Genomic DNA, 72,089 nt, shown 5'->3' with positions numbered 1-72,089 from the left:
CCATTCCAAATGCCCAGAAAACAATGTATCTATTTAGGATAAGATCAATGTAAAGATATGAGCCAGATGCAGGAGCCATCACTACATGCACTATAAGTGACCCTACATAATTGTGTGACACCAACTGGGAATGAGAAAGGCTTTGGACAAATCCTGAGAAAAACCAACTTCTAAAGGATACAGAGAGAAAGAGAACCTATAGTAGAGACTTAGCAATAGCCAGATAGAAAAACCAAAAGATTATAGAGTCAAGGGACTATTGTAAGGAAGCCTGAAAAAGAGTGTTTCAAGAAGAGAGTGAAGACTACAGAATCTAATGCTAGGATAAAGTCAAGTAAGTGTTCATTGGTTTTGACAAGAAGACAGGAATAGTAATAGTGGAGCAACAAGGAAGAGTGAAGTTCTCTGCCCAGATCTCTGCTTCTGGGCCTAAACATCCATCCCCAGCTGCTCCAAATATTTGTGGTTATTAGCTCTCAGTTGCACCCCTCAGTGGAAACTGCACCTGCCAAAGGGATTACCCTCCCTGAAGGGTGGCCCATGACCCATACTTCCTCATGTGAGAATGCAAAGATCTCTTGTTCAGTTTGGGATAATTCTGAATGACCATCTCAATTTCATAGCTCTCTTAGTTTCGGCTGAGATCAACAGATTTTATGCTTGCTAGTCCACCTATCAGAGTCCATTTCAGAAAATCCAATCCAATATAGTGCATACCAGAAGTGGTCCTGTAAAGTGGACTGTAAGTTGGATTTTGGAGGTGGGTCCCTCACTGGCCAGCTGGCAGTAAGGACACCATCCCCGGGAGTGGTTGAAGTATGGCTAGCCCCTGGCATGATGTGATAGGCCAAGAGCTGATAGCTTCACCGACAGCTAATGGAGATGAAATACCAGTGGACAAGGATGAACTGACTGACAAAATGTCTCAGGCATTTGCAAGGAATGAGGTAAAATACATTCTTAAAATAAGTGGCTATTGCCGATCATCACTAAAGAGAGATAAAAGCTGGTCTAAAGGTGATAAATTGCCAATTAGAGACAAAATGTGAGAGTCAGAGAGCATCCTTGACATCCTTACGAAAATTCTAACTTCCTGTAGCCAGAGGTCAGAGAGAGGAGAGTACCAGACTCACAATTTATTTATAGGAGTAGGAAAACTTCAAAGACATTGAATTCCCAGCTCTGAAAGTTCTTCTGTACCGTGGTGGAACCCTAAGAGGAAAAGAGTAGATGCTGTCGAGAGCCTTGAACACCCTGAGTTCCATGAAACCACTGAGCCTGAAGTAATGGCTCATTCCCTGTTATTAAAAGACAGTGGCGGGGCGCTTGGGTGGCGCAGTCGGTTAAGCGTCCGACTTCAGCCAGGTCACGATCTCGCGGTCTGTGAGCTCGAGCCCCGCGTCAGGCTCTGGGCTGATGGCTCGGAGCCTGGAGCCTGTTTCCGATTCTGTGTCTCCCTCTCTCTCTGCCCCTACCCCGTTCATGCTCTGTCTCTTTCTGTCCCAAAAATAAATAAAAACGTTGAAAAAAAAATTAAAAAATAAAATAAAAATAAATAAAAGACAGTGGCTGCCCCCTTTGAAGATCATGCTGAGGCCTCAGATGAGGCAGGTGTCTCACAATACAATGCTTTCCCTCCTTAGCCCCTCCTTGTACTTTCCCCATTGGCTACCATCCAAAGGGCCAAATTCAAACACAGCCCAGTGGTATATGCTAGGTCTGCTAAGGGGAGAGAAAAACTATACACTGATGGGAGATGCAAGATGGGAACAATATGTGCTGGCAAAAGGCACAATGGTGTGTATAAGACTGGAGCCTGAGGGTGCTAGAACAAGGGGAAATCTAACATAAAGTTGGATTGGGAGAGTTTACCAATATGGTGCAATCTTGTATGACACAAGATTTAAATTCTAACAAGTGCTCTAAGAAATTATGTTAACATGTTGCTAAGATGGCTCCTAGAAGCTTGAAGAAAATGTTAGAACTATCAGGGCAGATAGGGAAGGAAGAAATCAATGAGAATGATGAGATCAAGGTGATGGTGTTTAACTGTCTAAATAAAGTGGATCCAATTTATCACAGTGAGTGTTAAGATCAGAATGGGAGCCAAACAGTCCCAACCTGTGAAGATCTATGCAAATAGTTAATACAGTACCATGATCTGAAGACAACATAGATGGGCAACATCTAGGGTACTGCCTAACTTATATAATAAAAATCAATCAATTAATCAAGAATCGATAATCAGGAAGATGAGGGCTGTCACCTCGATAGAAATTTAATTTCAAAACCTGAGCCAGTTTTCCAACCTAGAAACCACTGACTGAATTAGAAGCCATGTCCCATTAGGAAAGAACCTGCAAAACTGTGATTCCTTTAGAACCTCCCTAAAGGGCTCTATCACCATTTTTTGGGTAATGATTGCATTGTGAAATGAAGATTATCAAGGTCTTTAAGGTTGTTGGACACAGGACATGGGACATAAAGCACCAAGAATCTTACCTTCTCCCAGTTAGAGTGGATGCCGATATGGGGGAAAATAATAAATGAAGTCCTGCACAGGTGTGGCTCACATTTGGTTTCCTGGGTACATGTACCCACCTGGTGGCTATTTCCCTGATCTCTTAATGTATATTTGTAGCAGACATACTTGGTAATTGCTTCCTTGACCTGTGAGGTAAGAACTATCCTGATAGGTTACAATGAATTGCCCTCATCCCCTCTCTCCAACCATGAGAGTAAATAAAAAAACAATGTGTTTTCTTTGTAGGACTGCAAGTGTCAGAGATTTTAAGAAGGCAGGGGTGGTTGTCCCCATAATATCACCATTTACTTTGCAAAATTTAGATAGATTGTGGTGGTTATTAGTGGACTTGCCACAAATTTAAACAAATAGTAGTCTCAACTGCAGCTGCTGTGCCTGCTATCAGAAGTATGATGTTTGCTGGGAAGACTAACAGCCTCTGGTGTATGCTATGCAGCCATTAATCTGGCAAATGCCTTCTTTCCTATTCACACGAGAAAGAAGGATCAGGAGAAATGAGTAGTCATGTGTGATAGGCAACAGTACAGATTTCTGGTCTTGCCCCCAGGCAATATTCACTCTCCTGCTGTGTGTCATAACATAAACTGAAGAAACCTGAACTATTAGAACATTTCAAGAGATGTTATTTTAACCTGATGGGGTGAACAAGCTGTAAACACTATGTCAGTATCCAAGTAAACACATGCACACTATAAGGTGAGGGGTAAACCCTACAGTGTTTTAGCAAACTGTCATAGTAGTACTCAAATTTGTTTTCCATACATAAGGCAGAGGTGTCTTTTTATTTCCTAGATAAGTTTTAATTTGAAATCACATTATGTAGTCCATAACACATGTGTATACTTAAAAATAGCACCAAGAAATTTGCAGATAAAGCTGCAGTCCCATTTGATCATTAACTTCAGAGCTGACTATACCATTCTGAGTTTGGTATCTCAAAGTTTATTATCAGAAAGAAATTATGTATGTAGCAGGCTATGTGTATATTCACACTCGTAAAACATATTACATTAATTTGTGTAGGATGTATGGTTTTACATAAAAGAAATCTGACACTACATGTTACTGTCAACTTGCCTTTTTTTCACTCAATGTTTTGTTTTTGAGATCTCTCAATGTCTACATATGTAGGTATTGCTCATTCATTTTAACTGCTTTTTAATATTCTATTTCTTGAGCATACCACATTTTACCTATCTGTTCTATTTATAGGTGCTAATTGTTGGCACATTTTGATATTATGAAGAATGTTTTAGTAAGCATTTATTTATTCAAAATATATTTATTGAGTACTTCTCATGTGCCAGGCATTGTTCTGGTTGTTTATATTAGTGAATAAAACAAACAAAAATCCCTGCTTTCATGTAATTTGCATTGTAACAGTGTAGACAGGTGGTAAATAATAACCAACAGAAAAAGTAGAATGGAATAAGAGTTGTGAAACAAAGAATAGAGTAATATAAGCAGGTCAAAAGTGCTATAGTAAGATGGGATGTCAGGTTTTATTATTAAATACAGTTACCCAGTTTCTAGCAACTCCAGAGGTCAATTTGATGCAGTATTTCCCATGTTCCAACCACACATCACATCGTTAGCATAAACTCTCTGGCATGCTCCAAGGCCTCATGTATGCAAAGAAATTCCTAACAGAATATTCTAAGGGCTTAGGGTTACCTCTCAAGAACCAGTAATGAGCCAGTTCTTTCTCTGGAATGCGAAAGATTTGGACATCCCAGGCCTACTGATTAACCCTTTACTGAACATTTTCAAATATGCAGTTTTTTCCCATTCAAAATTTTATCCATTTTTTTCTCCTTGGTAGGAAGGTTGATCTGAGTATGCTGTTGAAGAAGCAGAACTTTGCTCAGTATTTTGAAAGTATTGCTTTATTTATGTCATGCATCTAATGAACCTGATAAAATAGCTGATGAAAACCAATTTTTATACTTTGTTGTGTTGATTTCCTTTCTGGTGGCTGTAGAAGTTTCTCTTTATCTTTAACATACTGAAGCTACTGTATGTACAGTGTGTTCAGGTGTGAAGTTTAATTTGTTCCCTGATTATTTGTTTTGATTTTGCTTTGTACTACATAAGCTTTCGCAATACGAAATACTTCTACAATTCTGAGAAATTCTTTCCTATTATTTTCTCAAATATTGGCTTTCTTTTACTTTCTCTATTACTTTATTCTGGAATTCCATTTAAATAAAATTTTGAACTTCTGGATTTATTCTTCATGCACCTTAACTTCTCTTTGACACTTTCCAGAGTTAACTCTTGCTGTTCCTGGTAGTTATATTTTATAAAGTCTCTGTAAGCATAAGAACTATATTGTTCTTTAGCTAGGTTCAATTTGTTATTTAACCTGACTATAATGAGTCTCTTTTTCATTAATTTCAAACAAATTTTCATTCCTCTGATCTCTGAGTTCATTTACCACAAAATGTAAATTTTTTATAACAATTTACTTTTGTGTCATGTATATATTTCTCTTATTTATCTTTACATAAATAGTAGCTATAATTATTCCAACTCTTTTTTTTTTCTATTTCTGTATTATCTCTATGGCATTAGGTATTAATTCTTTGATTCATGAATGTGTCGCTTCCTTTTCTGGCCTTTCTCAATGGGTGATGATTCTTAGTCACATGTTGATCCTGTGCCCCCAGTTAGGACCAGCTGCTGACACCATGGCCTTGTGTGTAGTCACCAACATAAGGAGATATATCTGTCTCTCAATATAGAAATGTCCGGAAATAATATTTTTATAAACTTTTTACAAAATATGTGTTTTAAACTGATAAACTACAATGCCAGTCTTGAATAGAAGCCAAGAATTTTGGTGTGCATGCTCAGGTTACCATCTTGAAACTAGAAGCCCAATGGAGTTGTCAAAACTTGATAGGAGATGTAGCCACAGAAATAAAGGTCCCTGAAAAAAGTTATACCATTAAAAAAAGAAAGTACAGGCATAATGAAACAATCTCAGAATATAAAAAAAATCTATCTCCTTTTTTTCCTCTCATTTCTTTCCAGGGCCTTTTTTTTGAACCAGATCTAAACACAGGCCAGATAATTGATGAGCCCAGGAATGCAATTTATTGAAATTTTTAGCACAGAGCCTAGAAGAAGAGTTAACATGGAGAAAATCCAACACATCAAAAATACTTTTAAGAGATAATTTGTTGACATCCTACCTTAATACATACAGGTCAGTGTTTAATTGATTATGACCATATAACTGAGAATCCACCTGCTGACACAACCATTTTATCTGTTTCTTTGTGTCTTATCTAAGTTTTATATACATTAAGATCCATTAGTGATCTGAAAATCAAGAGATTGGGGCTGGAATTACTGAAAAGAATTATTTTATTTTATTTCTTACTAAATCTTCTTCACACAATGGTTCTTTTATTTTTTTAAGAGACAAGAAGGCAAAGGAGTTAAAAACATTTGCCATGTTCAACAATGTTCTGATGTGCTGGTTGATTCTGACCAGGATAGCCAATGTCCGCTAAGTTAACATACCATTATGCAGAAAATAAACGTATCATCAGGAATACAATCTACAAATTTGCTGATCATGGTTGAACACCAGCCAGCAGGTAGTAACTAATGGCACCACAAACAGATATTGAGTGAACTATATTTAGTAAATACAATGAATTCTCTTTCTTTTCAACTCTATACTTGATGGCAACATATCATCTTTGGGTATTCTTGTTATCACTAATTTTACCACAAATATTATTATGTCAAAAATGACCTAAAACATACATATGTGTGTGTACTGTATATATAAAATTTGCCTCACAAGTCTGTTAATTTTTGCAACTACAAAACAATATAAATGATCAATGTCCTCAAATTAATATAAATTAATCCAATTTAATGAACATTTATAGACACACCATTTACCAGGTACTGTAGTATGAACTAGGAATAGGAGGATAAAAAATCATGTTCACTGCCCTCAGAGAGTCATCATATGATAGAAGAAAAGCCTTGTAAATGAATAGTTACATGCAGGACAGAAGGTGAAGCAAAGTCTGTAGATGAAATAGATCATATAAAGTCAGAAAGAATATAACGAACCGTGTCTGAGAGGTTTATAGGTCTATTAGAGAAATGATCTGAGTTGTGTGTTTTATAGTAGATTCAACAGCCTCTTTCAAGAGGTATATTTATGGGAGTTGGTCGTGGACTGGGGAGTACCAAGGCAAGAGGGATATCCCCTTTGGTGGAGCTTTTCTCTTAATGTAGCATGTATAGAAGTTATGCATTATCATTTATACTCTTATCTCTTAAAATTTTAAAGAATTTTAAAATTATTTAAAGAAAAGTTAATAATTTAAATCTTAATATTAGACTCAATCGTGTAACAGCATTTATTGCCCTATCAACATCCCTGATGTTGATCTCTTATGTGTAAGGTGTGTGCTCTATGTGCTGGTAGAGGAGACACAGATGATCAGTGAATCCTTCTTTAGAGCCCTGACAATCTAGTAAAACGGCAATGTTTATGCAGGCAAGAGGTACACAAAATGATAGCTAATATAATATGGACACTAATACAACAAATAATAACAGGAAATAACTACAACAAAATGACAAAATAACAAAATACGAATAGTATAATGAATATTTTTAGTGCTTAATCACTTATGTAACATTTCTTCACATTAATTTCACTTAGTGCTCTCAAATACTTTGAGTTTGATACTAGTACTCCTATTATATTGATGAAGCAAAATAGGTACAGAGAGGCAATAAATATATAAGAATAGATAAAAGAAAAAAGGGATGAAAAGGAACATAGGCTATAGAAGACAAATTGGACTTAACATCATTGAGAGAAGGGGTTGGGACAGGTATGTGGGTTCAATGGAATGGAAAATATTAGAAATATGCAAAGCATATCATGAGCATACCAGCTTAGCTAGAACATGCATATGGAAGAAAAATAGTATTTATATGCATGTGAAATCTTCTATATCAAACATCAGAAAAAGTTTCATCAATAGAGAAATGATTATATAATTTATTGTGTACTTATGATGGAATTCTAAGAAGTATTAAAAATGATGTAAATGAATATATAAGGTCATAATAATGCTGAAAATAGTTGGCTTTATATAACCATTTAAAAAATCTCATAAATGCATATGGTACAAGATCCAGAAAATATGGAACAGTTTACAGTGAAAAGTAATCATCTCCTCTCAGTATCCATTCCAACCCCCGCTAGAGGCAACGTGATTATACATAACTTATATATCTCTCTAGATAATCTACGCATATACAAGCAAATGTACACATATGTACTATACATATATATCTGTTTTATCTAGATATTATACCTACTTCTTAAACTTGTTTTTTTTAATATAACAATAGATGGGTATTAAGGAGGGTGCTGGTTTTGATGAGCACTGGGTGTTGTAAGTGACAAGTCACTAAATTCTACATGTGAAACTAATATTACACTATATGTCAACTAGCTGGAATTTAAATAAAAACTTGAAACGTCCAAAAAATAACAATTTATCTTAGAAATTGGTTTCATCAATTATATAGAGCTACCACTGTATATATGCATTATAATTTATTAATGAGGATAAAGACCCTTTCATATTTAAAAGATATTTTATATTTTCTTCTTTGATGAATGGTTGGTTAATGTCCTTACTTATTTTAACTGGCTCATTGATTTTTTTTTTCTGTTAATGTTAGAAGCTCTTCTAAAGTTAGTTATTCTTTTTTAAGTATTAATTTAAATTCCAGTTAATTGACATACAGTGTAATATTCATTTCAGATGTACAATATAATGATTCGACACCTCCATAACACACAGTGCTCATCACAAGTGCACTCCTTAATCCCTACCACTTGTTTTACCCATCCCCCCACACTCCTTCCGTCTAGTAACCATCAGTTTGTTCTCTATAGTTAAGAGTCTATTTCTTGGTTTGCCTCCCTCTTTCTTTTTTTTTCCCCTTGCTCATTTGTTTTGTTCCTTAAATTCCACATATGAATAAAATCATATGTTATTTCTCTTTCTCTGACTGACTTATTTTGCTTGGCATAATACTCTCTAGCTCTATCCATCTCATTGCAAATGGCAAGATTCCTTTTTTTTTTTTTAAGGACATGGGCTGTTTCCATAATTTGACTATTATAGATAGTGATGTTATAAATATTGGGGTGCATGTATCTCTTTGAATTAGTATATTTGTATTCTTTAGGTAAATACCTAGCATTGTAATTGCTGGATCATAAGGTATTTCTAAATTTCTGAGGAAACTCCATACTGTTTTCCAGAGTGGCCGTACCAGTTTGCATTCCCACCAACAGTGCGCCCGCGTTCCTTTTTTCTCCACATTCTCCCGAACACCTGTTATTTCTTGTTTTGTTGATTTCTGACATTCTGACAGGTGTGGGTGATATTTCATTATAGTTTTGATTTGTATTTCCTTGATTATGAGTGATGTTGAGCATCTTTTCATGTGTAGGTCTTTGAAAAAAATTCTATTCGTGTTTTCTGTCCATTTTTAATTGGATTATTCATTTTTTGGGTGTTGGGTTTTATACCAAACCTTTATCAGTTATGTAATTTGCATATTTTCAAATTCTGTAGGTTGCTTTTTAGTTTTTTGATTGCTTCCTTCTCTGTGCAGAAGCTTTTTATTTTGAGGTAGTCCCAATAGTTTATTTTTGCTTTTGATTTCCTTGCCTCAGAATATCTATCTAGAAAGAAATTGTTATGGCCAATGTCAAAGAGGTTCCTGCCTACGTTCTCCTCTAGGATTTTTATGGTTTCAAGTCTCACATTTAGGTCTTCAATCCATTTTGAATTTATTTTTGAGTTTCATGTAAGAAAGTGGTCCAGTTTCATTCTTTTGCATGTTGCTGTCCAGTTTTCCCAACACCATTTGTTGAAGAGACTTTTTCCCATTGCATATTCTTTCCTGCTTTGTTGAAGAGTAATTGAACATGTAGCTGTGGATTCATTTCTGAGTTTTCTTTTCTGGTCTATAGATTTGGGTGTCTATTTTTGTGCTGGTACCATACCATGTTGATAACTACAGCTTTTTAATATAACTTGAAGTCCAGAATTGTGATGCCTCCAGCTTTGCTTTTCTTTGTCAAAGTTGCTTTGGCTGCTCAGGGTCTTTGTGGTTCCATACAAATTTTAGGATTGCTTTTACTAGCTCTGTGAAAATGCTGTTGATATTTTGATAGGGGTTGCATTACATGTCTAGATAGCTTTGGGTAGTATAGACATTTTAACAATATTTATTCTTCCAATCCATGATCATGGAATATTTTTCTTTTTGATAAGTCTGACTAGAGGCTTATCAATTTTATTTTTTTTTTCACAGAACCAACTCCTGGTTTCATCGATCTGTTCAATTATTTTAGTTTCTATATCATTTATTTCTGCTCTAATACTTATTATTTCCTTCCTTCTGCTGGCTTTCAGCTTTGTTTGTTGTTATTTTTCTAGCTCCTTTAAGTATAAGTTTTGGTTGTCTATCTGAGATTTTTCTTGCTTCTTAAGGGAGGCCTGTATTTCTATATACTTTCCTCTTAGGACAATTTTTGTTGCATCCTAAAGGTTTTAGACTGTTGTGTTTTCATTTTCATTTCTTTCCATGTATTTTTTTTTATTTCTTCTTTGATTTCCTGGCTGACCTATTCATTGTTTAGTAGCATATTGTTTAACCTCCATGTATTTGTGGTCCTTCTAACTGTTTTTCTTGTGGTTAACTTCTAGTTTCATAGTGTTGTGGTCAAAAAAGATGCGTGGTATGATTTCAATCTTTTTTTTATAGCTGTTGAGACCTGTTTTCTGACCTAATATGCAATCCATTCTGAGGAATATTCCATGTGCACTTGAAAAGAATATGTTTTCTGCTGTTTTAGGATGGAATGTTCTGAATGTATCTGTTAAATCCATATGGTCCACTGTGGCATTCAAAACCATTGTTTCCTTATTTTCTGTTTAGATGACCTGTCCGTTGATATAAGTAGGGGTGTTAAAGTTCCCTACTAGTATTCTGTTATTATCAATTAATTCCTTTATGTTTGTTATTGTTTTATATATTTGGATGGTTCCATATTGGGTGCATAAATATTTCCTCATATTGTCCATATTACATTTTTAATTTTATAATTTTGTCTTTTATCCTGACCATATTATGATATTTTTGCTCTGTAGTTATGTTTTATTTTTGCATGGCTGAATTGATCAATCTTTTTTCTAGTATCACATAAATTATTTCAGATTTTTTCTAGTGCTGTTAACATTTCGTATGTTACATTTGCATCTTTGGTCACTTTAATATTTTAAAAATAATAAAGGCAGAGTGAGGGATCTTCTTTAGTTATCTGAACATTATTTGTTGAAAAAAGCTATCATTTCCCCAACAACATGAAATGTCTTTCTCATACAATAAATCGACATAATGTTAAGTATATTTCTGGGGCCTCTATTCTATTCATTAACCTGTGTGAATAACCCTTACCTGTAATTACCTAACTAATTAACAAAATTTGTTTAATGTTTATTTAATTTTGAGAAAGAGAGATTGAGAGAGAGAGAGAGAGAGAGAGAGAGCATGAGCAGGGTAGGGGTAGAGAGAGGGAGACACAGAATCCGAAGCAAGCTCCAGGCTCTGAGCTGTCAGCACAGAGCCTGATGCAGGGCTTGAACCCCAAACCTTGAGATCATGACCTGAGTCGAAGTTGGATGCACAACTGGCAGAGCCACCTAGGAGCTTCCTAACTAATTTTTTAAATGTATAGCTCTATAATAACTCTTAATCACTATCAATCACTGTAACTCATGATCAAATTAGCTGACCACACTTATTATTTATGATAATTTTTCAAAAATGTTCTAGGATACACACAATGACTTAATATGCAAAGGTTAACAGAATAATGTGCTATCTCCACTGCTACAACTGATTGAAAAAGTACAAGTGATATTTATTTTTGCTTTTCTCTGGTTTTGTACTTTTCATACCATTGACTAGAATTTCAGCCTAGATGGCTTGCTTTGCTTTGTAAGGGTTTGGAGCTCTCATTGCTTTAACATTGCCAGTTTGGGTTTGTTGCAATTTCCTATTAGACTCATCAGTAGGCATGAAAACACCAAGAGATGTTTCAGTGAACTCCTGGGTTCTACATAGATTCCTGTCTTCCCACACTGTGTGGCAGCAACCACTCCTTAAGATATTCAGGATCATGTCCAATGCTATGATAATGTTCTTCTTGGCCTGCTGTTCACTCGTATGAGATGACCTGAAAAGCTTTTGCTTTAATGGAACTCTTACTGTGTTCACAGGTAGAATCTTCCCCTTGTTGCCTTGTTCCCTTCCCCAATCCCATTTGCCACTATGTCTTCTAATCCAGCAGAATCTAAATTTGTAAGGTCAGGGAGTAGAAATTCTGCAAAATGGCCACTGAGTGAGGTGATGCAGGGAGCCAGTACTACTCACCTTCCTTGTTTCTTAGACTCAGGTAGTCTAGGTATTAGGGCCATAGCACTGCATATCAAGGTATTAGTCCAGAATATATGTCTCCTCTAGAGGATGCACTAAGCTGTTGCTTTACATAGTTTATTTTATTTAAAAATTTTTAATGTTTATTTATTTTTGAGAGAGAGACAGAGAGAGTGTGAGCAGGGGAGGGGAAGAGAGAGAGGGAGACACAGAATCCAAAGCAGGCTCCAGGCTCCAAGCTGCGAGCATGGAGCCTGACGTGGGGCTCTAAGTAATGAACCATGAGATCATGACCTGAGCCGAAGTTGGGTGCTTAACCAACTGAGCCACCCAGGTGCCCCTTTAGATATTTTAATAGGTGTCTCAAAATTATATTTGGCTAGCTACTTCGAAGCTGGCACATTGTTTGGTGGACCAGTGAATCCCACAGTCAGACCCTCAGGGTCATACCTTCTCTCTTACAATAGTCCACTTGGTCTGAGGTTATGTTATAGAGGATTGTATGTAAATAAATCAGGTACTTTCTAAGTTTTTTGAGTTGTATTCCCAGTAGAAGCACTGCAGGCAGGAAGGATCAACTCATATCCAGAGATTATTTCTATTCTGGAAAGAGAAAATTGCTGCCCCTCTAGGGTAAAGGTGGTACATTGTGATCAACCTGCCATAAAGTGAATGGCTGGGCTCCATTAGGGGTGTTGTCATATATAAGGTTTGGCATTGGTATCTGCTTGCAGATTGGGAGTTCCCACAGTTGCAGTGGGTAGATCAGCCTTTTTGATGGAAATTTTGTACTTTTGCTTGCCATTGGCCTAACGCTTTCCCAGGGGAGATTAACTCCCTCATATATCCAGGCTTGCACAGGCAACAGAAAGACTGAATGGGTGGGTCTGTGGAGGTGTCCCACATGGTGGTGAAAGGGAATCTCCAGGTCAGAAAAGAGACAAACTGAGTGGAGAGGGAGCAAGATATTTTCAAGTTACATCTGCATGTAACTTGTTACTGCAGTCATGGCCATGGCATAAAGTTGGACTGAGAGAATATGAAGCAGGGCAAGCAAGTTGTCTGATCCTGGGACCTTTTCAGCAGACTAGTATTTGGGGATGATTTTTTGCTTTCAGTAAAGTCAAATACAGCATGCATGTAGAAGAAGACTTCAAATACCAAGACTAGGAATTAGTCTCTTTTTCACATCTAGGCAGGACTAAGGAGAGAAAGCCTCCATTTTTAAATGGCAAATATTTTATGCTCCTGAATAAACATCAGGGATGAATATTTTAGTGGATGAATCTGTGTACGAATATTTTAAGGTCTTTGATACAGACCACTGAATGGTTTTAAAACATTACAGCTAGAGAGTATAATGCTAAGCAAAATAAGTCAGTCAGAGAAAGACAAATACCATATGATTTCACTCATATGTGGAATTCAAGAAACAAAACAAACAAGCAAAGGGAAAAAAATTGTAAAAGAGAGAGAGAGCCAAACCAAGAAATAGACTCTTAGCTATAGAGAACACACTGATGGTTGCCAGGGCGGGATGGATAAAATAGGTGATGGGAATTAAAAAGTGCGCTTGTCTGTGATGAACACCAGGTACTGTATGAAACTGTTGAATTGCTATATTGTATATCTGAAACTAATACCACACTGTGTGTTCACTATACTGGAATTAAAATTTAAAAATAAAAAACAACAACAAACACGTTACCAAAATGTATTGTGTGAGAATATCCATTTCACTGTATCTTTAATAACAATGGAATGAAACTTTTTAATCTCACAATGTAACAGTTTGAAAATAGCATTATATTTGTAAAAATCTGCAGTTCTTTGATTAGTATGGTTATATTTTTTAAATATATATAAACTTATCCTTCTCTGAGTGACCTATTCAAATCATTTGCACATTTTTAAGTTGCTCCTCTTTATTTTTTTTAATATGAAATTTATTGTCAAATTGGTTTCCATACAACACCCAGTGCTCATCCCAAAAGATGCCCTCCTCAATACCCATCACCCACCCTCCCCTCCCTCCCACTGCCCATCAGCCCTCAGTTTGTTCTCATTTTTTTTAATATATGAAATTTATTGTTAAATTGATTTCCATACAACACCCAGTGCTCATCCCAAAAGGTGCCCTCCTCAATACCCATCACCCACCCTCCCCTCCCTCCCACCCCTCATCAACCCTCAGTTTGTTCTCAGTTTTTAACAGTCTCTTATGCTTTGGCTTTCTCCCACTCTAACCTCTTTTTTTTTTTCCTTCCCCTCACCCATGGGTTTCTGTTAAGTTTCTCAGGATCCACATAAGAGTGAAACCATATGGTATCTGTCTTTCTCTGTATGACTTATTTCACTTAGCATCACACTCTCCAGTTCCATCCACGTTGCTACAAAAGGCCGTATTTCATTCTTTCTCATTGCCACGTAGTATTCCATTGTGTATATAAACCACAATTTCTTTATCCATTCATCAGTTGATGGACATTTAGGCTCTTTCCATAATTTGGCTATTGTTGAGAATGCTGCTATAAACATTGGGGTACAAGTGCCCCTATGCATCAGTACTCCTGTATTCCTTGGGTAAATTCCTAGCAGTGCTATTGCTGGCTCATAGGGTAGGTCTATTTTTAATTTTTTGAGGAACCTCCACACTGCTTTCCAGAGTGGCTGCACCAGTTTGCATTCCCACCAACAGTGCAAGAGGGTTCCCGTTTCTCCACATCCTCTCCAGCATCTATAGTCTCCTGATTTGTTCATTTTGGCCACTCTGACTGGCATGAAGTGATATCTGAGTGTGGTTTTGATTTGTATTTCCCTGATAAGGAGCGACGTTGAACATCTTTTCATGTGCCTGTTGGCCATCCGGATGTCTTCTTTAGAGACGTGTCTATTCATGTTTTCTGCCCATTTCTTCACTGGGTTATTTGTTTTTTGGGTGTGGAGTTTGGTGAGCTCTTTATAGATTTTGGATACTAGCCCTTTATCCGATATGTCATTTGCAAATATCTTTTCCCATTCCGTTGGTTGCCTTTTAGTTTTGTTGGTTGTTTCCTTTGCTGTGCAGAAGCTTTTTATCTTCATAAGGTCCCAGTAGTTCACTTTTGCTTTTAATTCTCTTGCCTTTGGGGATGTGTCGAGTAAGAGATTGCTACGGCTGAGGTCAGAGAGGTCTTTTCCTGCTTTCTCCTCTAAGGTTTTGATGGTTTCCTGTCTCACATTCAGGTCCTTTATCCATTTTGAGTTTATTTTTGTGAATGGTGTGAGAAAGTGGTCTAGTTTCAACCTTCTGCATGTTGCTGTCCAGTTCACCCAGCACCATTTGTTAAAGAGACTGTGTTTTTTCCATTGGATGTTCTTTCCTGCTTTGTCAAAGATGAGTTGGCCATACGTTTGTGGGTCTAGTTCTGGGGTTTCTATTCTATTCCATTGGTCTATGTGTCTGTTTTTGTGCCAATACCATGCTGTCTTGATGATGACAGCTTTGTAGTAGAGGCTAAAGTCTGGGATTGTGATGCCTCCTGCTTTGGTCTTCTTCAAAATTACTTTGGCTATTCAGGGCCTTTTGTGGTTCCATATGAATTTTAGGATTGCTTGTTCTAGTTTCGAGAAGAATGCTGGTGCAATTTTGATTGGGATTGCATTGAATGTGTAGATAGCTTTGGATAGTATTGACATTTTGACAATATTTATTCTTCCAATCCATGAGCAGGGACTGTCTTTCCATTTCTTTAAATCTTCTTCAATTACCTTCATAAGCTTTCTATAGTTTTCAGCATACAGATCCTTTACATCTTTGGTTAGATTTATCCCTAGGTATTTTATGCTTCTTGGTGCAATTATGAATGGGATCAGTTTCTTTATTTGTCTTTCTGTTGCTTCATTGTTAGTGTATAAGAATGCAACTGATTTCTGTACATTGATTTTGTATCCTGCAACTTTGCTGAATTCATGTATCAGTTCTAGCAGACTTTTGGTGGAGTCTATCGGATTTTCCATGTATAATATCATGTCATCTGCAAAAAGCGAAAGCTTGACTTCATCTTTGCCAATTTTGATGCCTTTGATTTCCTTTTGTTGTCTGATTGCTGATGCTAGAACTTCCAGCACTATGTTAAACAACAGCAGTGAGAGTGGGCATCCCTGTCGTGTTCCTGATCTCAGGGAAAAAGCTCTCAGTTTTTCCCCGTTGAGGATGACGTTAGCTCTGGGCTTTTCATAAATGGCTTTTATGATCTTTAAGTATGTTCCTTCTATCCCGACTTTCTCAAGGGTTTTTATTAAGAAAGGGTGCTGGATTTTGTCAAAGGCCTTTTCTGCATCGATTGACAGGATCATATGGTTCTTCTCTTTTTTTTTTGTTAATGTGATGTATCACGTTGATTGATTTGCGAATGTTGAACCAGCCCTGCATCCCAGGAATGAATCCCACTTGATCATGGTGAATAATTCTTTTTATATGCCGTTGAATTCAATTTGCTAGTATCTTATTGAGAATTTTTGAATCCATATTCATCAGGGATATTGGCCTGTAGTTCTCTTTTTTTACTGGGTCTCTGTCTGGTTTAGGAATCAAGTAATACTGGCTTCATAGAATGAGTCTGGAAGTTTTCCTTCCCTTTCTATTTCTTGGAATAGCTTGAGAAGGATAGGTATTATCTCTGCTTTAAACGTCTGGTAGAACTCCCCTGGGAAGCCATCTGGTCCTGGACTCTTACGTGTTGGGAGATTTTTGATAACCGATTCAATTTCTTCGCTGGTTAGGGGTCTGTTCAAGCTTTCTATTTCCTCCTGATTGAGTTTTGGAAGCGTGTGGGTGTTCAGGAATTTGTCCATTTCTTCCAGGTTGTCCAATTTGTTGGCATATAATTTTTCATAGTATTCCCTGATAATTGTTTGTATCTCTGAGGTATTGGTTGTAATCATTCCATTTTCATTCATGATTTTATCTATTTGGGGCATCTCCCTTTTCTTTTTGAGAAGCCTGGCTAGAGGTTTGTCAATTTTGTTTATTTTTTCAAAAAACCAACTCTTGGTTTCATTGATCTACTCTACAGTTGTTTTAGATTCTATATTGTTTATTTCTGCTCTGATCTTTATTATTTCTCTTCTTCTGCTGGGTTTAGGCTGCCTTTGCTGTTCTGCTTCTATTTCCTTTTGGTGTGCTGTTAGATTTTGTATTTGGAATTTTTCTTGTTTCTTGAGATAGGCCTGGATTGCAATGTATTTTCCTCTCAGGACTGCCTTCGCTGTGTCCCAAAGCGCTTGAATTGTTGTATTTTCATTGTCGTTTGTTGCCATATATTTTTTGATTTCTTCTCTAATTGCCTGGTTGTCCCACTCATTCATTAGTAGGGTGTTCTTTAACCTCCATGCTTTTGGAGGTTTTCCAGACTTTTTCCTGTGGTTGATTTCAAGCTTCATAGCATTGTGGTCTGAAAGTATGCATGGTATAATTTCAATTCTTGTAAACTTATGAAGGGCTGTTTTGTGACCCAGTATATGATCTATCTTGGAGAATGTTCCATGTGCACTCGAGAAGAAAGTATATTCTGTTGCTTTGGGATGCAGAGTTCTAAATATATCTGTCAAGTCCATCTGATCCAATGTATCATTCAGGGCCCTTGTTTCTTTATTGACCGTGTGTCTAGATGATCTATCCATTTCTGTAAGTGGGGTGTTAAAGTCCCGTGCAATTACCACATTCTTATCAATAAGGTTGCTTATGTTTGTAATTGTTTTATATATTTGGGGACTCCGGTATTTGGTGCATAGACATTTATAATTGTTAGCTCTTCCTGATGGATAGACCCTGTAATTATTATATAATGCCCTTCTTCATCTCTTGTTACAGCCTTTAATTTAAAGTCTAGTTTGTCTGATATAAGTTTGGCTACTCCAGCTTTCTTTTGGCTTCCAGTAGCATGATAAATAGTTCTCCATCCCCTCACTCTCAATCTAAAGGTGTCCTCAGGTCTAAAATGAGTCTCTTGTAGACAGCAAATAGATGGTCTTGTTTTTTTATCCATTCTGATACCCTATGTCTTTTGGTTGGCGCATTTAATCCATTTACATTCAGTGTTATTATAGAAAGATATGGGTTGAGTCATTGTGATATCTGTGTGTTTTATGCTTGTAGTGATGTCTCTGGTACTTTGTCTCACAGGGTCCCCCTTAGGATCTCTTGTAGGGCTGGTTTAGTGGTGACGAATTCCTTCAGTTTTTGTTTGTTTGGGAAGACCTTTATCTCTCCTTCTACTCTAAATGACAGACTTGCTGGATAAAGGATTCTCGGCTGCATATTTTTTCTGTTTAGCATACTGAAGATCTCGTGCCAATTCTTTCTGGCCTGCCAAGTTTCAAAAGAGAGATCAGTCATGAGTCTTATAGGTCTCCCTTTATATGTGAGGGCACGTTTATCCCTTGCTGCTTTCAGAATTTTCTCTTTATCCTTGTATTTTGCCAGTTTCACTATGATATGTTGTGCAGAAGATCGATTCAAGTTACGTCTGAAGGGAGTTCTCTGTGCCTCTTGGATTTCAATGCCTTTTTCCTTCCCCAGTTCAGGGAAGTTCTCAGCCAGAATTTCTTCATTACCCCTTCAGCACTTTCCCTCTCTCTTCCTCCTCTGGGATACCAATTATGCGTATATTATTTCTTTTTAGTGTATCACTTAGGTCTCTAATTTTCCCCTCATAGTCCTGGATTTTTTTATCTCTCTTTCTCTCAGCTTCCTCTTTTTCCATAACTTTATCTTCTAGTTCACCTATTCTCTCCTCTGCCTCTTCAATCCGAGCTGTCATCGTTTCCATTTTGTTTTGCATTTCGTTTAAAGCGCTTTTCAGCTCCTCGTGACTGTTCCTCAGTCCCTTGATCTCTGTAGCAAGAGATTCTCTGCTGTCCTCTATACTGTTTTCAAGCCCAGCGATTAATTTTATGACTATTATTCTAAATTCACTTTCTGTTATATTATTTAAATCCTTTTTGATCAGTTCATTAGCTGTTGTTATTTCCTGGAGATTCTTCTGAGGGGAATTCTTTCGTTTGGTCATTTTGGATAGTCCCTGGAGTGGTGAGGACCTGCAGGGCACACCCCCTGTGCTGTGGTGTATAACTGGAGTTGGTGGGCAGGGCCGCAGTGAGTCCTGATGTCTGCCCCCAGCCCACCGCCGGGGCCACAGTCAGACTGGTGTGTGCCTTCTCTTCCCCTCTCCTAGGGGCGGGATTCACTGTGGGGTGACGTGGCCCGTCTGGGCTACTTGCACACTGCCAGGCTTTTGATGCTGAGGATCTGGCATATTAGCTGGGGTGGGTAGGCAAGGTGCACAGGGGCAGGAGGGGCAGGCTTAGCTCGCTGCTCCTTAGGTGATCCACTTCAGGAGGGGCCCTGTGGCAGCGGGAGGGAGTCAGATCCGCTGCCGGAGGTTTGGCTCCGCAGAAGCACAGAGTTGGGTGTTTGCGCAGAGCAAGCAAGTTCACTGGCAGGAACTGGTTCCCTTTGGGATTTTGGCTGGGGGATGGGCGGGGGAGATGGCGCTGGCGAGCACCTTTGTTCCCCACCAAGCTGAGCTCTGTCGCCCGGGGCTCAGCAGCTCTCCCTCCCTTTGTCCTCCAGCCTTCCCGCTTTCCGAGCAGAGCTGTTAACTTATGACCTCCCAGACGCTAAGTCGCGCTTGCTGTTGGAACTCAGTCCATCAGGCCCCTCCGCTTTTGCCAGCCAGACTCGGGGGCTCTGCTTGGCCAGCGAGCTGCCCCTCCGCCCCGGCTCTCTCCCGCCAGTCCGTGGAGCGCGCACCGCCTCGCCGTCCTTCCTACCCTCTTCCCTGGGCCTCTCGTCTGCGCTTGGCTCTGGAGACTCCGTTCTGCTAATCCTCTGGCGGTTTTCTGGGTTATTTAAGCAGGTGTAGGTGGAATCTAAGTGATCAGCAGGACGCGCGGTGAGCCCAGCGTCCTCCTATGCTGCCATCTTCCCTCTCCTGTTCTCAGTATTTAAGAGTCTCTTATGCCTTGGCTCTCTCCCTCTCTAACTTTTTTTTTTCCCTTCCCCTCCCCCATGAGTTTCTGTTAAGTTTCTCAGGATCCACATAAGAGTGAAAACATATGGTATCTGTCTTTCTCTGTATGACTTATTTCACTTAGCATCACACTCTCCAGTTCCATCCACGGTGCTACAAAAGGCCATATTTCATTCTTTCTCATTGCCACATAGTACTCCATTGTGTATATAAACCACAATTTCTTTATCCATTCATCAGTTGATGGACATTTAGGCTCTTTCCATAATTTGGCTATTGTTGAGAGTGCTGCTATAAACATTGGGGTACAAGTGCCCCCATGCATCAGCACTCCCGTATCCCTTGAGTAAATTCCTAGCAGTGCTATTGCTGAGTCATAGGGTAGATCTATTTTTAATCTTTTGAGGAACCTCCACACTGTTTTCCAGAGTGGCTGCACCAATTTGCACTCCCACCAACAGTGCAAGAGTGTTCCCATTTCTCCACATCCTCTCCAGTATCGATAGTCTCCTGATTTGTTCATTTTAGCCACTCTCGTATCTCACTGTGGTTTTGATTTGTATTTCCCTGATGAGGAAGTTGCTCCTCTTTATATCTAAGAGCTCTTTATGTATTAAGAACACTAACCTTTTATCCATTGTATACATTGCAAATAATTTCCCACTTTTTCTTTGCCTTCTATATATTAATCATGATTTTCAACATTTAGCTCCTCTTTATTTTTCTTGTATTTTCCCCTGATTTTTGTTGTTGCTGCTATTGTTGTTGTTGTTAAAAACTGATTTGACTAATCTTTTTCAAGTACAGCCTTTTGGTTTTTGTCAGGCTTGTTATTGAAAACTAACAAACAAAAACTCTGCCAGTCACAGTTAGTTTTCACTTGTTTCTACTTACCTGTTATAATCTTTTGTATAGCATCATTTTTAAAGTTTTTATAGTAAATTGTATATGTGGAAGAAGCCTAAAAATTTCTCTGTGGAGGAAGTAGATAATAAATTATATTTTTAAAACTGAAACTTATCTCCTTTTAGTGGCTTAAAACAATTGTATTTATTCCTTGCCTTGAGTAACATGGGATGCTTTAACACCTTAGATATTTGTTTTTAAGTCTATTTATTTATTATTTTTGAGAGAGTGAGCATGGGGAAGGGGCAGAGAGAGATGAGGAGAGAGAGAGAGACAGGGGGAGAGAGAGTCCCAAGCAAGCTCTGCACTGTCAGTGTGGTGCGTGACACAGAATTTGAACTCATCAACCGTCAGATTATGACCTGAGCTGAAATTAAGATTTGGATGCTGAACTGACTGAGCTATCCAGGTGTCCCTTAAGTCTTTGTTTTTCAAACTATGCTTAGCAGACAGCAGCAGCAGCATCACATACATGCTTGTAGATTCTCAGGCTTCATTCTAGACACATGAGATTAGGGTCCCCATTTTAACATGGTCCCCTCATAATTCATCTGTCCATTATTAAGAATCATCATTTTAGGTCCTGTAGTCTATTTTCAGGGAGGCATAACACTTAATTAATTTATCAATTTCCTAGATGATAAAAATTGAAGTTTGTACAATGTCAAAACAAAAATCTATATTGTTTTTTCCACTCCCATCTCAAGATATTAATTTTAAAGAGTTGGACACATGAGTTGGCATCTGAGCTATGGATAATTCTCTTTATTGACAGTCATCATTAAACTGAGACTTTCAGCGCGATCTAGAATAGTTGATTTATAGTCAAAGAAATAATTATGAACATAATCTCTGTATTGCCAGATGTAGTGACAGCCATGACTTTTTGTCTTTAAAGAAGAAAATTAGAGGAAGAAAAGTTATTTAGTTTAGGAATTGTATATATTTGTATTATAATTATACCCATTAATTCATTAGCACATGTATTTACTGTGTATTTAGGTACAAGGTGCTGTGCTAGGTGCTCGGAAAGTATTATTGCTACTAATAATAACTACTTTTTAAATACTTGCAATGTGTAGGATATTTTCCTGGTCGCTTCTGCTCTGCAGTCCTCACATACATCCTTTGAGGTTGGTACTATTATTATCCCAGTTGTATAAAATTAGCATCAAAGCCTAGGAAAATGAAGCGAACTTTTCGGGTCACACAGCTAATGAGTGGTGGCTGGAAATTCCACCACGCTTCCCTGAGTTCCTAGCTTTACTACCTTTACTACCTAGCAGGTACCTTTGAGTACCTGCTTTGACTCTACTAGTAGATGGCAGTTTGAAAAATTGATGAAATCATCCATTCACATTTCAGATTCCTTCCCTTTCTTTCAAGGGTAACTTTAGAATTCAGGTAACTTGAGAATTTTTCATCAGTATGGGTGCTGCATACCCAACTTATTTCTAGTCTCTTTGAAAAGCCAGAGGGAATACATTATGAAGGCAAAAGGCTGTGTATTTTCACCTCGGGGCAGGTGAAAGACACATTGTAAATGAACAGGGTGAGCAGCACTGGCCAGAAGAGGCAGGCTTCCCATTTCTTCCCTTCTCAAGCAAAACTGTGGATAAGAACCTGTTTCTCTACATCGTAAAGGACACAGGTCATTTTATGGTATTGGAAGCAAGACTTGTTATTTCAGAGAAGAATAAAATGATATACTAAGAGACGACAGAAAATTTCTGTGTGTGTGCGTGTGTGTGTTTGCACATATATGCAAGAAGTGGAATAAAGTGTTTTTCTTGAGGTTATTTTTAAAAATGTGTAGTAGAATAAACATAACTATGGATAACAGTTAAGTATATTTGGTTAAACAGGCAAACACCATGCAATCCCAGCCTTGGTGTAGAATTGTCTCTGGTTTACTATCATTCTGTGAGATTCCAATTCTTTATTCTAAACAAGGTAGATGATAAGAGTATGAAGTATTTTCAATACAAATATTACTCATTATATGTAGATTATTTTTAAAGGCATGAGACATTTTGTTTCAAGTTGTAGTAGTGGGAAGGATGTGAAACATCCCAGCAATTGACTTCATGCCAGAAAAACTCCAATTGAGTCATTCTCCTTAATTGCTTAATTTAAATGATTTCTCCGCAGTAGTTTCATAAATATGGTGTTGAGTCTTTTTTTTTTCAGGATAAAAACAAATTTTAATGGCCTATTCTAATTTTACAAATTAGGATAAAGGGGATGTAAGCTGTTTGGTGCAATAATAACATTCAATGATATTACTTTAAAATAAACATTCTCGATGGGAGCAGTATCTTCCTCAATGGGGCAAAAATTGGTTCTTGGAGAGGAAAAACCAACTACTCTTTCTGTGTATAAATCACAGATATGCATACAGTATGTCAACAAATATACAGTGCAGCTCTGGTATTAAAATTTCATGGGAAATGGTTAGGGAAGAAATGTCTAAAAGGTAATAATAATAATTTGAAAAAGGTAAACAAAGGGCACTTGGGTGGCTTAGTCAGTTAAGTGTCTGACTTCAGCTCAGGTCATGATCTTACGGTTTGTGGGTTCAAGCTTCAGATCCCCTGTCTCCCTTTTTCTCTGCCCCTCCCCCACTCATTCTCTCTCTCTCTCTCTCTCTCTCTCTCTCTCTCTCTCTCTCTCTCAAAAATAAATCAACATTTTTTAAAAAAGGCAAAGAAACATGGCTTTAAAACACATCTCCTGTATCTCAGGCCAGCAAGTTCCTCCCATATTAATGTCACTAGGTTGAAGCACATATATTATGTTCTTTTCTCAGCAGTGTCCCTCCTGAAAGCCAGTGATAAAATACATCACCTGCTGTTGTTTCTAGTGAGGATCTGGATGCAAATTGACAGTCAATAAAGAACCCAAGGGCTTTCATTTCCTATGTTCTGTGTGCTTTTCAGCTCCCCACTAAGGTAGTTGAGTGTATTCCATGGCAAGACGCCAAAATGTGTGAGTTCTGTGAGTCAGGGAAAAGATACTGATGTACACGGTGAGACCCTGAGTGCATTATATCCACTACTGACCTTTACATTCATTATATTATTTTCAAATACTCCGTACAAGTATAAGAGAATTAAAAGAGAAAGAGACTTTTGACTTACTCAGCATGTTGTAGAACTTGAGGATTTCATGCGAGGCCTGCCCCGTACAAAATCATGAGGGTTTTTTTTCATAAATTTCCTCCTTCGGCCTTATGATACTCTGCTGTGATCCCTCTTTCCGCCCTTCATCACAGAAACCTCTTCCCTATCATTATCAAAAGATCTCATATTACATTATTATAATTTACATAAATTTTATGTAATATTTAATCTTTCCAAAGGATATGTGCTTTATACTATTTGCCCCTAATTATGAAGTCAAGAGTGCTTTATTTTTCTGTGAAAAACATTTCAGACATGAAATATTTAAGAAAATATTTTAGGGGAGATCTGGTAGCATCCTCAAAATAATTTCATGTAGACTACTCTTTATTCTCTACTGTGCCTAAGTGTAATTTCAAGCTTGTTTTCAAGAATTACTTCCTTATCTAGCTGACAGTCTAAAAGCAACAAATAATTAAAGGATAAAACATAGCACATTTTCCTTTTCTCTGTCTTCCTCAAGTTGCTCTCTTACCTCTCTTTTATTCCTCTGGAATCCTTTATTTGAAATTTTTAGCATAACATCCTCTTTCATACTCTTATGAAAAAGGATCCTATAATTCACAACTTATTCCAATCAGTGGAGAGTTAGGTTCTAAACTGTAGGCAACTCCATTCTTTTATTTTCAATTTTGATAAAAATGATTTAGAGTAACCCCTGTTCTTCACATGCAAATTAAGAAATGGATAGAGGAAGGAAGGCCATTTTATGCACAAGAACTAAGGCACAGAAGCCTATTTTCTTTTCTAAACCTTCATTTATTCATTTGCCTTCTTGTTCTTTCCTTTACCTGTTACTTTATTTTTTTTTTTTAATTTTAAATGTTTATTTAAAGAGAGAGAGCATGAGCAGGGGAGGGGTAGAGAGAGAAGACACAGAATCTAAAGCAGGCTCTCGGCTCCGAGCTGTCAGCACAGAGCCCAAGGCAGGGCTCAAAGTCACCAACCGTGAGATCATGACCTGAACTAAAGTCAGATGCTTAACTGACTGAGCCACCCAGGCACCCCAACATTTTCTGTTACTTTAGATGGTCCAATCACTGATCCAATGTTACTAATAGCCCCAAGTTGGTTTGTTTCACCTAATATTAAAATGAAAAAAGTATTCTATTTTCTAGTTCAATATAATAATGCTTGTTTTAGTAAGTAACATATTTAACTCTAAAAATATACAAGGATGAAGCTAATTACCCCCTTCCTTTTGTTTCACCTTTAATGGGAGTACTTCTCCAACTTGGCTGGCTGTTTGCTGGAATCTATTGGGGAACTTTAAAAATGTAAGCTGATGTATTGGATCCAAGGATGTGTCCAGGTCATCAGTAAGATTTTGGTTTTTACATTGAAGATTTGTATTCTTCTCAAGCCTTATTTCTAGGTTTTTACATTATATTTCATTGATTCCAGGATGTCATGCCTGTTATTTTCACATTTTAGTATCTCCAAAGTCAAGATGTATCAGTGGCAACCTAGATGAAATGAATTATTGTACTTTTTTGTCATTACTGTGAATTGAATAATTTCCCCTAAATTTACTGAAATTTAATTTGGAATGTTTGCATTTATGGTAAATGATAAAATTAGCCAGTAGGTTTTTCTGTTTTTATTCCTTTTGTTGTTAGGATATTATAAAAAAGTTAAATTTGGAATCTGTCCATTCATTAAATGATCTAGTTAATTTAAAGGATACTGCAATTATATTTTTTTAGAAGTTATGTTACGCTTAGCTTTGAATCCAGCTGATCCAGATTATTATGATTATTATAATTATCATCATTAACATTAATTGAGGTATAATGGACATACAACATTATATTTGTTTTAGGTGTACAATGTAATGATTCAATGTCTGACTATATTCTGAAATGATCACCACAATGTCTAGTTCACATCTGTCACCACACACGGTTACAAAAAGATCTTTTGTGATGAGATTTTTTCAGATCTACTCTCTTAGCAACTTTCAAATATGCAATATAGTATTATTAACTATAGTCACCATGGTGTACATTACATCCTCATGGCTTATCTATTTTATAACTGGAAGTGTGTACCCTTTGACCTGCTTTGATTTCATCCATGGAATTTAACTCTTTTACTTCTTAGATAAGTTTTGAGTAAATTATCGTTAGTCAAAACGATTTCTTTTTGTTTGAAATTGAAGGGTGTCTTTTGGTTTATTCCAATATTTTCAATCTTTGCATATCACTTGCTTTAAGTACGTTTGTTGTTTGATATCCCAAAATGACAGTCTGTGTATTATTAGAAGGGGATAATTCATCTCTTTCACATTTTAGTGTTAAATTTACGTAGGTGATTTTATTCCTAATCTGTTACCTCATGTTATTTATTTTAGTTTGAGATTTCTTCCTTCCTCTCCCTCATTTTACTTATTTTTTTGCTAGTTTGATCTGCTATTCATTCCATTTCCCTATATTTTATTATAAGAGTTCTTCTGAACTTTAGTTCTTCAATATTTATCTTTCTTTTCCTACAGCTCATAGTCATACATGCATTTTCTACTATTTTCTGGAAACATGATATCAATTTTCACCAATCAAAATGCTTCATTGTTCCCAGTCTCCACATAGCATGATGATACCTTAGAAGACTTTGACTTTCCAATGACCATTTTCTGAAGCTATTTTCTCATCATCAAAATTCAAACTGTACTCTACCTAACGACTTCTTAGAAATCTGTAAAGGAGGAAATGCACTGAATCTCATTATTATGCCAAAGAGAGATATAACACCCATGCCATAGGCTAATTATAGCATAATATACATTATTGCCTGTTGTAATTTTACCATCATAAATTCAAGTCTAAGACATCTGAATCTATATAATCACAAGTCATAGTAAAATACTACCTTTGGTATTTATTTAATCTCACTGAAATTGTTCACAAAATATCATGTAGCTGAACAACGTTTTTATAGCTTTATTGTAACTGAATATTGAGAAATTGAAAAGTTCTATGTAAAAAGGACATTTTATGACTGACTATACAGAGATATAATTTTCCTGAAAAATCAGTATAACAAAATAATCATATATGTTTTGTTAACGGGAAGTTTTATCAGCGCCCTATATCCTCATATGTTAAGCAAATAATTCAATGCCATTAAATTAATTAAGATAGTATTTTTAATTTTATTTTTCAGAAGAACTATTTTAGTTAAACTAATTTACCTTTATTTAAGCTGTTAGCATCTATATGTGAATGATAATGAGTCTGAAAACCCAGAAAGTTAGCAAACATCAGGAGGTTATTTTTCATAAATTAGAAAATCCTCTCTGTTTTCATGTAGTCCTTTTTTTCTGGAAAATTTTATTCTAAATAATTATACTTCAAATTGTTTATTCTTTTTATAAAAAAATTCAACAATACATAGACTATAGGACTAGTTTCTAATAAGTATGATGGTTTTCTGTAGTATTATAGGACTATATATTAGCAAACATCAATTGATCACTTATTATGTACCAATGAAATCACTTATTATGTACATATGAAAATGAATATGATGGAGTTTCATACTCTCAGGAATTTACAATATCCATAGAGAGTAAAACAAAAATCTAAGGAGCAGAGCAGATTGGTCACATGGAAAGAGGACAGATCTCGACAGTTTGGAGTTTGAGTCAAGTTTTGAAGGAGTTTTGACATATCAAGATGGGGGAAAGCAATGGAAGCATTCATTCCAGGTAGAAGTACTGATTGATGAGAAAGCTTAGAGATTTGGAAGAGCTTGATCCATCGTAAGAACTACAAGTCATTTTTTAATGATTGACTTGGAGAATATGTTGTGTGATAGTCATTGTTAAAGGATATATACAAGAACGTAGACAAGACCTAACAATAGAAATTAGATCAGCTGTTCCACATTTTGGTCTTAGAATCCCTTTATTGAAGATTCCAAAGAGATTTTGGTTAAATGGGTTATAGATCCATTGATATTTTTACCATGCTGGAATTTAAGCTAGGGGATTATAAAAATATTTATTAATCTATTAGAAAATAAGAAGAAACCCAGTTATTTTTACAATAGTAACATTTTTATGAAAAATAATTATATTTCCAAAAACCAAAACCAAATAGCAGTGGGATAATTTTACATTTTTTGCAAATCTCTTTAATATCTGGCTTAAATAGAAGACAGCTGGATTCTCATATATGTTTCTACATTCACCATCTTATTTTGGCTAAAATAATGAAGAAAATCTAACCCCACAAGATAAGTATTTGGAAAAGAGAAGAGTCTCTTCATAGCCTTTTTAGATGATTATGGATATTTGTTTTTGGCACTACATCAAAACTTAAGAAGTGGATGGGAAAACTCAATGTTGCTAAGATGACAATATTCCCCAAATTAATCTACAGATTCAACTCAATTCCTGTCAGAATCACAGTTGGCTTCTTTGTTAAAATTGACAAGCCGATTCTAAGATTCATATGGAATTGCAAGGGACCCAAGTAGCTAACCTTATCTTGAAGACTCACACTACTTGAGTTCAAAATTTACAACAAAGTAACAGTAATATAGATAATGAGGTACTGGCATAATGTAGGTGTATAAATCAATGAAACGGATTTGAGAGTCCAGACAAAAACTCATGTGTCTATGGTCAACTGATTTCCAACCAGAGTGCCAAGATCATTCTGTGAGAGGAAGAATGGTCTTTTCAACAAATAGTGCTGGGACGAGTAGATAACCACATATAAAAGAATGAAACTGGACTCTTATGTCATACCATATACACATAATTAACTCAAATAACTCAAAATGGATCAAAGACCTAAATATAAGACCTAACCTAAAGAGTCTTATAAGAAAAAATAAGGGTAAATTTTCATGGCTTTGGTTTTGCCATTGGATTCTTATATATTACATCAAAAGCACAAGCAACATCAGAAAACCTGGAAATATCAGACTATCAAGATTTAAAACTTTTGTACTTCAAAGGACACTACCAAGACAGTAAAATGACTATGTGCAGAGTGGGAAAAATTTTTTGCAAATTATGTATCTAATAAGGGACTTGAATCTAGAATCTATAAAGCACTCTTAAAACTAAATAATAAAAGAAAAACTAACACAATTTAAAAATGGGCAAATTAGGTGGGTCTAGTGAAAGATGGCACTGTAGGAAGACCCTGGACTAGCCTCCTCCATGAAACACATCAAAATACACCTAGTAATAGGAAAATCCCACCTGAGGAAGAACTGAGAGCTGACTGATCAGCTTCTGAACAGCCAAAAACAGAGAAAACAGGAGAACAGCAAGAGGCATTTCTCTCTCTCTCCTCTCTCCGTAGATATATAATAAATATGTATATACATATATATATATATTAAATGGGCAAATGATTTAAATATGCATGTCTCCAAAGAAGATATAGAAATGGCTAATAAACACATAAAATCATTATTGATGTCATTAGTCTTCAGGGAAATTAAAATCAAAATTACGATGAGAAACCTCTTCACATCCAATCAGATAGCTATAATTAAGAAGACACATAACAAGTGTTGAAGACAATGTGGAGAAATTGGAACCCTCATATGCTGCTTGTGGCAATCTAAAATGATGCAGCAACTTTAGATAACATCCTGCAATTCCTCAAATAATTATACATAGAGTTACTACATGATCTAGCAATTCTGCTCCTGGTGACATACCTAAGAGAAATGAAAACATCATATCCATATAACAACTTGCATATGAATGTTTATACCAGCATTATTCCTAACATCTAAAAAGTAGAAAGAATCCAAATGTCCATCATTATATGAATGGATAAACAAAATGTAGTATATTTATATAAGGAAATATTAATTAGCCATAAAAGGGAATGAAGTACTGAAGTATGCCAGAACATGGATGAATTTTGAAAACATTGTACTAGGTAAAAAAAAAAAAAGCCAGATAAAAAAGGTCAAATTTTGTCTGGTTTCATTTATAAGAAATGTCTACTCAAGTAAGTCCTTTGAGACAGAAAGTACATTCGTGATTGCTTAGGTCTGGGTTGATGGAACAATAGGGGGATGATAGCCATAGGGTATGAAATTTCTTTTTGTGGTCATTAAAATATTCTAAAATTAAATGTGAAGGTGATTTTTTATATCTGTGAAAGTGCTAAAAGCCACTGAACCATACACCTTAAATGTTTGAATTGTATGGTATATGAATTGTAACTGTGAATAAAAGTTTTTACAAAAAAGCTAACAGGTTGCCTGGGTGGCTCAGTTGATTGAGGTCTGACTTTGGCTTAGGTTGTGATCTCATGGTTGGGAGTTGGAGCCCCACAATGGGCTTGTTGCTGTCAGCCTGTCAGCACGAAGCTGGCTTTGGATCCTCTGTCCTCCTCTCTCTCTTTGCCCCTCCCCCACTCACAGTCTCTCTCTCTCTCTCTCTCTCTCTCTCTCAAAATTAAAAAAAAAAGACATTAATTTTTTTAAAAAGCTAGTAAGTGTATTTTCTTAAAGGTTAGATGCAATGTAGAATCTAAAAAAATTCAATAAGCATTTCTTTTTAACATAAAATCCATTGGTCTATTTAGAACACTGAATGGATCTTTTACCTCTGAATGCTTTTGATCTTGTAGATATCCCAAAAGACCAAGGGTCCTTAGACTGCAGTTGGAGAGCTGCTGTGTTTGGTTACAGAGTTCGAAATTCAGAGCAGCACAATCCAGTTTAAAAAAAAAAGCCCTCCCTTGAATCTTGTGAGCTTTTAGAGTAAACTCTCCCTAGCTAGGTTCAAAATAGTGTACAAACATGTTTTAGATAGAGTAATAAACATTTCCATTTTCATTGGTCTAGTGATAACAATGACGAATGTACATGAGACTCAGGTCAATTAAGGAGACTCACAAGGCTGGAAAGAAAAATTGGGGGAAACAATACTTATATGCTTTTATAGAAATTATGAGGGCCCCATGAGATGAAGATTTAATAACACGAGGAAGTTGAGTATAGGTAACTTTGGAACTCTGACTCTAAAGAGTAGAGTACAGTGTAATTCTGCAGGCAGAGCCCAAGAAGCTCTAAGTTCATGTTCACTGAGCACAGGAAAATGAGTTTTCTCAAGAAATGAAGGAATGAATAGTTTGGGGACCAAGAGAGTAGCCTTGTCAAAAATGAATGTTTTTTTCTTACCCAACAAATAGAAATAAATAGCTCTCACTTATAGCCAAAGCTTAAATTAAGGGGGGACTTTGGATAACTGTAAGATATTAAGTTATCTATTTTTATTTTATATATGTATAGTCATGGGACAATAAAAGTGGGAACAAAAATCGTTTTCTTGTAGAAGTTTGAGGTATGCATTTCATTGTATGCCAAGCTTGATCACTCAAGGGGCAAACTCCTTCAAACAACTTCACCAGGAACTGAGTGTCCTAGAACCCATGGAATTGTTCCTATGCTATTCTGTTTTATCAGGTCATTTTTGATCATATTTATTCACTCTTTCAAGTCACTCTATATTACTCAAGACTAGACCTTCAAAGTACATTCAACTTCTCTTTAGTTTATGTTCTTGTCTGATCCTGACACAAATAACTTAAAGGCTAATTTAGATTTTCGTCTTGTCACTTGAATTTGTTCCTTAATGAGTCATTCTTTCAACAAATATTTATGGACTATTTACAGAGTGTTACTATAAACAGCATACTTGCTCTTCTTCCCTTAACAAGACACAGTTGTAAAACTTTTATCTTAGACTATAAATGTGTAGCTATACATACCACAAATAGTTACGCATAACCGTTTTGAACTTCAAAGAAATAATTGCTATGTAAAAAGGGTACTTTATTGAAAAGGAGCAGCACACTGACCTCTTTCTAGAACACATTGATTTCTGTAAAATTAACTTCTGCTATGAGATCAGTTGTTTTTGGTTCACATTACGGAAAGGCTTAATTATTAATTAAGCAAACTTATTTATTATACAAAGCTCTCATATATAAAGCAGAGGGTCAGAACTTGGGCTTAAAGTCTGATACACTGCCTTTAAAAAATGGATTCATAATCACTTCAGTCTTTCCAGGTTAGGAAATATGATTTTTTAATATTGAACAATATTCTTTAGCTTCTATCAGTCTTAATTTCTTATTTGAGCTCCATATTTTAGCTTTCATAATTTAATAGCTAGATTAACCAACTCTTAGGTTTGCTTCCAGCTTTTATACTTGATGCTTCTGATGTCAAAGTGGACACACAGTTTTTTAATTCAAACAACAATGAAAACAAAAGACAGGTTAAATGTTTCTCTGAAATTAAATACTGTCCTTCTCTGAAGGGTAAACTTACAGGGAAGTGACCGAACATGCTATTGTAGTCATGATGTATGACTATTGCTGAGAACACCCAAACAATGCGATTTCAGGTTTTAATGGATGTGTTTTTAGAAGTGTGCATTTGGTTTGTTTACTTATCTACTTGGTCAGATAATATTTGAGTGACCTGTTAAAGGTCAAGATTTTAATAAAGAGGATACAGAGATACTTCAGAAGTCAGGTTAATCTTTCTTCGGTTTACAAAGTCAAAACTTAAAAAAAGGGAACTACAAAATAAGCTTGGTTAGTGACATGCCATTCAGAACTATAAACACCAAACACCACTAGTAACTCTTACACTGGAGTGAACAGCACTGTAAAATTGTGTATGTCCCTTTCATTTGTTTATTTGACATATGTCCAGTATTTTGCATAAACGTGAAAATGGAGCATAAAGCAGTCATAAAATCATAGAATTCAAATCTCAAACCTCTTAATTGTAGTAATGGGAACTCTGGACTGATTGGATCTCTTTATCCACATTTTACTCAGATAAATTTATGAAATTTTAAATGCTCTTATGCAGACATGTCATTTTACAGACTTCATTAGGTGGTGCAGCATGGTGCCAATTTGAATTTCATTTCTAATAAAAACGTTTGACTACATTATTTTTATCTTAAGAAAGAAATGATTATAAAATGATGCGAATTAATACGTTGCCCTTTGGTAACTATTCCTTACATCTCTTAAATATTGTTTTGTTGTTTAAGAGGAAACAAACTACTATCTCAGATATTTCTTCCTGTTTTTCCATTAAATGATTAGATTTGCCTTCAACAAAGCACACTGATCAATTGCATGTTGAGGAGTTATCGTCTAGACTAGTTAGTGAGATTAAGCACTGAAAGTGTGGAACCACAGTGCATGCAATTCTTGCCTCTGCAGATGCCTGCCAGAAAATATGTTCAAGGTTGTTCCATAAATAGTCAATCTTTTTCCTGTATGGTCTTTAATAGGAGCTTAAAATGGATCTTTAGAAGGACGTGTGGATTGAGCAACAGGAAATTTTAACCAAGCCATTAATAGCTAATGATGCGAACTGTAGGCAACCATCCATGATCAGTTATAGGAAGAAGAGGAGAGAAAGGCCTGATCAAGGTGAGGGTATGTGGCAGCTTTTACTGCTATACCTGCTCATTCTTGCCTCATATGTTATTCCTACAGTAGACATAACTTACTGGTTTGATGACTTCTGGTTTGTTTATACACATACACATATGTGTGCATATGTGTATACATTTATATTTATATGTTATTTCTAATGAACAGTTCTGATTTTACTGTTGTTCTTTTCCTGTGTTTTGTATTATTTTAAATAAATATAAAATACTTATATTAATTAAATATTAATTAAATATTCTTCTTTTTCCACTTGAGGAAGACAAGTATTTGTTTAAATATACCCTACTAAGAATTACATATTTGATAAACGACTTGTATCTAGAATATATATAGAGAGTGCTAACAATTCAATCATAAGAAAACAAACAATAAAAACAGTCAAAAGATGTGAAAAGATACTTTACCAAAGAAGGTAAATAACTGTATGAAAATATCCTCACTATATTAGCCATTGGGGAAAAGCGTATTAAAACCACGAGCTGTCATTAGCATCTATTAGCATCTTTAAAATTTTAAAGACTGATCAGTGTTAGTGAGTATGTGAATGAAATGGAGCCTAAATACACTGCTGGTGGGAATGTAAAATAGTATGGCCACTTTGCAAAATAGTTCGTCAAAATATTTGTTAAAAATATTACCCATACATCTATTATGTGATCCAGTCATTCCACTCCTAGTTATTTAACCCAAGAGAAATAAAAGCTTATGTCTATAAAAATACTTGCATAAGAATGTTTGTAGCAGCTTTATTTTTTAATAGTCCCAAACTGGAAATATACTAAAGATCCATTAACAGGTGAATGCATAAGCAAATCGTATTCCATACAATAGAATACTATTTAACAATAAAAAGGAATAAATTATTGATACGTGCAATAAATTGGATCAATCTCAGAATGATTATTTCAAGTGAAAAAACTCAATAGTGTGCACTGTATGTTTTGTTTATATAAAATTCTGGAAAATGCAAATAAATCTATATAAAGCAGATCATTGGTTGCTTGGGGACAGGAGTAAGGGATTACCAAGGGACACTAACATTTTGGGGATGATGTGTATATTCATTAAATTGATTTTGTTGATTCTCTCATGAGTGATTATATACATAAAAACTCATTAAATTGTATACTTATAACAGTCCAAGTTATTCCATGTCAATTGTACCTTAATAAAACCTTTAAAAAACGTATGCTTCTTGGGGCACCTGGATAGCTCAGTCAGTTAAGCGTCTGACTTAGGCTCAGGTCTTGATCTTGTGGTTCTTGAATTCAAGCCCTGCATCTGGCTCTGCACTGGCAGCACAGAGCCTACTTGGGATTCCCTCTTTTTCTCTCTCTCTGCCCCAAACCCCACTTGCATATGCACAGGCTCACTCCTTCTCTCTCAAAATAAATAAGTAAACTTAAAAAAAAGTATGCTTCTTAATCCTACAAAAGTGTATTCTTATGAATTAACACATCTAGACCATAAATCAAAGACCTGCACAAGACCAGGGGCTCTCATGTTTAGACTTTGTCCTAAAGATTTGTACCAAGACTATTTTAGAGGTGTGTTCCCATCCTGCATTTCTCCTCCTTCTCTTTTTCTTCCTTTTCTTTCTGCCCTTCTTGTCCTCCTGTTTCTCCTTATTGCTCTACTCCTCCTTCTTCTTTTCTCCTTCCCTGCCTTCTTCTTCTTCTCAATCTAAAACACTTCCAGCTCAACCTCTTGTATATCCCTTAGTGACATTTCCTTTCTTCCTTCCTTCCTCCCTCCCTCCCTTCCTCCCTTCCTTCCTCCCCTTCCTTCCTTCCTTCCTTGCCAACCACTGACCCAGAGATCTTGGTGGCTGATGAGGATGTGGAGTCATGGGAACTTTCATTCATTGGTGGTGGGAATGCAAAATGGTTATAGCCATTTTGGAAGACAGTTTGGTGGTCTCTTACAAAACTAAACATACTCCTATTTAAAACCCAGCAGTCATGTTCCTTAGCATTACCCAAAGATGTTGAAAACTTACAACCACACAAAAACCTGTACACTGGTGTTCAGAGCAGTGTTATTTATAATTGCCAAAACTTGGAAGCTACAAAGTGTCCTCTAGTAGGTGAACGGATAAATTGTGGAATATTATTCAGACAATGGACTATCCAGACCATGGAACATGATTCAGTGCTAAAAAGAAATGAGCTATTAAGCCATGAAAAGACACATAGGAACCTTAAATACATATTACTAAGTAAAAGTAGCCAATCTGAACATGCTATGTACTGACTGATTACAACTTTATGACATTCTGTGAAAGGTGAAACTATGGAAACAGTAAAAAGATCAGTGGTTGACAGGGGTAAAGGAGGAGGGGAGGAATGAACAGGCAGAGCATAGAGGATATGGAGCAATGAAACTCTGAATGATATTGTAATGATGGATACAGGTCGTTTTATGTTTGTTCAAACCCAAAGAATGTATGGCACCAAGAGTGAGCCCTGATGGCCTTTGGGTGGTGATGATGTGTCAATTGCAGTTCCAGCTTTAGTAACAAATGCACCATTCTGCTGAGTGAGGTTGGTAACAGAGGAGAGCATGCATGCATGGTCCAGGGAGTGGATGGGAAATCTCTATCTTCTTCTAAATTTTGGTGTGAACCTGAAACTGCTATAAGACATGAAGTCTTTTAAAAAAATGAATATTAATCTTGCATTAGTATGCAGGATATAATTTGTAAGAAAGACAAAGATCAGAGAGACATATAGGAAAGTAGTGAGAGTCTAAACATGAGACGACAGAATCAAGCTGAGGAAGGAGAAGCTGATCACCAAACAAATGTTAAAATCTAATTATGTAAAATGAAGCACCAATTAACTTCATGACTCAGTTATAGAAAGGAGACTGCAGATCTGTATAATTTTAATTGATTTCATTTTGGATGAACTGCTCAGTTATACTTATTAAAAGAATCTTCAAGACAAACCAACCAAATTTTGCTTCAATCAACCAATAATTTGACCAAATTAACTAGAGATTTTGTTAAATTGTGCATATGTTCTCAAAAACTTTTCTCTGTTGGGGCACCCGGGTGGCTCAGTGGGTTAAGTGGCGGACTTTGGCTCAAGTCATGATCTCCCGGTACCCGAGTTCGAGCCCTGCCTCGTGCTCTGTGCTGACTGTGCTGACAGCTCAGAGCCTGGAGCCTGTTTCAGATTCTGTCTCCCTCTCTCTCTGCCCTTCCCCCACTCTGTCTCTCTCTGTCTCAAAAATAAATAAACGTTAAAAAACTTAAATTAAAAGAAAACAAATGTTTCTCCGTTTCTGCTCTCACTTTTACCAAAATATGGAAACTACTTGAATTTCACCATACTATTCCAATAATTTTATATTTTCAGAATCAGAATAGTACATATATAAAAAAATTTAGAATGTAAAAATGATCAAATTTATAGTTATTTGGTAAATAACTTAATGCAATAGCTATGTAGCCAAAATAATAGAGTAATTTACACATCAACTGCATTGAACAATTTGAACAAAATTTGAATCCTGATGTTTTCTTATAATTTAAACATTCTTCAATAGAATATTCACACATAGCAATAATTTTATTTTGATGATGAATTTTTAAGTTTCTCTTATGGTTGCTATTCTCTCATAATGTAGCTACAAATATTTTGTTAGTAACCTTTTATTTTTTAATTTTTAAATAGAGACTAAATAAATTACTTTGATCAGTTAGGCCTAACATTTATGAGAGTTTTTTTGTTTTTACTGTACTTTCTTTGGTTAGAATATAGAATAAAAAGTAACAATATCTCATATTTGAGTAGAACTTCATTGCATTAAACAGTATCTTCAAAGGCAAAACCAGACTATAAGCTCAATTCAATTTCAAATTCTTTGAAAACTCATGTCATTTTGTTCTTTTCTATGTCAGGCGATTGACCCAGCAGTAGCCAGATAAAAGGGCTTAGCATATGAGTAATTTAGACCACATCTGTGGAACTTAGATGTACACTCTGCATGCATCATAAGCTTTTCCCAAAGTAGAAAATGAAATACACAGGGATAATTATTGTTGCTGAAAACTTCAATGCTCTGCAGGATGGAGTTTATTTTGACTAGTGCATATTATAGTACATTTGTGGAACAAAAGACAAGCTCACTTTTTAGAGCCTGTTTCCACATTCTATGTGTCTTGAATATATTCTGACCTGGGAATAGTCAAATGCAATTGGGTATTTTTCCTCCCTCTGGCATTTTCCCTCTTCCTTAAAGATTAACAGTAAAGGAAAGCATCAGAGCCTTTTTAATTTACTTGTCAAGCATCTCACCATTGATTTTAGTTATCTAACATTTGCTGCAGAAATATTGGGTACAGAAGGGAAAATAATGTCAAAACAGGGCAGAATTATTATTACGTTTTTAATCCATGGCAGTGGCAAACTTAGTTTGATTATACTCAGTGTTGATGAGATATGGGTAAACAGATCTTCTCATACAGACATGATAGAAATGTAAATTGTTTCAACCTGTTCAGATACTAATTTAACAATACCTATCAAATTTTAAAATGCACATAAAATTTGGCCCAGACAAATCCCTGCCAGGAATTTGCACAAGTATTTAAAGATACAAGGCCATTTACTGCAATATTGTTGGTATTTACAAAACAATGAAACCAACCTAAAAGTTCATTGGTAGGGGACAGGTTAAGTGGAAACCGTTTCTGTAGAAGACAGTTAATAAAATGGTTGTCTATGTGCTGGTAAGGATAGATGACCGTGATGGAGGTACACTTGGACAAGCTGCCCCAAAACATGACACGTTGGCATCCTGAGTCCCTTCAGATGAAGGACTCTGACGAACCACACAAGCAGAAAGGTCACTCTGACCTCCTCTCCATCACACTTCTTCCCTGAAACAAGCCATGAAAACCTTGTGTGAGAGGTGCCCTCCCATACGAGAGGAAAAGAGCAGCGTTACCCCTGAAAACAGCGGGATGCTGGGAAGAACCCTAAGGAAAAGGCCTGGCTGTTTCCCTCAGTTTACTACTATTACTCCTGAATCTATCAGATTCCTCCACCACTGTGCGCTCTTTGTCAGACCTAGCACAAATACTCGGCTCTGTTTCTCTGGGTCTCCATTTCCTTATGACGGCTCTCCTGTCGTGTAAAAAAACTTCTAGTTATGGAGCAGGTAACAGTGGACTGTTAGCTCTGCTGAGAAACAAAGAAGTTGTGCAAGTGAGGCCTTTTCTGTGTATTAAGTAGTTTTGTTTTTGTTTTACCACGAGCTTGTATTACTTTAAAAATCATAACAAAATCTGCATTTAAAAAATATAAAAACACATCATTTTTTAAAAATGTCCAAAAATGAAAGTCTTTCAAATTTTAAGATCCTACATTTTCTTAGGTTAAAATTTTATAATCAAAGTCACTGCCATGGGATCTATGTAAAGGAAAACAAAATGAGTAGAAAAGGGTTCTAATACCAGCAACTCAGTCATTGGGAAAACTCAAGAGGAATAACTGTAGAAACTTGTGTCATCGGTAGTAAAAATTGACTTGAAAATTATTCATTTTGGGGCGCCTCGGTGGCTCAGTTGGTTAAGCGCCCGACTTTGGCTCAGGTCATGATCTCGCGGTCCGTGGGTTCAAGCTCCGCGTTGGGCTCTGGGCTGACAGCTCAGAGCCTGGAGCCTGTTTCAGATTGTGTGTCTCCCTCTTTCTCTGACCCTCCCCTGTTCATGCTCTCTCTCTCTGTCTCAAAAATAAATAACTGTTAAAAAAAAATTAAAAAAAAAAGAAAATTATTCATTTTGAAGCATACTTATTTGGTTGATTAGGATATTTGGGATTAATATTAGAATAATGTGAATTTACTCGTTTTCCTACTCGTACTGAGACACAACAATTTACAGACTTAACTTTTTTTCTTTTTTTTTTTTTTTTTAGAGAGAGCCACAGAGGGAGTTCCAGCAGGGGAGAAGAGCAGAGGGGGAGAGAGAATCCCAAGCAGGCTCCACACTCAGCAAGGAGCCAGAGGTAGGGCTTGATCCCACCACCCCAGGATCATAACTGAGCCAAAATCAAGAGTGGGACGCTTAACCGACTGAGCCGTCCAGGTGTCCCCAGATGTAACTTCTTATACATAATAGACGTGCATTAAATATATGTTGAGTATTAATTAAGAAGTGTATATAAAGATACTCAGTCAGAAAAGTAAACTGCAACATCTGACCTATGACTTTGTACTTGTAAAATTTAGGAAGACAACTATCCAAGCTATAAGTTGAAATAGTGCTCAAACCACTATTAACCAGATTTTTAACTTAAAAGAGAGGGACAGAGGATACTTTGTAACAGAATATATTAAACTGGCTCATTTGGTAAATAAAGTCAAGCTCTTAAGTGGCAGGTATCACAAAAGAGATTAGCATCCACTTGAGGCAATCCAGAAAGCCAAAGCTTGAGGAGAAATTTGAAGCTCTCACTGGCTATCATAACAGGAATTTTATTTAATTTTATGTTTAAAATGATGGGTTTATCAGTTTAGATGATTAGTTTTCAGCACAAGTCAGTCTTGTGTGAGTTTGGGTCTCAGAAGCTTTTCCTGGGGCCTAGATGACACTGGCTAGGTGGATCTCCGCTTCGAGAGCAAATGATAGTTAATTCTTGTCCCATTTTACTCATATCAACTACTGTTGATGGCAAAGAAAAAACGTGGTTTACCGAAAGATCATCACAGGGGCCTATGGGTTTGTGCCCTTCAGTTTCTACAATCAAAAAGCCAAAAACCACTAACAAACAAATACACAGCTTTTCTTACTGTGCTTTTATCTATGTAAAGTGGAAACACAATGCCCTTTTTACCTGAGGCAAGCGGTCTTCCTTCCTTCTTCCTTTCCTTCCACCGACTGAAACAGTTTTCAGGATCGTGTGTCCTGTTTCCTGCTTCCTTTCCCTGTGGTTCCAGGATACCATCTCTGACAGATGTCATCAGTTAAGTTCTTGCCCTGGAGGGAAAGGGAAACTGGGTATCACCTGAAGTAAATGGCAGCTGGAATCCTAAAATGTCTAACAGGTGCATCACTGTCAAGCTTGTAGATGTTGACGGCAGCAAGTTTATTGCTGAGCTGTCGAGCTGTCTCACAGGCATCTATCATGATGGGCAGTTAAATGCAGTGGATGAATCATTTCATTTAGTGTCTTAAAATCAATACTTTTACATAAAGGAACTGTAATCGTTGAAATATATCATAGTTGTTGTTTTGTAGAAATTTATATGAAAGGTCTTCGTCAATATAAAACATAGATTTATTTGGTTTATTCTGCATTATTTGGGTATTATGAAGAATAAAATATACTTTCAGCAGAAGTGAATATATCTTTTAATCCAGCTTTATTAAGGTATGATTGACAAGATTTGTATTTATTTAACGTGTATAATGTGATGTGTATACACACACTATGTGTAATGGTTGCAACAATCAAGCTAATTACCATATCTATCACATGACATAATTACCATTTTTGTGTGTGTGTGGTAGGAACACTTGAGGGATGCTCTATTAGCAAATACCAAGTATACAAGACACTATTATTAACTGTAATCACCATGCTGTATATTAGGTCTCCTGAACTTATTTCTCTGGTAACTGAAAGTTCATACTCTGATCAACATCTCCGTCCTGCACCCCCCCCACCTCCCATCTCCTGATAACTGCCATTCTACATTCTTATGAGTCTCACTTGTTTATATTCCACATACAAATGAGATCATGCAGTATTTGTCTGTGTCTGGCTAGAAATAAATATATTTTATTTGCTTCTTGTTAGAATTTTCGATTTATTTACCTCTGAAATAAATGTAACTTTAGAAAATTAATGTTGGCCCAGAAACTTTTGATCATTGTAGAGACATATGCCTGTGTTTGGGAAAAGATTTTACTAGCACATTATGCAACTCCTATGATAAACTAGAGACAAATCAAGCTGTTATTCAGAGATAGGTGGGACATCCCACAGTTGTAACCATGGCTACAAATTGCACGAAAATCCCATAGTCTTGCCAGTTTTTTTCATGTGGTGGTGGTGAAACATTTAAACTATAGTGGTATTCAAGCACCATGGAGCAAGTATAGCAAATAAATTAGTTTTCTTGGTATACATCAACATCATAAAAACGAAATGTCATAATTTCTTAAAACAGAAACTAGAGGCAAGGAAAGTCAGGCCTCATAAGACTTTACGGTTTTGATCAGGGCTTAGGATAGAAATTAGGGTATTTATACTAAGTGACTGTGGTAAAACAAGTTCTGACCATGACAATATAGAAAAGTTCTATATCCTATCAGATGTGGCATTATTAGTTAAATACCACAAATAATATAAATGTGATTATGGTCAAAGGACATGGTAGAATGCACAGAATTCCAAATGATTGCTGAGACACCTTTGGAAGGATGCTTTCCCAACCAATGAGAGAGTTTCCCAAGTGGAAGGTATAGCAGGCTATTAAAATACAGATCTCTACTCAGTGGCTGTGCTGGTTTTCCATAATAATAAAGACACACAGGTGGAGATTAGGTTAGGAGAATATGCGTGCTCTTGATAATGATATTGCTGTTTAGAGATAACCAAGCACTGGTGCTATATTGTCAGGCCAGACCTACACAGCCCCAGGAGCTCTTGAATACCAAGCTCTACTTCATTATTCAAAATAGTGACAACAGGGGTGCCTGGGTGGCTCAGTTAGATAAGTGTCTGACTTCAGCTCAGATCATTGTGAGCCCAAGACCCGCGCTGGGCTCCATGCTAACAGTGTGGAGCCTGCTTGAGATTCTCTCTCCTGCCTGCCCCCCACTTGTGTGCTCTCTCTCTCTCTAAGTAAATAAATAAACTTAAAAAAAACAGTGAGAACAAAATGGAATAAGGGTAATTTTAAGAGTCAGGTTGGTCACAGAGACCGAGATGCCATCAGAAGTTTACTGCTGAAAATTAGCAAGCCTTATTTTCTTTGAGAATTTCTACTTCTCTGGAAAATATTTCCCGAATATTCACTACGTGTCAAGTACTGGAGTTTCTTGGTAGAGAATGTGGTAAACATGAGATAAACAAGTTGATTATACCAGTACACTTTGAAATGTAGGGTGTGCTCTTTTCCAGACATAGGCTGTTTTTTTTAATTCCCTGGATAACTTGGAAACCACTTTCTCTGCCTGTTCACAATCACGGGGATGATGAATACCCACGAACCCAGATTTCCAATATTCCTGTTATTTCTAGGGAGTATAATCCCTGCTTTATACCCATGTCCTTGCTCGCTCTACCAGAAATCCCAGAGAGGAAGCCAGCATTTACGGTACAGAATGAGCTAGAATGTTGACATCTCAGTTCTACTCTCAAGTATAACTGCAGTAGCAGCTATCATTTATTGGGCACTTACTCCACGCCAAGCCTTACATTAGTGGTATGTATGTTATCATATGAATCTTCAAAACAACCAGGTAGCATAAGTATTATTGCCCCCAACTTGCAGATTAAGACACACGGTTCAGAATGTAAAAATAACTAGCCCAAACTACTCATGAAGCAAAGATAGTATTTAGATGCAAGTTCTGAGAACATCTTCCCTATGTCTAGAATACACTAGAAAACACAGTATACTTTGAGAAGTTGCTGACTGAAATACTTCAAGTAACATCCTAATACTCACAGGCAGCAATGGGCTGATCAGACTGCTTAGCAGGTGGCTGGGTGCTCTCAGCAGGCTTGGGGCTCTTAGTATGTGAATCTTCATTGTTTACCTTTGATTCCTTGACTTTAGGAGAGGAATTTGGGTATGATGACCCTTTTTCTGGGCTCTTAGATTTTTCGAACTTTCCAGGCTTCTCTGCAGTCTCCTCACTGTCATTGAAGTTTGGGATTTACCTAAAGCGTTAATTCCCAATATCTGAGTCACTTGGTCCAGTTCAGATTGCTCCTGGTAAAACAGGGCCTAGTAGTGAGAGATTTGAGGAGAGCACAGTGGACCATTATGTCAATCTTAGCTCCTGATACATCGTAAGTCATTCGTCACTAAAATGGCCATCAGATAAATCTCTCAGCAGAAGCAGCTATACTTGATTTGTTCATCTTGCTTTTCTGCTTTTTCTTCACCCCAAACTCTGCTAAGCATCTCATCTTGGTTTTATCTCTCATTTCCAGCTGTGACTTTATTGTGGAAACCTGATACATTCTTGATCTTGACTCTTAAACCTCCACAAGTTATGGCTCATATTTTCCAGGTGAATTCAAGTAAACAGCTGCCAGAGTGAAAGCCAGTATCTCTGGAATCCCACATCTCCCAGCCTATGAAATGACCCTCTAGAGGAGTAAAGTGGGTAGTTTCTCTTTTCGATGAAAGTGGGGCCAGGGAACAATGTAGGAAGTCTGTAGTGTAAATGTAATAAAATTCTATTCTAAAGAATATAAAATATAAATGTTTTAAGTGCAACATTCACATTAATTTTTTAACGAGAAATAAACACCATTCATCTTAAGTTACTTGAGCATTTTCCTGCTTAGTAATAGAACCAAATTTTAGTGAGGATTCTAGCCCTACCCCATGCCCTGAGGTAAAACAAATTAGATGATATTACAAATCCCAATCCAGTTTGAACAATACGTGTGTTTTTTCAGGCTCTCTATTCACTAAGCACCATAATGTTTCTCCTCTATTATCAATCATGTTATATAGAAATATGAAAACAATTCCTCAAAAATGTAAATACAACATTTATTTCAAACCATCTCTCTTAAACATCTAACCTAATTCTCTTTTTAATTCCCCATACTTCCCTCCTCAAGGAACATGCACTAGCAAACTATGCATTATCATTTTCTGCTGGAGAATTTTATCCATGTTTAGATTAGTCACTTAGTCATGGCTGTTGCAAAATTCTGGCAAGGAAAATCTACTTATGTCTTTGCTATTGTCTGGTGATGATATCATCTTCAAAAGTGTATCATCTTCTGAAGGGACTTTCTGGAGCCCTTGAAAAACACATGGTGGTTGTTAGTGATAGGAACCAAGCACCAAGGCAGACTAATATGGAAATATATTGTGGGTTTACTGTACCAGAGATTTCATAAGATTCTTTTCAAAAGTCATAATAAAGTCCTTCCTTTTCTTTTTTTTCTTAAGTTTATTTATTTATTTTTGAGAGAGAAAGAGAGCATAAGTGGGGGAGGGACAGAGAAAGAGAGAGAGAGAGAGAGAGAGAGAGAGAGAGAGAGAGAGAATCCCAAGCAGGCTACTGCAGAGTCCGATGCTGGACTTGAACTCACGAACCATGAGATCATGACCTGAGATGAAATCAAGAATCAGATGCTTAACTGACTGAGTCAGCCAGGTACCCCAAGTCCTTCCTTTACTTTATTGTTAGTAGAGGTCAATGGAAAGGGTATTAGGGTAGGAGTCCAACGAGATGAGTTTAGGACTTAGCTACACTGCACTGTTACTTACCTTAGACAAATTATTTCACTTCTTTGGGATTTGTCTTAGTCAAATTATCTGGAGGGATTGGAATTGTCACTTTCAGCTCTGAAAACTTAAAGAAATGTGATTGAAGACGGTCCTTTTATCAGTTTGTCTTTTAAAAATTATGTTAACTTCTCATTTATCAATTTAACTTTTTCCTGCAGGAGTGACAATTTTGATAAGTCTCCATCATACTTCTATCTACCACACTCCCTACTTAGTGTTACTTTTTTTTTTAACAATAATTTAAACTTCTTATTTATTTTATTTTTTTTATTTTTAGAGAGAGGGCAAGCAGGGGGAAAAGGGCAGAAGGAGAAAGAGACAGAATCTTAAGCAGGCTCCATGTGCAGCACAGGTGGGCTTGACCCCATGACCGTGAGATCATGACCTGAGCAGAAATCAAGAGTCAGACTCTCAAACAACTGAGCCACCAGGCACCCAACTTTTTATTTCTTTTTCAGCAATTTTATTCAACATGTCCTGGGTTTGGGATCTTTTGCTTTATTGGTTATGATTTGGAGTGGTAAAGATGGATAGACTGAATGTGCATTTTAGATACCTCATGTCCTAGGGGCCCCTGGGTGGCTCAGTTGGTTAAGCAACTGATTGAATTTCCATGTAGGTCATGATCTCATTCATGGTTTGTGAAACTGAGCCCCACATTGGGCTCTGTGCTAACAGGGCTCTGCACTAACAGCACAGAGCCTGCTTGGGATTCTCTCTCTCTCTTCCTCTCTCTCTGTCCCCTTTCCCACTTGTGTGCATGCTCTCTCTCTCACTCTATCTCAAAATAAATAAGCATTAAAAGAAGAAGAAGAAGATGGCCTGAACTTCTTTTTCAATATATAGTCATTCTCATTTTCATCTAACGCTGTCGTGAACTTGAAAAGTGAGGGTTAGGAAATCTAAAAGTTATTTCTTCAAGCTATTTTACCTGAAATAAACGGAATTAAAGGGTGGGTAATTTTGAGTGCATGGACCCTATTCTATTTTAAAGAAAAGAAAACCATAGTAAGCAGTATGAGTGACAGTGGCCCAAAGATCACTCGGGAAACATATGAATTAGGAGGCTAAGTGATATACCATGTGGCTTAACTCAGTATCATAGGCAAGGCTCTTACACAGGTCGTTTCAAGGGGTTGATCAGAGGGTGTGAGTTTTTCATTCTTCTCATGAGCATGTGTGTGAGTACATATACCTACACTGGAATATTTGGCAATATCCGGATCACACGGAATAAAATGTCTAATGGTAATTGCATGACAATCTGTTGCTATGGTTTTGCATTTTTCAAAGCTTCATGTTATTCACTACTCTCTTTACTTAGAAAGGAATGGATATACAATCTTGGCATAGTTATTTTTGCAGAGTGGAAAGTCTCCCACAGAGTATGTTTGGCTACCTACAATAACTTTTTTTTTTGGTGTTATTCATTACTGCTAGTATACACAGCGTTTATATTTTGACTTTTAAGATAAATTTTGAATTCTCTATCAATCCAGTGAAATATAAGTGGCTCCTGTGTCCTCCCATCTCCCAATGGAAGAGGAGAGAGTTTCACACCATGATAAAGTCAAAATGGGCCCCTACAGTGAGGAGGGAAGGGGACTTTTTGTGCCTCCTGTACTATGGCTCCCAGGAGGGGAGTCAAATATCACTGAGTGTTGGAAGGGAAAGGCCACCTGCAAGAGGAAGTCGCTACCCGCTTATCCTCAGAGCAGCTCTACATTTGGTGCTCTCTCTCCAGGGGAGCTCTGATTTCTCCTTTATGCCGGAAAGAGTCCTTGTGTCTCACCTTACAGGGAGAAGAAGACCATCTGCATCTTCCAGAAACTTCTGAAACTGATGCCAAAAAACAGAAGGAGAAAGGGAATCTTAAAATGTCTGTGGTCCCTTTGACTCTGAGAAGCAAGCAGAAGCTGATGTCTTCGCAGAGTTGGCCCATATTCTCCTGCGATCTTCCCGTAGAGAAGAGGAAGCAGCAGACTGTGGGCTCCTCAAGGTGCCCAAACTCCAGGTCCAATGAAAAGCTGACCCAGAGAGGGTCCCTTTTGGATGGCGGCTGAGATGGAGTTTCTCTGGGGAAGCTTCTCCTGGTCTGCAGATTAGGCAGCTCTGACCTATTAAGCCAGGTTACTCTTTGTCAATGCATGTGTCTGTTACTGGGGATCCCACAGAAGTGCCCTGAATCCCTCTCATCTCGACATCATTGATAGTCCAGCTCCAGTGACTCTTTATCCATTATGGAGGCAAACAGGAGCCTGTGAGGCTCATTTTCTTTTTGCAAGGCAGCAAAACAGGCAAGGTTAGCACATCTGTGGAACAAAGAGAATCCTCGTGAGAATTAAACTCATGACCTCATTCCCATTAGCACTAATTCAGTTCTGTCTACAGGCAACACAGTGTTCCCAAACACAGACAAGTTGTTAGTTTCATAGCAGATTTTCTCTTGGAAGAGTAGCCAGTGGAAATACTATATATAGAGGTGGTTTCTTAATTGGTCATAGAAGTAATTATTCCTTTGCTACATTGCTCTAGAAAAAGAGAGAGAGAGAGAGCATGAAAAGAAATGGCCCTAATGATGTGTTAGGTCACCATGACAGATAAATGCATAGGCAGTGGAATACCATGGGTATAGACTATATATAACTTATGGTTAGTTACTCCAAACCATGGGAGAATGTTGTCTCCACTTGGAAGAGAAAATAAAATTCCTATTTCTTAGGACTAGCAGGGAAATATCTTGAGTTGAGTATAGCTTGGGCAGCGATGTAAGTAGGAAATACTTATAATTCCTATTGCCAGCTTGCTACCCTTAGTTTCCTCCTTTCATTCCCACCCCCTGCCTTGTCTACCTATAAGATAATGTGAACATGAGACTGCAGATTTCCTTTCACTTCTGGAGGAAAGGTTTTGAATAATCTCTAAGGTGTTAGGGACTCAATATATATGAAATAGCTCTTTCTTCCTCTCAGGAATAGTTGCATCAGAAAATGAATAAAATAACTGGATAGGGCTATGCTTTACTCAAAGGTGAGGGGGGCAGCATTCCTAGTATTTATTAGATGATATCATGTGGAAACTTTTTTTTAATTTTTTTACATTTATTCATTTTTGAAAGACAGAGACAGAGAATGAACGGGGGGAGGGTCAGAGAGAGAGGGAGACACAGAATCTGAAACAGGCTCCAGGCTCTGAGCTGTCAGGACAGAACCCGCGGTGGGGCTCGAACTCACAAACCGCGAGATCATGACCTGAGCTGAAGTCGGGCGCTCAACCGACTGAGCCACCCAGGCGCCCCATGGAAACATATTTTAAAGAGTAAAAATCATGATACAAAACCATGTGTATTAATTTGCTGCTATAACAAAGGAGACATAAAGAAACAGGAACACAAAGAAAAAATATCATGTATAGTGCGCTACATATTTTCCTTTCAAGCTTTTCTTTATGATATACGTATAATTATTTGTTCTATGCACACACACACACACACATACACATTATATCTGACACAGCCTAAAAGCAAAGCACAGCAAAACAAAACAAAACAAAACAAAACACCCAGAAAACCAAAATCAAGGTGTCCTGGCAAAAAAGGTTAAGGGGAGCATAGAACTTGACTGTTTCTTTGCTGGTTCGCATTCTCATCAGTATTACTCCAACTGTTCCCTGTTGCTTTTAGTGACCCAGAGTATTGCCACCTTTGCTGTGAAGATTCCTTAACCAGGTAATGTATCAGGATGCCTGATACATTCCACCTAGCAGAACTCTTGCTTGCACAATAAAATTGCTGACATGTACTCTTCTGTAATTTAATTAAGTCTTTACTACTTACAATCTCACAAATACAGAGGAATTGGGTGGTGATAGAGAGGGTGCTTCATTCAACCAATCTAACACAATCCAGGAAAGGCCAAAATCGTCATTCAAAAGTAGACCTGTGGGGGGGCGGGGCGGGGTATGATTTATAGGCATTCTCATCTCACACCATTTCCTATCAAAGAGAGGAATTTTTATTGGGTATAATAGAAATAGAAAAAAATTGATTCCAAGAATAATGCAAATGGCTGGCAAACCTTTTGATTTCACATTCAAGTGATTCTGTGGATGGGAGTAGTTCTAACTGTATCCTTCTTTATACATAAGATCCAGAATAATTGCAAATATTTACAATGTGTTAACTACAGGCCAACTTAGTAACTTAGTGCTTTATGTGTAGTGACTCATCTGAGCCTCATAACTGTGCCACAAAGTAGCAAATGTGATGATGCTTATTTTAAATAGGAGGAAACAAAAACAGGAAGCTTGTCTTACTTGTCTATAATCATACAACAGGGGAGTGGCTGGGATTTAGACCTAAACTGTGCTTGTAAAAACTGCCATTTTTTTAAATGAAAATAAATGAATTATTTTTTCTGAAAAATAACAGAATTTGGCATTGGTTTCAAATCTGTGAAAAATAAATTTTTAATGAATGGTTAACAATAGGTAACATTTATTGAGTGCTTCCTCTATATCAGGTAATTTCAAAACACTTTCTCTGAAATATCTCATTATTGCTTGCAATAATCCTCTGAGGTACTGTTAGGTCCATTTTAAAGAAAAGAAAACTAAGGATCAAAGAGTAAGTCACTTGTTCCAGTTGCAAAGCTAGTGAGTGGAACACAGGATTCAGATAGTTGGACACCAGGGTCCATACCACTTACCACCACTCTACATGTTCAATGGATTAGTTAACCGTCAACATTTATTAAACCGTCATGAAGTTTGGAAGTAGACTGAAAGATATTTTCTCCTTGGGATATGTTATCACCGAAACAGTATAGTTGGTCTGATTAGCAGGAAGTATGGAGTCCAGGTAGCAGCATTAATTAGGATCACTTAAAGTCCAAGGAGCTGGAATATAGGATGGTTGGTTCTTTGCCACATATTCTGAATGGTTGCAGATTTAAATCCTGCACTCTTTGCCAAAGCATTCTTGGACTTCTCATTGATGTTTGAGTGATTTCCCAAGATATGCCAAGCTTATTTGAATAAGTATTCATGTCTTGGGGATTTACAGAGTTGATGTGATTTCTCTCAATGATTTCACTCTTGGGCAAGAAGATGGCATCAGGATAGCAAGATAAGGTAAAATGTATTTGTGTACTTTGTTGAACATGGTATTTTTGATGTATTCTTTGGAAGAAGGGGGAAAGCTGACAACATAAATGAATAAATTAAAAATTTATATTTTATTTTTAAAATTTGTTTCTAATGTTTATTTTTGACAGAGAGAGAGACAGAGCGTGAGTAGGGGAGGGGCCAAAAGAGAGGGAGACAGAATCCGAAGCAGGTTCCAGGCTCTGAGCTGTCAGCACAGAGCCCTATGGAGGGCTCAAACTCACAGACCGCAAGATCATGACCTGAGCCTAGTCGGATGCTTAACCAACTGAGCCACCCAGATGCCCCCAAAACTGGTATTTTAGAAAGAAGATAGATTGTCAGGGACTTTGACACCCACCAGCTGGTGACCTTACATTTTCTGTGACCCAGACTCCTAATGTATAAAATGGTGGGGTTGGGATTGATAATTTTTAGACAATCCTTCCATTTCTAAAATTTACACACTTTTTAATAAGAGCACCTTAGTATAAGTTTTTTTCTGACAAATAATGGTTGGTAGTGGTTGTGAAGGGATGAAGTATGCAAAGGTTGGGAAGGGTGTGGTGATAGTTCATGGATACAGACGTACAAAGAAAAAAGGGATTTACAAAGGCAACTAGGTCAGTAGAATCTATTATAGTTTAGGGATGCCAATATTTGTGCTGTATTCTATAAATGCCAGGGTATTACCTATTCCTAGAAAATAAGTAAATTGCAAGCAATGAAAATGCTTGTGGGGATATATCTGTAATTATTTATTGACTTCTACTATGTGTAAAACACTAACACATAGCATACATATGTATGCTCACTGCTTGCCTTTTAAGTATAAAATAAGACGAACTATTCTTATTTTGCGATGGGAATGAATAAATATCTATCAGTCATTTTCAAGACAGTCTTTAGACAAACAGCCTAGAAAGCCTGCAGCCCCTCTGAGCCAAAGATCTAATAGAAGAGAAGAAGACTCTCAAAGACTAACTTCGCAGCAATCATATCAGAAGGCTGGAGAATATCTTCAAAAGTTGCTTGCTGCTGTTCAACTTCATCTGAAAATTTGTGAGACTTTTAAACTTTGAAGTACCTGTATTTAGTCAGTTTACCTGAAAAATAAAATAATAAAATAAAATAAAATATTTCTTTGAATTACTGATTTAAAAAAGCTTGTTAAGAATTCTTTTGTAAAGCCCTATTAAAGCTAAGAGCCTTAAGCATTTATTGGGTTTCAAATGTTCTTTCTAAGTTGAAACTATTACTGTGCAAATAGAATCATTTGATAAGTGGTGCCTGGGTGGTTCAGTCAGTTGAGCTTCTGACTTTGGCTCAGGTCATGATCTCATGGTTTGTGGGTTTGAGCCCTGCGTGGGGCTCTGTGCTGACAGCTCGGATCCTGGAGCCTGCTTCAGATTCTGTGTCTCCCTCTCTCTCTGCTCCTCCCCTGCTCGTGCTCCATCTCTGCCTTTCTAAAAAATAAACGTTAAAAAAAATTTAAAAAAGAACATTTGCTAAATTTCTGCAATGGAAAAGCCAATAGACTGAGAAATCTGGTGTCAACATTTCTCTTGTATCCTGTCTGTAATAGGTTCTCTCTCCTAGGTCAGCAGGACAACTCCCCTCCCTCTTTTCCTCCCAACAAATAATTGAAACATTCCAAATAGGCAGGGAGAAGAAGAGAATTATTAACATCAAATAAATAAGCTGAATTGAGTATAAATAACTAAAGTTATATTTATAAATAAGGAAGTCTACTTTTAATTTTCTATCATATATTTTCTTGCAAAGGTTATATTAATTTGTTTTTTCATTCTGAACACAAATCACTGAATGTCTCCTAAGTGTTAGTCACTGTGCTAGATGATAGATACATATTAGTGAACAGGAAATCAGATTATTCCTGGAGATCACACAATAAGGGAAAGAGGCCTTTAAAATTATATATATGTGTGTGTGAATCAACTAGCTTCTCTACTTTAAAAAAAAAATTTTAAGTTTATTTATTTATTTTGAGAGAGAGAGAGAAAGGGAGTAGGGAAGGAGCAGAGAGAGAGGGAGACAGAGAATCCCAAGCAGGCTCTGTGCTGTTAGTGCAGAGCCCAACATGGGGTTCTATGCCATGAACCATGAGATCATGATCTGAGTGGAAATCAAAATAGTCGGGATGCTTAACTGACTGAGTCACCCAGGTGACCCCCCTTTCTTTTTTAAGTTTATTTTAGCTTCTATTATTTAACTTTACCTTTGGATTTCAGTTTCCCTCCTACTTATCTCCCAGGCTTCTTCAAAGTCAGTGATGTGCTTGATCCTCATGATCCAGATATATTTCTGGATTTATCCTGTTGTTTTATCATTGTCTCTATAGAACCCCAGAAAAAGAGATCTGATGAGTGTTTCTCCCTCAACAAGTCCTGATGTCTCTAGAAAAAGATAAAAGAAACTCTATAGTATCTCTGATACCTCTTGCAAATTTGTTAACTATGATTACCTAGGTCTTGATCAAGAGTAAATTGCCATTGGTAGAGATTTAGTGGCCAGATAGGTTAGGTGAAGTCTGTTCATGGGGGCATTAGGGTCAAATCAAGAAGGTCATAATGAGTAATCAGCACTATAGCCAAGAGTTGAGCCATCATGAATTACACTGAGAAGGCAAGATGAAGACAGCAACTGAGGTTAGCAGCCAAAGACAGAGGGATGGACAGAGAAGCCATGGGTTAGGTAATGGATTAGGAAAGGGTTAGGAAATCTCAGAAGTCTGTGTAAGAATTTGGCTTCTGTGTTAGGAGTCTTCCATTCTAGGCCTCAAAGACATATGACACTGAGCCAGTGGGCAAGACCCAACAAAAATATTTCTGATTATGTACATTACATATTGAGAAATGGAAAAGCAGCTAATTAAGAAAAAACAAAGTAAAACAAAACAAAAAAACCTAGGTGCAAATCTTGACCCCAATATTAGTGTTACAATAGAAAGTTAGTTAATATCTCTGCAAATCACCATTCTCATCAACAAAATGGGGCGGGAGGGAACCTCCCTCAAAAAGAGTTTTATTTGAAAATTAAATTAAATCTGTACATGAAATTGCCCTCAAACTAAAATGTACAATACACAAATAAAATTGACTACTAATGCAACCTCATTACAATTAAGAGTACTCAGATACTATTTTAGGAGACAGCCCTTCTCCCCTTTTTAGAATTATCTATTGCCTAGACAATTTTAGACTCTTGAAATTTCTATCAAAAATCTCAATTATATCAGAAATCATTCTCAAACAATATAAAGGTTGGAAGAGCTTAGGAGACATATATGCTTGGGATTCAATGTGAGATTAATAGTAAGACTCTCAGCTGTGAAAAAAGGTAACCTGAGGTTCTGTATGGCCAACTGATAGCGAGCCCTATCTGTACAGACCGTGTCGTCTGAAGACTGGGTCAGTAATTGGTGTGGGTCAGACGCAGGGCATGATGGTTCTCATAGAGTGTGACTGACCAAGGGGCAGAGGGGGGTAAAGCCCCAGAGCAGTGAGCATGGAGACAAGTGACCAAGGGCTGTTAGTGACCTTGCTACTCACCCAATATGATCCTGGGCAAAGCTGGTGCTGTTTCCTACATTTGTGACACAAGGGTCTGGGACAAGGTGCCCTCTAACATTTCATCCAGTTATAATAGTCTATCATTCTACAAATTGTGTCTCATATCTGTACAGCGCACTTCACTTTCCAAAGCACATACGACTCATTGGTCCTGCGAGGCAGGACCTTACTTTATGTATTTTCTATCCTTTATGGAAGAGGAAACAGAGATTTAAAGGTTGTGGCTTCTACAAAGTTTCACTGTCAACTTTGAATAAAAGACACAGATTCAGAAATATTTAGTTGATTTTTAAAATTATATCAGAGTTGTACGTGTTTGTCTTTAAGAGATCTTGGCAATTACAAATTATTTTGAACTATCATGTGAGGTGGTGGCTGCTATGGAAACTGCATTAATACATGAGACATGCAAAGCCTGTCACATCAGATGTTGCTGCCCTTTGGCTATGCTAACTTATTCATCTGTTTTTTTTTTTTTTTGAAAACTATTTCCTTTTTCTTCTTTTTTTTTTCCCCAAACACATGCACATTATGCTTATAATCCAAGAAATCTAATTTTCAAGTGACTCATTCTCATGAAATGCATTCAATGACTTGGAACAAAAGATTCTGGTAAAAATGCAACCTGGAAAAATAATCTGTTTCAAAATATATACATAGCAATTGTTTTGTATTTCTGTGGCTCAACTAAAATGTGAAAAGAAGCTAAGTAAGGAAGAAAAATTAAACTTGTGAGTTGGGATCATGTTTATGTTATAATTGTTAAGGAAAATAATACATGAGTTCAAGCATGATTTTTTCACTATAAAGAATATATAAAGATATTTAGTATCTCTGAATTTTGACCAAAGCTATAAATTTTTAAATTTTCCATGCATTCATGAAATAGTAGCACTTACAGACATCTTAAAAGAGCAATCATTGTTTTTGGATCTCTATACATACACTATTAAATGTAAGTGTACCTTACATATATTCATATATTATACAATCTGTAAATGGTTGCTACCTGCTGTTGATTAAATGTATGTGTCCCAAAACTCATATGTTGAAACCTAATTATATTTGGGATTATGGGACTGGGACACAGTTCTGGCTTACTAAAACAAGGGCAAGATCGACCAGGCAGCTGACAGGAGAGACCCTTTAATGGACACTCTTAACAGCATGGACAGAGTCAATCAAGTGGAACTTATTTGTGATTACAATGACTTGAAGACTGAAGTTAAAGACTATCTCAAGAGATTTTCTGATGAAGTCATGGCTGTTACGAGAGAGGGGATACCAGCAGTTCTTTGAAGAATTTCAGTCAAAAAAAAAGGTGGGGCTTTTAGAGGTGATTAGGTCACAAAGGTGGAGCCCTCATAAATAGGATTAGTGCCCTTTTAAGAATATACCCCAAAGAGACCACTCACCCCTTCTGCCGTGTGAAGACAGAAGAAAGACTGCCATCTATGAACCAGGAAACAGAACCTCACCAGACACAGAATATGCTGGCACCTTGATCTTAGACTTCCCAGCCTCCACAATTATGAAAAATAAGTTTCAGTTGTTTATAAGCCACTCAGCCTACAGTATTCTGTTACAGACTGAGATACCACCTATACTCCAAAGCTTAACGTCTGGTGGTTTTTTTTTTTTTTTAATTTTTTTTTTCCAACGTTTTTATTCATTTTTGGGACAGAGAGAGACAGAGCATGAACGGGGGAGGGGCAGAGAGAGAGGGAGACACAGAATCGGAAACAGGCTCCAGGCTCTGAGCCATCAGCCCAGAGCCTGACGCGGGGCTCGAACTCACGGACTGCGAGATCGTGACCTGGCTGAAGTCAGACGCTTAACCGACTGCGCCACCCAGGCGCCCCAACGTCTGGTGTTTTACATGCAGGACCTCTGTGTCCTAAGTGGGACTCACCTGTCTCGAAATTGTCCTTGTTCTACACTAAGAAGTAATGGAGATATAGATCCACAAATTATGTGAACCAGAAGAAATATTTACTTTCTCTTACATTCCCTTTTTTTGGGAGAATATATTTAACCCCATTTTTTTGTCATATGACTTGCCACCCTGTGATGCCAGTTGTGGCTGAGGGGTAACAGTTGGCACTATAATTTTCTGCCTGCCAATTTTTAGGCCATTATGACATACTGGTACTCAACCATTTTCATCTCTCTGATTCATAATGAGTTGGATGGTTATATGCCAATCAGTTAATTATACAACTTCTATAAAATATTTATTCATGAATTTTCCCATTTTGCTTTCTGCTTTACATTAATTATATATATATATAATAGTATCGAATATATTAATGTGTTTGATATATGAAAGGCTTAAATTTTTATGTTGTAGGCAAACCCATCATCATTATCTTTGCATGTATTATAATGATTTTATTCTTAGAAAATTCTATTCTTCTATGTTTTAAATATTTGTATTTCATAGTTTCAGTTATTAACTTCAAAATTTCTATAGATTTCAACAGAAATATTTTGGATGTGGGGCACCTGGGTGGCTCAGTCTGTTAAATATCCGGTTCTTGGTTTCTGTTCAAGTAATGATCTCATGGTTTGTGAGTTTGAGCCCCCTTGTTGGGCCATGCACGGACAGCACAGAGCCTGCTTGGGACCCTTTCTTTCCCTCTGTCTCTCCCTCTCCCTGTCATTCTCTCTCTCTCTCTCTTTCTCTCTCTCTCTCTGTCTCAATAAATAAATAAACTTAAAAAATATTTTAGAGGTAATGTCAACTGAGAATTGGACTTTTATTTTCAATAGTATATTTTCCCAACACAACGTTAAACATATATCTTTTTCCTACAGATTTACGACATTTTAAATCTTCTATTGATATTCTACAATGGTTCTAGAGCTATGCTTTTTTCTGTCCCTCAATTCTTATGCGGCCACCACACTGTAATGACTATTATAACTTAAAAATAAAGTTTGGGGTGCCTGGGTGGCTCAGTTGGTTGAGTGTCCAACTTCAGCTCAGGTCATGATCTCACAGATTGTGGGTTCCAGCCCCCAAGTTGGGCTCTGTGCTGACAGCTCAGAGCCTGGAGCCTGCTTCAGATTCTGTGTCTCCCTCTCTCTCTGCCCCTCCCCTGATTGCACTCTGTCTGTCTGCCTGTCTCTCTCTCTCTCTCAAAAATAAATAAACATAAAAAAAATAAAATAAATTTTAACATCTGAGAGCATAATTCACTCTTTAACATGATTTACAATTCTCATTCATTTAATTTTCCCAGGTAAACCTGAAAAAGTCCTCTACACCCAGCCAAAAATTCCAATGCTTTTTTTTTCTGTTTCATTTAGTTTGATTTCTTTGTTTGGTTTTATTTAGTTTTTGTAATGTGTATTTATTCTGAGGGGGTTGCAGAGAAGACGGGAAGAGACAGAGTCCCAGGTAGTACCACCAGCACAGAGCCTGGTGTGGGGCTCCATGTCACCAACCATGAGGTCATGACCTGAGCTCAAATCAAGAGTTGGGCACTTACCCGTGCCACCCAGACACCCCTGTTCTGATTTGTTTTTAATGTTTGTTTCAAACATGGAAGAAGTCATTACTTTCGCAGAAATGTTGGATATTGAGACCAGAGTTGATAGAACTTTGCTTGTATAGGACACCTTGAATGAATAAGAGTTAACATTGGGCAGGAGTTAAGAAAAAGACATGGGGAAGTTGCTCTGGAATACATGCAGCTTGGAAAAAGGACAAAGAAAACAGAAGTTTTTGAAAGTGGAGGCGGTGGTGGCAAAGAATTGATAGCTTACACAGAGAGGATGTGGGATGATTAACTGGTAAGTTAATTCATGTTGCTCAGCTGAGGTAATGTTAGCCTCAAAAATAAGTAATTTCTTTACCTAAAGAGATTTGCTTGCGATCTGGGAAAGGTAGGAGCATTTTTCAAAAAGCATTCCTCCTCCAGGAGATTCCCTCCAGAAACACTTTCTGCCCCCAATCACACTCATCTCCCATAGAATATTCACACTGCACGAAGTTACAAGAAAGACTTACATCTCTCCCAACTACTGTATTGCATGTTCTGATTCATAGATTCAGAGTCATAGGAATCGCAAGACCAATGGAATTATGGCTAGGGGGCTTTAGTGGAGGAGGGAAGTTGATATTGTATAGATCATACATAGAGGCAGTGAAGTATCACAGATAAGCTAAGATTTAAAACCTGATTCCACTAAGTACTGGTGGTTCGATGATGGAAAATCGGTGAGCTGATCTGATCTTGGTATTCTCATTCCTAAAATACAACATAATAATATCTTCTAAGGAATGCAAAAAAGACTAAAAGAAATAATGGAATGAGTTATAAACTGAGAACAAAGCTTGAAACATAGTAGGAATAAATGTTAATAGCTATTCTTTATTGCAATTAATGAGTAGTTTTTAAGAGGCTGAAAACTCTTCATGATACCAGGAAATAAATAAACTGTTTCCATGGGATATAAAAATATGCATAAAAGTTTGTAGACAAAAAAATTTAAGATCTAAATAGAATCAGGACAGAGACAAACTCAGCCAATTTTTTCTAAGTACTTTATTGATATATTCATAGGAAGATTAGCATTAAAACATTGAGTTCTATAAAGGATACCTCTTGTAAATGGTGCTTGATTATCTGGAATCTTGACTGAATTAAAGTGTTTAAGGGGTGCCTGGGTGGCTCAGTTGGTTAAGCATCCAGCTCTTGGCTTCGGCTCAGGTCACGAACTCATGGTTCGTGGGTTTGAGCTCCGCATTGGGCTCTGTGCTGGCAGTGTGGAGCCTGCTTGGGATTCTCTCTCTGCCTCTCTCTCTCTCTCTGCCCCTCCCTCACTGTGTGCTCTGTCTCTCTCAAAATGAATAAATAAACTTAAAAAATACTTTTAAGTAGTTGAAACAGTGGAAATGTGACTTATTACATTGGTTTGAAAGAAAGCTTTGAAAGTAAGAGCAACAAAAAGAAGTATATATAAAAGGTCAACAACTGTGTGAAAGGGAGACAATAAAATTTGTAGGTAAATGATAATTTTGGACATAGAACCAAGGACATTAAGACTTAAAGAAAAATTGAGAAAGCAGAGTAATTGATTTGTCAACAGAAATATCATCAGTCCATCTGAAGAAATCTGTGTGTGTTTGGTTTGTATTAAGAATGTCTTAGAGTTGTATGACTAAAAGATTGTCCCTAAAATGTGTTGCAAGTCCCATAAAACATTGCAGTAGCTTTGGACGTATTGTGGATTGTAAAAGAAACAGAGATTTCTCAAGTTAATAACTAATTAGATGACTAGAGAAGAAAAAGGGAAAAAGGGAAACAATTTAAAACTTTAGAAAAGAGCTAGCTTTGATGGAGTGATTAAAAACCAGAAAAAAAAGCCACTGTGACCATTTATCTCTAGTTATACAGCAGAAGTAGATAAAATAGTTTCTGAACAAATTAATAGCAAAAAATTCACTCAGAAGGTATAAATTGTACTATAGCATTTCCAGATAAGTTATCAACACACAGAAGGGAAATTTATAAGTCTACAAAGAAAGTTAGAGAATTATCAGAGTAAGCCAACATCCTGAAAGAGATAAGAGGTGGAAAATATTCTTTAGCCTGTGTTCCTCAGTTCTAAATATACTCAAGGTAGTAATTGCACAGTTGAAAAGTGTATGGACACAGCGAACTTCATTTTCTGTAGAACTAAGAATTCTATTCTTAAATATGAATTATAATACAAAAAAGCAGCACTTTTAAAATTTGAGGCAAGGATAGGTTGAAATTAAGGAAATGATATTCCTTAAAATGTAAAAAGTACATTTTTTGACAGAACAAATCATCAGGTAATCTTTCAAGAATCTGAATTCTTTTGATGTCCAAGGGAGTTACTAGGATTGGCTTTGTGGCATTGCCATTCAAATACATTTTATACCAGAATGAGAAACTGAGAAGCAGTATGTAAATTAGAAAAAAGAATATGGGCCATCTGGGTGGATCAGTGAGTTGAGAGTCCAACCCTTGATTTTGGCTCAGGTCATGATTCCAGGGTGGTGGGATTGAGCCCTTGCATCAGACTCTGCGCTGAGTGTGGAGCCTGCTTAAGGTCTATCTTTCTCTCCCACTCTCTCTTTCTCTCTCCCTCTGCGCCTCTCTCCAGTTCACATTCACTCTTGAACTTTCTCAATAATAATAATAATAATAATAATAATAATATAAATGTATAACAATCTTTAAAAAAAGAATAATCAGAAAAAAGAGGTATTACATTTACTCATTCATTTGGTTTATCACTCATTTAGTAGACTATTTATTGAGTGCTTGCTATATGTCAGTATTCTAGGTGCTGGCAATATAGTAGTAAATGAAGCTGTCAACATCTCACATTTTTATGTTATAATGGTAGTAACAAAGATGTAACAACATATAAATTAATTTATAATATTAGATCATAGTAAGTGCTATGAAAAATATATACAGCTATCATCTACAGTGTTGATGAAAAATCAAGAGGTAGAGTAGTTCAGAAAAAGTAGGCCCAATATAAAGTTGACCCTTGAACAACATGGGTTTGGACTGCCAGGTCTACTTATATAAGAATTTTTATCTATATATAAATATATAAAGTGCAGTATTGTAAATAATCTACTCTTATGATTTTCTTAATAAATTTTTCTTTTCTCAAGCTTACTTTAAAAAAACAGAGCATATAATACATAAAACATAGAAAATATGTGTTAACAAACTGTTTGTGTTAACAGTAAGGCTTCTGGTCAACAGTAGGCTATGAGTAATTAAGTTTTTGAGGATTCAAAATTATATGCAGAGTTTCAATTACATGAACTTGGGGGCTCAGCACCCCTAACCTCCATGTTGTCCAAGGGTCAACCATAGTCCAAATGGATGTTTCTCAGTAGAAGCCTAAGGAAATTAAGAAGTAAAGTCAGTTTCTATGATAACTCAGCAGTGCTTCCCCGAGCTCTCTGTGCAGTGAATTCTTTGGTGCCTGGTCCTGGGCTGACTTACCCATATGCAAGCTGATGGAGACATGAGTTTCCCAGTGGTTATATTGTGTCTCACATGAGATTACACACCCACCCAGCAGGTGTAATGAATGGCTGATATGGTGGGGGAGTTAGAGGCCCAGCCCCTTACATCAATTTGAGACAACTCTACAGCGTCATCACGGCTCTAGAGTTCCAACTGGAGTAAGTAAGTAAAGTAAGTAAGTAATAAAAACTGTATTGAATTTTCACAGTTTTTATATGAAAGGAAATAAAGTACCATGTTTGGGGGATATTTAGACATTGAATGTATGTGCAACTTGAAAATAATACTGTTGAAAACTTTTAAGAAGAAACTTGAGCTTAGATCTTTTAAAAACGAATTAGGGCTTATGCTTGAAAGGGCTACAAAGAACTTCTCATCAGACTTTTTTGTGATCTTTTCAAATTCTTCATAGTCTCCACCAAAGAAAATCTTTGTTCACATAGATACATGAAAATACAATCACTTAAGTACATTTTAAAATGATTTGAAAATTTGCAACTATTGAAATTGTATTTAAATGATCTTGCAGATATTCTTTATTTTATTAATAATATAATGATAAAAATTCTTGGGATAACTGTAATAGATTTTAAATCCATTCAAACTTTTCCAAATCAAGACTTTCAATATAATGGTGAATCTCCCATTTGCAGAATACATATACATTGCTGTGACCCGGCCACAGGTCTAAAAATGCATTTGGATGCATCTAAAAATGCACTTGGATTGCAAAATGAACAGAACCCTCTGATGGATGTAAGGACAGTTTTCGTTTTAGATCCAACCCCTAACCATGGCCTGCATACCATGCTCTTTGGGCACCTAGGACACTCAACATGCAGCTGTTCAACTGACCCCACATCCACAGTGGCTGCCGATGAGATGTCCACATGGTAAAAGATTTCCTTCCTGATTGTAAAGCTGTAATTGCTGGATGTTCACTGCTTGCATGGACCTTGGGCATACTTTTCAGGTTTCTTCTGTTGGGGCTATTATCTGTAGAACTCAGGGCTGGGTCTCTGGAGACCATTCCAGGTCCTACCTGGCCATCCTAAGGACTTAAGTGATCTGTATCTCATGGCATACCTATAACCCTTTTGTAGCAATTAATCCCATGAGTAGCTCAGGGATATACTCCTAGGAGCATATTCTCAAATGACCAACAGAGAGTCTCAGGGGAAAATGCAGATCTTAAGCAGTATAATTGGGATAAAAGAACTGAAATTTATAGACCTGGAAATCTGTGACATTTACAAAGCTAACAGCAATGTGTGTGGCAGGCTGGGAAACAGATGGGCCAGTGGTAACTTACTGAGCAGTCCTGAGAAAGAGGAATCTTCAGGCAGCAATAATCTGAGCGATCTGAAAAGCTCCCTGATTTAAAGCAGAGAATCTTTGGGGCGCCTGGGTGGCTTTAATTGGTTAAGCGTCCAACTCTTGGTTTTGGCCCAGGTCATGATCTCATGGTTTGTGAGTTGGAGCCCCACATTCTGCTCCACGCTGACAGTGAGGAGCTGGCTTGAGTCTCTCTCCCTCTCTCTCTACTGCCTGCCAACTTGCACATGCGCACACGCTCTCTCTGTCTCTCTCCCTCTCTTAATCAAAATAAATAAACTAAAAAAAAAAAAAAAAAAAAAAGCAAAGAATTATCAAAAGTGCCAGCAATAGGCAACACTATGTGCCACTGGGCCTAGGAGTAAAGGGAGAAAAGCTAAAATGAGGGAAACCGGGGAAAACTGCTCACAAACTAGTGAATCTCTGGTTCCTCTCCCCAACTAATCCACTGGACAGAAGACAAGGAATTATTTCCTGAGAAAGTTAAGACTGAAGGTCTTCGGAGTAGGGGTCAAGTGGCACAAATACAGCATTGGTATCACACAGAGAGTGGGAGATACAGTGACCTGATGCATGTTGTAGGTTGGGCTAAAACCTCCAGCCTTCTTTCTCTTCTCAGTTCCCGGAACTCACAGCCAGACTGTTAGCTACCAGATAGGAGATTGAAGAGAATATTCTGGGGAATCTGACCAGCTCAAAAGGGAAGTGCTAAAGACATCGACACTTATGGTTCATCCACCCAGTCATGCTGTAAAGTTCAAAACACCCACACACTGCTCAGTGTTTCCACCCAAGCCTTTAGACCATCACATTCTTCTTTTGTCTCTTGCCTGATCAATTTTTATTGCTATTCCAAGTGGTTTATCTAAAGGTAGAGTCTTGTTCAGGAAGGAAACTGATGGTCAGTTCTGAGAGTTCATGAATCTACACTGCTCCAGCCCCCTCCCTCCGTTTCTCTTCCTGTAGATGCCTTGAACACTCTCAAAAACTAGGCAGGGCATGGCCTCTCCTAATTTAAGCTTTAGTTCTTAAATTTGTCCGTCAAGCTTTCCAGTGAATAGCTATTGGCTATTTTGTGATGTTCTTCTTAGGTAAGTGAGAGTCCTTGGTGTGGCTTTCTAGCCTTGAGAGGTTTTTAAAAAGTCTAATCTGGGGCACCTGGGTGGCTCGGTTGGTTGAGCGTCTGACTTCGGCTCAGGTCATGATCTCACGGCCTGTCAGCCCTGCATCGGGTTCTGTGCTGACAGCTCAGAGCCTGGAGCCTGCTTCGGATTCTGTGTCTCCCTCTCTCTCTGCCCCTCCCCCACTTATGCTTTGTCTCTCTCTGTCTCAGAAATAAACAAACATTAAAAAAAAAAAAAGAAAGTCTAATCTGGCATTCCTCATAAAATGTTACAGCAAGGAAAGCTCACAAAAGCTTCTGTGCCCATCACTTTTTTTACGTCACTTATATAAAAAGTCAGGACAAATCTAATGAGATTAGACTTATTTTGTAAATAAGAAAAAAAAGCGAGTGACTGTGGAGAGAAATTTTGTTTCAGTGGAGAACTATGGTGCAACTTCCAGGTTCTCTGATATCTGGCTACAGCTCTCCAAACTAATGTTTCTAATTCTTCTCTCACTGTTGTGTCTTGGAATCAGTGAGAATGAAAACTGCCCTTTTCCTGAAGCCCTGGAAGCTGAAGCTGGAAGACTTGACATAAACTTCAAAGAAATCGCCACAACAGATCACATATGAACAGCCTTCATGCCTGCTGCTATGTGTGCAACTTAGAACGTCCACTGGAACACTCAATGCCATCACCAAAGATATTCAAACTGCAAGCCACGAAATCCATCGGATTGCCACTGCCATCCTTGCTCTCAGCATCTAGAAATCTCCTCCACTGGCTGCACTCTGGACCAGAAACCAGGTTTCCAATTATGAATCTTTGTTGTTGTTTTTTTTTATTTTCATAAACTGCCTCCATTAATGACTGACTGCTAGTACCGTCCAGCAAACATACTCTACTACCAGGTTCCAACAGATGCTTCAGTTGGCCCTTAATGAATAAAGGGAGATCAAATGAGAAATGGACTTACATTGTTCAAAGGAAAGAAGAATGTCTCTTGAACAAGAGGAAGACAATGACAAAGATTCATTGAATTTACCAAACTTTCTTCAGTAAGCTGCTGCTGCTTCTTTTTCTCCTTCTTCTTCTTCTTCTTCTTCTTCTTCTTCTTCTTCTTCTTCTTCTTCTATTTTCTTCTGCTTCTCCTTCATAAGTTTCTTCTAAGCCAAACCAGGCCCTGTCCTTGGGTGTGTCCTCTAAGAGCCCAGTTTTAGTAAGAATCTTGGCAAGTCATTTTAGTCAGAATCCCACCCTTCTGATACCTGATCACTTTTGATATCTGATCAAATTCTTCATTCCCCAGCAGACCCCAGATGAGGTCTAAGCATCCTGGGCTTCCTTCTGCAAGAATCCTGTTATGTCAGTTTAGCTAGAATCCCCCACCCCCACCTTTATATATATATATATATATATATATATATATATATATATATAGTTTTCCAATATTTGTTTCTTTTTTAAAAAAAATACTTATTTAAATCCAAGGTAGTTAAGATACAGTATAGTATTAGTTTCAGGAGTAGAACCAGTGACTTATCACATACATATAACATGCAGTGCTCATCCGTCCTTAATGCCCATCACCCATTTAGCCCATCACCTCACCCACTTTCCTCCAGCAACCCTCAGTTTGTTCTCTGTAGTTAAGAGTCTTTTATGGTTTGTCTCCCTCTCTGTTTTTATTATTTTTCCTTTCCTTCCCCTATGTTCATTTGTTAGGTTTCTTAAATTTCACATATGAGTGAAGTAATATATTTGTCTTTCTATAATTGAATTATTTCACTTAGCCGAATACACTCCAGTTCCATTCAAGTTGTTGCAAATGGCAAGATTTCATGCATTTTAATCGCCAAGTAGTATTCCACTGTGTGTGTGTGTGTGTGTGTGTGTGTGTGTATGTGTGTGTGTGAGTGTGCATACCACATCTTCTTTATCCATTCATCAGTCAATGGACATTTGGGCTCTTTCCATAATTTGGCTATTGTTGATAGTGCTGTTATTAACATTGGGGTGCATGTGCCACTTTGAATCAGCATTTTCATATCCTTTGGATAAATACCTAGCAGTGCAGTTGCAGGGTCATAGAGTAATTCTATTTTTAATTTTCTGAGGAACTTCCATACTGTTTTCCAGAGTGGCTGCTCTAGTTTGCATTCCCACCAACCGTGCAAAAGAATGTTCTTTTCTCTACACCCTTGCCAACATCTACTGTTTTTTGTGTTGTTAATTTTAGCCATCGTGACAGGTGTGAGGTGGTATCTCATTGTGATTTTGTTTTGTATTTCCCCGATGATGAGTGATGTTGAGCATCTCTTCATATGTCTGTTAGCCATCTGGATGTCTTCTTCAGAAAAGTGTCTATTCATGTCTTCTGCCCATTTTTTTATTGGATTCTTTGTTTTTTGGGTATTGAGTTTGATAAGTTCTTTATAGATCTTGGATACTAACCCTTTATCTGATATGTCATTTTCAAATATTTTCTCCCATTCTGTCAGTTTCTTAGTTTTGTTGATTGTTTCTATCATTATGCAGAAGCTATTTATCTTGATGAGGTCCCAATAGTTCATTTTGCTTTTATTTTCCTTGCCTGGAGATACATCTAGTAAGAAGTTGCTATGGCCAAGGTCAAAGAGGTTGCTGACTGATATCTCCTGCAAGATTTTGATGGTTTCCTGTCTCATATTTAGGTATTTCATCCATTTTGAATGTATTTTTGTATATGATATTCTTATTTCCTCTTAGTAATTTTTCCATCAACTGAACCCCACCTGATCCTTAACTATAAATTCCCAATTTTTCTAATTCAAATTTGAGCCCAGTTCTATACCAAGCCCTCTATTCTCCTAGTTCAATAGTTCCTGAGCAAAATCTGCTCTTACTGCTTTAACTACCAGACTCTGGTTTTTCTTTGCCAAGGATAACCACATATGCATAAAGGTTATAGAGAGATATTCCATAGGACTCTTTAGAAGAAATCATCTTATTTTTATTTTTGAAAGATTAAGTGGAAGAGAGTATGGGAAACCTCTATTTTCTGTTTCAGAAAAAAAAAGTTTCTGACTTTAGGAAGTATAAGATATTCTGCTGTCGTAAATTTGGTTGATAAATTCTGTTGCGTTGATTGTTTTGAGCTGGAAATGAGATGTACTATGCAACTTTTTATTTCTGAAATGATGTTTTAAAATTAATTCAACTGTTCTCCCTGGGAAGGAAAAACAGGATGCAAAGTGATTAAGGTTTCTTTCTTTCTTTCTTTCTTTCTTTCTTTACAACCCAAAACAGTCTTTAAGCCAAAAAAGATAGTGGAGATGGTAATGATATTGAGGAAGGTCTTGGTGATAGAATTCTGTGATTAATTTAACTACAACACAGAAGCTAGATTGCAGATGGGTGGCAGAGGGACATGTAATTACAAAGAAATTCAATAGCAAATAGCCAGTATCCAAAGTCTATGTAGAGGATGGCAGTGATCCAATTAAAAAGTATGTAGTGAATGTTGGATTCATGTGAAAGTTTTTAATGTCTCTGATATATGGATTGATGCCAGTGGAATTTGAGCCAGCAGAAATCAAGATTCAAGGAAATGATGCTTTAGGAAATGAAAGTGCGAAGGTAAAAGCCCCAGACAATCAGGCACTCTCATTCACAATGAAGACTTTCAAATGATTTCTAAATTTTCCGAAAAGAGGAAATCTACATTTCTGGAAGGGCAACATCCATGCCATTAGATAGTATATATACTAGGTTATCAGCATCCATTTAGTGGATGCACCTTTTTCAGACTATCCTTAAAGTTTATTTTATTTTTTAAATTTACTTGGAGAGAAAGAGAGCAAGTAGGGGAAGGGCAGATAGAGAGGGAGACAGAATCCCAAATAAGCTCCATACTGTGAGCACAAGCCGGATGCAAGGTTTACTTCCACAAACCATGAGATCGTGACCAGAGCCAAAATAAGAGTCGGTCACTTACCCCACTGAGCCACCCAGGCGTCGCTCAGACTATTCTTTTATCAACTTATATAAATGAAAGCAAAAAAGTTTCAGATTTTATTTCTCAAATTGTGCAATTCTTCTCTCCAAGGCTTGTTACTGAAAACTGCCATTACTCAGAAGTTTATGAAAATAAGGACACTTCAGATAAAAAAATATGAGCCCTAACTAAATCTATAGTTAGTTTTAAAATATGTGGAGCATTCAATTTAAGAAGTTAAAAAAAACATAATAAAAAAACCCAGTGAAATAGAGATAATGTATGTTTTGGTCATAATTTAAACAATTTTTTTCGATGTTTATTTATTTTTGAAAGAGAGAGAGAGAGCATGAGCAGGGGAGGGGCAGATAAAGAAGGAGACACAGACTCCAAAGCAGGCTCTAAGCTGTCAGCACAGAGCTTGACTCCGGGCTTGAATCCACAAACCGTGATGAGATCATGACCTAAGGTGAAGTCAGATGCTTTACCGACAGAGCCACCCAGGCACCGCTGGTGATAATTTTAAACTCAAAGCCTAGTAGAGAGTAGGAATTCAGTTGTTCAAAGAATATATAAATGAGACATTGTGAATGAGCATGCATAAGTGAGGATTTAATAACGATAGAGATGAGATTAATGAGGTATGAACAAATGAACAAAAACAAAATTTAAAGTACTTTTTTCAATGGTATTAAATAAAAGCTTTGGGGTGATTTTTTGAAGGGTTGGGCAGCCAACATTTATTTATCTTTGATTGTTCTTATGCTATTTTCCTGTATCGCAGAAAACAAAAGTCCTCCTATGAGATTTGAAATTTAGTGTTAAGAACTGGAAGGGTCTGAAATCTGACCCTACTTGCAAGTTAACACATAGTCTGCCCATGTTTTATGGAAGTTGGTAGAGGACAAGAAACTCCTGAATCTGAGATGAAGGATTTTATCATTCAGAAAAACAGCAGAAGTCAGAGGATCAGTATTTGCTTTGGTTCGGCAAGACACAAATCCCACAGGGTACTATACAGAGGGCTGGATGATACCTGCACGTACAGTGGGGGGGGGGGGGGGGTTACAGGAGAAGAACTCTGAGTTTAGGGCATCTGAACATTTTAAAATAAGCACTAATCGTATCTGGCTTTTGCCTTGGAGGGAGAAACTATTTCTGCCCTCCAAGGCTATTTGCCAGATAAACATCCTTGAAAACATAGTCTTCATTAAAGTCAGTCAGTCAGACTATTCTCACGCATAGAAACATGAGAAATCCGCTGAGAATTGTCTCCTAAAAGGAAGAAGAGAAGGAAACACCATTATTGAGTGAACAGCAATAAATAGGTTTGTAGGATTATAAAAGAACAGATGGAGATTTTCCAGCATTTTCTGAGCGTTTTCCTGTTGGATCACCCACTTTGATGCTGATGGAAACTCAGGAAATAAGCAGTAGTTTCTTGCAATTATTCTCTTCGTGATTTCTTTCATTCTAGTGAATTTTTGCCACCTCCCCCAGCCCAGGTTTTCAAATTGTTTTGTAAGTTTCTATTTCCCTCTATTAAATTTCTTCTTGCTTATAGTACTTAGTATGCTTTCTGTTTTTCTGAGCACACCTTATCTGATACAACACCTGGTATAAGAATATGAATCCAGGAAACAGACTCTCACAGGTGGGCACCTGGGATTGCCACTGGAAGTTCACATGACTCCATCATCAGTAGCGAATGGAATGCAAGTAGTCCAAAGAAAACAATAGCAAATAGAAAATAAAGTGCCCATTGAAGGCACAAGCTGATGGCGCTGTGAGAGAAGAGAAGTAAAAGCCTTTTATGACTGTTCTTAAAAATATATTTTTTAGAGTTACTAAATATAGAACTGAAATAAGATTTAATCTTATGAGTTGCATATTTATAAGACAAATGGAATTTTAGCCATGCTTTGCCTCTTACGTAAAAGTTGGGGTATTGATTAGGAAAGAGTGGAGCATCTAAGAATTGAGAACTTGCCAATGCATTCCAATGAATCTAAAGAGCTTAAACTGCCCACTCCCTTTGATCCTTACTTTCCATCAGAAGCAGCCCATCTTTGCCTCTCTGAGGATGTTAGTCTCACTTCACCTGATAATTCTAAATGACCTCAATAAAGCATCATCTTGTAAGGCAATGCTGGTTATGTTCAAGACCCACCCCACCACCTTCCATTACTTCCAGACAGGTAATTAGAAGCCTAGCACAGGATGACGCGGATGATTACAAATTCTTATCCAGGAGGAGGTTGCATAGACACTGAGACAAAACCAATATTTTCCAAATTTATATTCACAGAAACCAGGGAGGAATGCTAGTAAAAATGATTCTAAGGGTTTTACGGCAGACAAAACAAGACAAAAACAATAACAGTTAAATAAAAACCTGTACAAGGTTAGATTACAGAACGGGTGCCCTTGCCAGACATTCTGAAGTAACCGTGTTACTGCAAACAGCTAGAAGAGACTTTAACAGTTTATTCAGTATGTTGACTTAAATTTGGACATTTCAGTGACCTAAATTAGATAAGTGTGAAGTTCCAGGACTTTCTTAGTATAAAGTAGACTAGTGAATCTAAAAGCTTACAGACATAAGCACGTTGGAGAATATTAATCATGGGAAACTCTCACACATATACTCATATACCCATATGCTCTTCCTTGAGAAGAGTTACATTTTTTTAAATATTTATTTCTTTTTGAGAGAGAGAGAGAGAGAGAGAGAGAGTGCAAGAAAGAGCCAGAGTGTGAGCGTGGGAGGGGCAGAGAGAGAGGGAGACACAGAATCCAAAGCAGGCTCCAGATGCTCCAGACTCTGAGCTGTCAGCACATAGCCCAATGTGGGGCTCAAACCCAGGAGCCCTGAGATCGTGACCTGAGCCGAAAATGGAAACTTACACTGACCGAGCCAGGCACCTCCCACCCCCTTGAGAAGAGTTTAAAGACTATTCCCTTCACCAAAATTTTGAGGGATAGGTATCACTCGTGTCTTTGGAGAGTATGGTGGTAGCTGTTCTTCGCAAGCTGGGTTAGACCATGAGAGAAAGTGACATTGAAATGGACTCCCTGGTTTTAAAGGGTAAAGGGATCGCAAAATGGCAGAAGCCAGGTGGCAGCATTAAACTGCTAGAGACAAAGAGGTGCAATTACTGCAAAGGGCAGAGGGTGGAACAGAGTGGCTGTATTGTGAGACTGTAGGTCTTGATAGTTGGGCAGCCTACTGAGTTTTACTTGATTTTTATGACATATATTTGATCAGGATCTATGATAAAATCTCTAGGTTTAGTAATCAGAGACCTGAACTGAGTCACAGTCAGAGTTTGATTTTATTGTGATCAAGCAATGAATGGAATTTTGGCCAATGTTCTTCTGACACCCTGTGATTATTTTTCCAGTTCCTGAATGCATGGTTGAAATAGATATAATCAGCTACTGACCCTTAGAAGAAGAGTATATAGTGGTATCTATCCATCTATACCTATCAATTAGGATGAGAATATATATATATATGATATATTTATAAATATAAATAATAATATATATATGATATATTTATAAATATAAATAATAATATATCTATTGGGGTGCAAAAAGTGGCAACTGAGGAAGTGCTACTTTGTACCAAAATAGTAAATGAAAATTAATGCCAAATCATGGGCAATTGCAGAGATTATTGCTACCATCAAATATGTGAAAAGTGCAGGGTGAAATTTTTTATAATTGCATTTCCACTTTACTCACCTATTTGTTTTATGCAAAAGATAAAGGGATCTTGTAGAATATTCTTTGGTTGTCATGAGATTAATCAGGTGGTGACTCTAATTTTAGTTGCTGTTTCAGGTGTAGTATCTTTATAGAGTAAATCAAGTCAGTCCCTAGTAGTCAATACATGGCTGTTTAGCAGTATATCTTTATAATCTCAGGGTTATATGAGCTCTTTCTCTCTGTCATAATATGTCCTACAGAAACCATCACACAGGATATTCCATTATCCACTGTATTGATGATGTCCTGCCACATGCCTTGTTGAGACATGTGTATGAAAGGGTACAGAAAATTCTCTTGGAAATTCAGGGATCTCGGTGAATTTTCTTGGGGTGTAGGGAGATGTATCAGGCATGTCAAGATATTCCTTTCAGAAAGAAGAAAAATGTTACTGTTCCTTGTACTTCCATCATAACAAAGAGTCATAGTTCTTGGTGGTGCTCTTGATTCTAGAGGCAACAAGTTCTATATTTCAGGACGTTCTAATCCACTTACTAAGTAACCCTAAAGCTGTCAGGTTTGAATGGAGCCCCAAAGAAGAGAAAACATGGTCACTGGTTTGAACTGACGCCATGTTGCTTTGCCACTTAGAATTTACAATGAGTAAATACAGTGAGTGTTCTCTAGCACCTGGTTTTAAAGGGTAAAGGGATCGCAATCCCTGACAGGTGTATGATAGCTTATATCCCTAGACTTTTTTTTTAAGTGCTGCCTTTCACAGTTAGTTGTTTTCCTTAAAAAAAAATAGTCCCTGGCTTGCTTCTCAGCCCTAAGAGTAATAGAATAACTCATTATAGAATGTAAATAAACCATGCTACATATGGTCCCTGTATCAAACTGGATGTTATCTGGTCCTATCCATAAAGAGCATACGTTAACTTCACTTCAACATCAAGTAGAAGTGATATATCTATATCTGTATAAATATATATATCATGTTCAAATAGGTAAACGCAAGTAAGTTGTATGAGTAGGTGACTCAGACTCCCAAAGCATATATGT

The sequence above is a fragment of the Acinonyx jubatus genome, chromosome A2, assembly GCF_027475565.1.
Source record: "Acinonyx jubatus isolate Ajub_Pintada_27869175 chromosome A2, VMU_Ajub_asm_v1.0, whole genome shotgun sequence".
In the NCBI taxonomy this organism is placed as follows: domain Eukaryota; kingdom Metazoa; phylum Chordata; class Mammalia; order Carnivora; family Felidae; genus Acinonyx; species Acinonyx jubatus.
Note: the sequence above shows the minus strand (reverse complement) of the source record.